Consider the following 72,089-nt stretch of genomic DNA (forward strand, 5'->3'; position numbering starts at 1 on the left):
TTCTATTGAAAGATTTCAAAAAGGGAGGTGCTGCTTAATTAATAATGCAGTTTCACCTGTAAGGCTGTGGTTTTGCAAGGAGGGGAAATCCAGCACAAGCAATGCTCTTTCCCTGGAAACAGATTTCACAGCATGCTGATTCGGAGACAAAACCAAAATCCAACAACCTAATTTAGCATTTGGTTCCTCCCTGACTAGGATCCATGGGTCAATCTCTGCATATTTTGCACTGCTAATGCCTTACAATGGCTGACTGGTCTGATTCATTTAAACTAGTGACAGTAGGATCATCTCATTTTCTAACCCAGACTCTTTGACATAAACATCCCCAAAGTCCTCAAATAGCCAGTGCTTAGACTTTTCCCCAAGGTCCTTTTTTGAAGGAAATCATTTCATAGATAGCCATGTGTTCACCACATGTGTGTCATTTTGCCAATGGCTCTTAAAAGCAAAGGAGGAAGAAAACTAACAAAAGAAAAAAATAATTTGAAAAACCTCAACACTTGCATATACGCAGTTGCTTTGAAGAACCAACCCACAGTTAAACTGATGTTCATGTAGTAAGAAGCTGATTAAAGTTAGACCAGAAAATGCATTCTCTCTTTAACACCGTATATCATACTTCTTGCTTTCCGTGCTCTTCATGTTGCTAGTCCAAAGAGCAAATTCATTATTACCCTTTCTCAAATTTTCTTCACTTGTTTCTCTGCTCTCAAGAAATAAGAAAATTATTATCTGAATGACAGAGTTTCTCATTAAATGTGGTTATAGTTGGTAGTCTGTGCCCTGCCACAGCCAGTTAGAAAATATTCCAATATTCTTAAATACTATGGAGCAAGATAACAAATTAAAATGCATAGGACTAGAGTGAACAGATCTCGGGCCTAGGCCTGGCTCTACCATTAGCTAGATATGTCATCTTAGATAAAATGAAATCAAGTATATCGATCAACCAATCAATCATGAAGCATTTATTTTACTTTTTGAAAAGTCCAAAACAATTGTACAATATTTAATAAAGGCACACTATACAATTACAATTGAGGTTTCATAGGTCAAGCAGCTTTCCTTATTAACAGTAATGAATGACTGACACACATTGTAAGATGAAATGGGTAGATTTTTCAGAAGTGTTCTCGGCTTCCTGTAAAATTTAACCTTTACCTTTAGTTTCAGGGACCAGAATAGTTCTCCATGTGTTTTAGAAATTGTTTATAGTCTATGAAGGGTCCTTAGTACTTCCTCCATGCTTAAAAGACTCTGAATTCATCCCTACAGACTTCTCCCACTGGCACACTTTACAAATCTTTTTTGCCTTAGTAGATGATTTCACGAGTTGCTGTGGCCAAAGAAATCACCAAGTGGCCCTGATTCTAGTGACAAGCCTCTCCAAATTTAACTGGGCATGACAGACCATAGTCTGATGCTGGGTCTGAATTTGAAGCCTTGCTAGCCTATCAGAATTTGCCCTGGAATGATGCACAGCCTTAGAAGGTCATGTCCTTGATGAGGCATCAGAACTGGACCTTCTTGGGAGTAGGGTGGGGATTATTAATGCTTTTTTATTATTTACTGGGGTTGATTCTGTCCTGACCATTTAGGATAGGTGCCATTTGGGTCACTGGTTCAGTGTACCTAAGCGTTGGGCTGCAGTATATCTTCTAAGGCTATTCCCTATTATCCCAAAGGACCCCTTAACAAAATTCTTGACAATTTGCTGAATGTTACTAAGGCTGTTTCATGGCCATGTATTTACTAGTAATAACTGACATTTATGTGGAAAGTTATATATAGTGTCTTCTAGTCTTTCTTCTTTTATTCCTTTTACCCTCCCCCATTGCTATGTTCCACGGTACTCCAATGGCTCAGTCTCTTTCCCTCTCCCCCATTCTATTCCTTCTGTCATCTGAAATGACATATTTATGTATTCATTAAGGACAATTCCTGGACCACTGAAAAATGCCAGCTTCAAAATGTCTGATTCAGTGACTAAGTATGGAAAAAGGTTCTATCTGCCCTTTGTATTTCTCTTTTCTTCTTCTTCCTCTTCCTTTCCTTTCCTAGTTTAGTGATGTTTTGGAAAACAGAGACTTGGTGACAGGATGTGATGGATTAACTACTACTAATGAATACTAATGAACTATTGAAAAAATCTTTTGAAAGGTACAGTAGGAAGTAGTGTGTTGGATTTGAAGTCAGAGGACTTGGGTTTAAATCTTGTCTCCTACTTAACCACATGACCTTGCAAGTCACCTTATATCTCTCAGCTTCTGTTTCCTTGTCTGTACAATGAGAGGGTTGTTTTCGATGTTCTCAAAGATTTCTTCCAGCTCTAAATCTGGATTTGGGGATCTCATTTGAGCCTTCCAAGAACTTTTCAAAATTACCTAGCTTAGAGATCTCGATTTTATAGATGAAGAAACTGAGATTCAGGTGAAGAAACTTGGACATGTTCACAAAGAACATGTCAAATTCTAAATGACAGAGGTCAAATTCAGGTCCAGTTTCTTCCTGATTTCAATTGCTGCCCTAGCAACACAGGTTGGAAAATCAGTAATTCTACATAAATGAGTTTTCTAGGTTACTGATGTTTATTGACATGAGAGAAACAGCATGGCATAGTTGATAGAATGGTGGACTTGGAAAAAGGGTGATCAGGATTTAAATCCTGCCTTAAACTTTTACTAGTTATGTGATCCCGGGCAAGTCCCAGTCTCTCTGTGCATCATTTACTAACGTGTAAAAATGGCAATTTGGACTAAATGACCTTTCCTTCCAGCTTTATATCTATGATTCTAAGGTAGATTTATAGGATTTTTTCCCTAAATTTCCAGTTGATTTCTTAGGAAGGGGGAATTTTTCTACACTGGTTCAAATACAGCACAGAGTATAGGAAAGTAACCTATAAAAAGGTTAGAGAATTTAGATTATTTAGTGGAAAAGATCTCTATGTTAGAGTGGGTAGAACATTGGGCTAGTATGAAAACTTGTAAATGGAAAGAGGACAATGACAATAGAGAAGAGGAAAATGTGGTAGCTCAGATAAAGAACAAAAACCAGTGATATGAAGAAAGATAAAATAAAGAAATATGCTGTGCTATGTTTAGAAGTAAGACCCATATATGGCAAATACATTGCTGCTTATATTTCAACACAACCTAGATACAAAGGAGAGAAAAATAAATTGGATAGAAGCCGATGACTGCTGCACCATAGCTCTTTCCATAACAGGAAATCATTTTAACAACATGAAATTAACCCTTGGTCCCATGATGACCCAGGACACTGGTGAGGTTTAGGGAGCACTGCAAAAAAGAATGGGCCATATGGTGAGAAGTGCATCTATGGTAACACGTGCTCAGATCAAATTACAGGGATTATTGGGCCTCTTGTTTCTACTCATCAGTTGATCACCAGCTGGCATCAGGAAGTGTAATATTTCACAATTAAGTACCTTATGGTATTTTTATACCTTTTTCTGTAGTTTCTGATTTGGTCACAGGAAGACAGAATGCTGCATTGTTCTAGATAAATTATTGATATATTGGGGTATGGTGAATTTTCATATGCTCCTCCACTGGATCCCATTCTTAAGAGACTGTTAAAATGATCTGACACTTTATATGGAGGAGGAAAGAGATTAAGAAAAAAATTTGAACTTGAAAGTATCATGGAATCTAGCAAAAGGAAAAAAAAAGGAAAGGAAGAATGAAGAATAGAAGAGCTGCTCACATAACTGGGGGAGGGACCAGAGGTCAAGTAGTTAATTATATGTCCATCATTTCATATCCCTAAATGTCAGAGTCTCTTATCTAGGTCTTCCATGACATCACTGAAGTAGGGACATATGAAGGGAAGAGAAAGAAGACAAGAAAGAAAGATAGAAAAAGGAGATAGGTGCTCTATCTATATGTAGCCCATGAATCACTCATTTGGGATGGCATTTTTCAGAAGTTGAAGAATCATCCCAAATGAATGACAGACTGAATGAATGAAAAATATTTTATTCAGTGTGTATTAACTCCAAAACAATTCAGTAAGCATGGAGAATACAATTTAAAAAAAAAAACTGACAGTCTCTGATGACAAGGAACTCATATTTTAAGAGAGGGAGATGATATATAGGAGGTTTCATCTGTAAGTCAGATGGAAAGACCTAATAGTCCTTAGGGTGAGACAGGAAAAACAGATGGCAATGTATCTTTTTTTTTTTATCACGATTTCCATTGATAAGATTATAGTCTCTTTCTGATGTTGAATTATTTGACAGTGGCAAGGACTTTAGTGGTAAGAGCTTTCTTTTCTGGGATTCCAGTAGCTGTGGTTGCTGAAAAGATAGGAGTTACGGCACCTGCAGAGGTAGGATTGAATCTCCAAGGGTTGCTCCTTTGGAAGATGGCTATGGAAGCTGGGCTGGTAGCAGGGTTGTTTGTTTGTTTTAGGAGCGCTCCAATTTCCAGGGCTCTTGGGCTTACCTGGCTGTTTTCTGGCAGTTTGGAGTCGGTGGTGGTAAGGATAATGGTCTTCTCCACAAGGGAGAGCAATGAAGGGACATTACTATGTCTCACCTCCAGTAGTACCTCACATAGACGAAATGGTCAGATTTATTAATCACAGCTACCTTGCTCTCTATTATAGCTCTACTTTGATGCATAACTGTGGTGATGTACTTAATGATATGTCAATATATGCACTTTAATTCTGTCCATAGGGTTTTCTTGACAAAGATACTGGAGCTGTTTGCCATTTCTTTCTCTAGTGGGTCACCTTTTGTCAGAATTCTCTACTATGATCTATCCATCGTAGGTGACCCTGTACAACTTACAGTTTCATTGAGCCGAGCAAGCTCCTCCTCTGCGACAAGCTTTCAGAGTTCATCTACACAAGGCCTTCATTTTACAAATGAGGAAAGTTCAGCCCAGAATGATGAAGGGACTTGTCTAAGATCAAATAGGTAGTAAGTGACAAGTCAAGTCAACAAATATTTGTTAAGTACCTACTATGTGTCAGGCACCATGCTAAAATTTGTGGGTACAAAGCAAGGCAAAAAATAATCCCTGCCTTCAAGGAACTTACAATTGAATTTCATGGGGGAAACAACTCACAAACATCCATGCATAAACAAGTTATAACTAGATAGCTAGCTATAGATAAGATCAATTGCAGATAATCTTAGAGGGAAAGTACTAGCATTAAGGGGAACTGGGGAAAGGTTTTCAGCCCAGATCCTCTGACTTCAAATTTTTTGCTTTTTCCCTATCACAATTCCTTCATTTTTACCAGTGACAGAACTGAGATCTAGAAAGCTAAAAGTGCCTCCTTTAAAGTCACTCATACAATTAATGTCAGAACTCAAATTCCCAGTACAGTACTTTCCTCCCACTATATCACATGGTTTATGACATGCTAATCTGATGTGTATTTATTTCCTAATGATCTGAGCAAATTTGAATTTGAACAATCTGATGCTCAATTGACTGGGGGAAGCAATGTGGTGTTAAAAAGGACTGATTGGGTCTTAGAGGATCTGGGTCCAAATCTGGGCCCTATGACCTATTGTCTGTGTGACCAAGGCCTCTTATGACCTCTTTTGGTTTTAGTTTTCTCTTCTCTGAAATAAGGGGATTTGGATTAGATCATCTTCTTGCTTGAAAATCTACAATACTTAGGATTTCCCTGCATATGTCACCTTCAAACTTCATAGACATAGGAAAAATTAGCTCCATAGTTATGTACAATCTGCTTTTCCTCCAATGAGGCACCACCAAGGGTTGTGGCTCCTGGATGACCCCGACAATGCAATGCCAATGCATGAATCAGCACCAAATTGCAGAGACTGGCACCCAGGCCTTGACCTCTGAAACACAGGATTCGTTCCCATAGGGCCCAAAATCATGGGTCCAAAACTGAGAAAATTTACATGGTGTTAAACTGCCACACTGGTCCAAGTTTGTCTTGGGATAACGTCTCTGAGTGGGAGGATTGTGTGTGTGTGTGTGTGTGTGTGTGTGTGTGTATGTGTGTGTGTAAGAACCCAGTACTTGATTTGGAATTTGGATTATTTAGAGAGGCAGCTGTAGAATGAGCTGCCTCAGTCACTTCCTAGGTGTATGACCCTTGGCAAGTCACTTTAACTTCTTTGTGCCTCAGTTTCTTCATCTGTAGAATAAGGGAGTTGGACTATATGAACTCTCAGGTACCTTCTAGCTCTGTATCTGTGATCTCTGGTCAAAAGACCTGGGCTGTAGTCCTATCTTTTCCAGTTACTAGCTGTATGATCTTGGGCAAGTCATGATATCTTTGAGCCTTAACATTACTTGTACTGATAACCTTGCAGGTTCTTTGTGAGTATGAGATTAGATAATACATTAAAAAAATTTCAGAAACTCTTAAGCACCATGCCCATGCAAATTATTATTCCTTAGAGACATTTCTTTCTTTGTAGGGTGCCCTATCCATTTGTGCCCACCCCTCTGTACCAACAGGGTTGTAGGAGGAGATCTACTGATAGGAATCTTGATGAATGAAGTGGAGGACACCAAATTGTTGAGAGTACACTGAGGGGAAAACCCTGAATAGATATCTTATTTAAATATTGTTATTGTCTATGCTTTCCATTAGTACAGGGTCCCTGGGCTATTTACCATTCAGATTCCCTATTTAAAGGGGACTGAATATTGCTAAAAATAGCTTACATTTATCAAGTACTTGGCAATTCACAAAGCTGACAGTGGCCAAGGTAATAATCCCTTCACAATTTTTTTTCCCTTGTATCATTTCCAAAAGCACATCTGAATACAACCTTCAGGTTGTGTTATAAGAATTGTAGAAACTAGAAAACACATAATGAAAACTCTGAGGGGAATTAAATTGTCAGTGTTACATCCCTCTAGCATACACTCCTCAATCTCAACCAAAAGTTACCAAGAGTTTAAAATTGTTCAGTTGCAATAAGGAAAAAAAAAAGACTTACTGGCTTGAGGGGTAGTGGGGAAGTATAAGGATCAGGACTGGTATTAGGGAGAGGGGGACGCTGGGAGAGTGGTGAACCCAGCTCTCTCCTCTTTACCTTGTAGGGGCCCATGCTGACTCAGCTGGACAGCTGGAGTGAACTCTGGATTTGGGGGAGTCCTGGCCTTGTGCAGGAAGAGACATCAGGAAATGGGAGTGGAAGGCCCCTTCTTCAACATAAACACATACAGATTTTACCTATGGTTGAACTTTTGTCCTTGAGTGAGCAGTTCCATTAGGAAATAGGGCCAAAGGTTTCAGACTAACAGAAAATAGAACTTTATTGAATGACAGAGAAAATGAAAAATTCCTTTGTTTGCTTAACTGTGTGGTTCATATGGCTGCTGGGATCCTTTAATGGAGTTCAGGGCTGGCTGAAAAGAAAAGTCATTTGTTTGTCATAAGCTGAGGCACAGCAGTTGGGATTTCAGGAAAGGGACTGAAAGAAAGGATCGTCATATTCAAGGCATGCAGGAATAAAACAGTTTCAAACAACCAGGCCAAAGCTGCTCTCTAAGCAAAGAACAAATAAAACTATCTGATGTCGTCTAAAGGAGAACCGAGGAGGCTTTTCTCCTCAGGGCGACAGTCACGAAGAGCTCAGATTGAAGCATCTGAAAATTACATCTTCCTTTGCGGCTAGGTGCCAGAAAAATACAGATGCAAATGCACATCTGGTCAACTCTTCTCCCCACCCCCCTCCCCACCTTACATTATTGCACAGCTTGTTGGGAAAGGCATTTTAATGCTGAAAGCTGTAAAACCTCCTGCGAGCACATTCAGTTGCAAAAAAATAAATTATTTATAAAGAAAGATAAATCATCTACCAAAAGAAACAGGAACAAGAAGCTCACTTGGCAGACCATATCACCATAAAGATGGGGTGAAAATAGAGGTTTCCAGCTGAGTCCATCCATTTCTAGCCCTCTAAAAGCCAGTACGTATTATGAGTTTGGATTCTCTTTCTTCCAGAATGTTTCCTCAGGATAAAAAAAGCTTTGACTAGTTGAGTGAATATACTGTTAACTCATCTTATCCCTTTGTATAAGAAATCTCTGCAGGTTTAGAAAGTCAGCTGTGGTATAACAGAAATGCGATTAGGAGACTCAACAGTTCAGTTCCTGAGTCATGTGGTCACATGCACAGGAAAGTCACTTAAAATTCTCAAAGCTTCTGTTTCTTCATCTGTAAAATGGAAATAATTATGCTTGCTGTATTCCTAGAGTTGTTGTGTGGAAATCATTTTTCAAACCTTTGGACACTGTATAACTGTGTTATTCTTTTTTTTTTCTTTTTTTGACTAGGCAATGGGGTTAAGTGACTTGCCCAGGGTCACACGGCTAGTATGTGTTATGTGTCTGAAGTCGGATTTGAACTCAGGTCTTCCTGAATCCAGGGCCAGTGCTCTATCCACTGTGCCATCTAGCTGCCCCTAACTGTGTTATTCTTAAATGTGATGCCTAAAGAGGAATCAAAGAGATCTAAACTACATTGCCTACCTTGTGTTCCTTAAAATATAAATCTCTCTTATTCAGGTACACCTTGTAACATTGTCACAGATTGCTTCTCCACATGTTAAAATGGCCAGACCTTAGATATATTTTTTCTAATGGACAAATATATATTGTCAAATTTTTATAAAACACTGGACTTGGAATCAGGAAAACAAGAGTTTGAATACTGCCTCAAATACTTAGTAGCTGTGTGGCCCCAAGTAAACTCTCAAACTTCTTCTTCTCCTCCTTCTCTTCCTCCTCCTCTCCTTCTTCTCCTTCTCCTTCTCCTTCTCCTTCTCCTTCTCCTTCTCCTTCTCCTTCTCCTTCTCCTTCTCCTTCTCCTTCTCCTTCTCCTTCTCCTTCTCCTTCTCCTTCTCCTTCTCCTTCTTCTTCCTTCTTCTTTTTAATTTGTAAAATAGGCACAATAATTGCAACTTCCTCACAAGGTTGTTGTGAGGATCAAATGATATAACATACATTAAGCACTTTGCAAATATTAAATGCAATGTAAATGTTAGCTGTTTTCAAAATGGGCTTCACAGTAGAAATAGGCATTGTAGTTATTTTTCAAAATACTTTCTTGGGCATTCCCAACTAAATGCTATTTGCCTTAGAGAATAAATGATTGCTGCCCCTCAGGAAACCTCCACCTAAACTTGTTTTCTAACTTCATTGACACAATGCTTTGTTCAGTTGTTTTTTACTTGTTCCTGATGCTTTGTGACCCCATTTGGGGTTTTCTTGGCAAAGACACTGGGTAGGCTTGCCTTTTCCTTCTTTAGCTCATTTTACAATGAGAAAACTGAGGCCAACAGGGTTAAGTGACTTGCCCAGGAACACACAGCCAGTAAGTTTCTGAGGTCAGATTTGAACTCAGGAAGATGAATCTTTCTGACTCCAGGCCCAGCACTATTCACTATCCAGATATAATGCTTTATCTTGTGAACGTTACTTCATAGATGAGGATAGTGAAAGTGACTTATTCCAGGAAGAGGAGAAAGTCAATGCCAGCACCAAAACTGGAATTCACACATTTGCCTTATTTCCTAGTCAACAACCAGCTGGTTCCCCCATGGGTCAAGGCATTGACTCCCCAGGGTCATAAGGCTAGTGACTATACATTAAAATGGGGTAGTTGAGCTTAGACCTCTGGGTGGTGGACATTTTCGGGTGGCTACATTTCATATACCAGAGTATAATATCATATGATGTGCTGATCTGATATGATGATATGATAGATTTAGAATTTGAAGGGATCTTAGAGTCCATTCAGCCCAACCTTGCTTATTTTACAGGTGACATAAGACAGACCCAGATAGGCTAAAGTGACCTAGCTAGGACTGTAACTCCAGTCTCCTGACTCTTTGTCTTGTTCTCTTATCAACTGTAGGAGGTATTCATTTTAGGAGTGTATTATGTGCAAAGCATTCATTACTGTGGCCCTCAAGGTTGCTGTTTTTAAGAAATTAAAAGAACATGAGGATGGCCACTTGCACATTAGATGGAACTTCTATGGCTGATATAAGGGAAAACATGGCCAAGAATTACCCAGGATGAGCAAGTGACTTCTATAGTAGTAGAGTAATAGTAGAACTATTGGCAAGGCAGGTGGGCACAGACAAGGGAATGTTGTTGACCTCTGGTGCACGCCATGTTTTCAAAGAAGCCATGTTTCCAAAATGGAATGAGTCTTACCTAAGACAGGACTGATGTGACAATGATTAAGCATACCTCAGTACAGTCTCCATCTGGGTCAGAGAAGGCAGAATCTGAGCCAGAAGAGAGTAAGTATAAACCAAACCAGGTTGGAGTGGCTATAAAATGAAGAAAGTCAAGTAGACTGGCTTGGAGGTCTCTTTCAGCTTTAACGTCTAGGATTCTATGATCCTAGAGCTCACGCAAGGGCATCAGCAGCAGCATGCCAAAACTGTGACCATGTTGTAAGGGAACATATGTACTTGAATAATATGAGAGGTATATATTTTAAGGAATATAAAGACATGCATTGCTGTCAAGATATTGCTGTTGCTCTCTGGTACTTAGATGGCCAGATACTGTGCTTTTTAAGACTGTTTTATTGGTTGGTCTCGAGTTAGTCTTTAAATATCATGTTGGTTAATTTTTTTGCACCTTGTGGTCTGCTAAGTGTTTGCAGACTGACAATTTGGTGATTTGTTTATAGTAGCTTTCCAGATAATGTTGGGGGTATAGTTCCCCTAGTCTGTGAGTCTTCCAAAATAATAGCTGTTGAAGCTGTAAAATCTTCAGGTAATTCCTTAATTGCTCCCCAACGTATGCCATCCAGGCCTCTTGATTCAAAAACATCTTAAAGTACCAGTACTCTGACCATCTCTTTCTCTATCCTGGTGTGACTTCCATCTGCCATAGATGGTATATGCTTCAGTTATATGATTGGAATTGATTATGTTAGTAAAAAGTGAGGTGGAAAAAACATTAAAAGCCTTTTTCTTCCTTTCTAATTAATAGAATGGAATACTTCTTTTCTTAGACTTTGTCATTAGCCTGATATATTTGAATTTTAAAAAATGTTATTTAGCATTTATTGCAAACTGTATGTCTCTGATTACAGACGCCCTTGTTTCCTCTTTGTTTCCAGGAAAAGTCAGACTTTAAGAAGAAAAGGAGGAGGAAAAGGAGAAAAGATGGAAGGAGGAAGGGGAAAGACGTGCTAATACACTTGCTCTCTTTTCTTCCAAAGACAGGCATCCATCATTCTGTATCTTGGAAAATCAGCTAATGGTGATTGGGTTTGAGCCCAAAAACAGTAAGAAAAATTATAATAGCTAGCATATGTATAGTGCTTTAGGGTCTGTATATGTTATCTTATTTGACATTAACAACAGAACAGAAAGAAAGAAGAGGAAACTGTCAGAGGTAAAGTGACTTGCTCAGGGTCACAACATTAGTGAGTACCTGAGGCAAGATTTAAACTCAGATCTTAACTCCAAGACTAGCAGCGCTCTACCTAGAAGCATATCTTTTATGAACTCTGTCCCTACCTCACTACTACAAGAAAAGTCTTCTTGTAAGAACTGATTCAGTTATCTCTACCTCTATATTATCTATCTACCTCTCTCTCTCTCTCTCTCTCTCTCTCTCTCTCTCTCTCTCTCTCTCTCTCTCTCTCTCTCTCTCTCTCTCTCTCTGCTTTCTTTTTCCCTAACTTCCCTTGTTAAAAACAGTATTGGATTAAATTTTGTCTTAATTAAGTATGATGAAGTTTTAAAATGCCATTGATTAAAACAATACTAAATCATTGGTCTGGTGCATTTACATTGGTCTGGGAGAGGGAGCTGGGATTGTTAACTCATTCAACCTGCATTTATTAAATGCCTGCCATGTGAATGGCATTCTCCTTCATGATCAGGATATTTACAAAAAGTGAAACAGTCTCTGCTCTCAAGAATCTTACATTCTAGAGGGAAGAGAGAGAACATGTACAGATGGAAATATAGTAAGATATTTACAAAATAAATACAAGCAATTGAGGGAAAGGGTTAGCAGTTAAGGTGCAGGAGGATCAGAAAAGGCCTCATGTAGAAGCAAGTGCTTGTGCTGAGCTTTGAATCAGGGATGCAAGGAAGAGAAAGATTGGAGCTATGAATCCTGTGTCTGGCATTTTATCTTCTGTGTAATTCTAGGAGAGCAGATCCTGAAATGAAAGAGCAGAATGAAGGTGAAGACACTGTAAATGGACAGAATTCCCTTGTTGGAATGTAAATGCCTAACATTCAGTTCAATTCCAAAGACAATGGAAAGAGAGAATACTGGCTGTGGAACCTGGTAGCCTGAATTTTAAGTCTGAATGTTTAGTGTTGTTCAGACATTTAAATCATGTCTGACTCTTTGTGACCCCACTGGGGTTTTCTTGTGTACAGATACTGGAGTGGTTTGCCATTAGCTTCTCCAGCTCATTTTACTGAACTAAATTAAAGAAACTGAAGCAAACAGTGTTAAGTGACTTGCCCAGGGTCACATAGCTGATAGGTGTGTAAGGCCAGATTTGAACTCATGGAACACAAGTCTTCCTGATTCTGAGCCTAGTGCACACCCACTGTACCACCTAGCTACCACCAATCCTGAATCTACCACTTTCTATTTGTGTGAGTTTGGGCAAGTCACTTAACTTCTGTCCTTTATAAAATCAAGAGACTGGATTATATAATCTGGATAGTTTCTTCCAACTCAAAATTTGATAATCCTTTAATTTTTCCTTTCTTTTTTTTTCCCATATGCTTTTGAGTTGAAAATTTTTCTCCCTTTTTCTCCCCCCCCCCTCCCCAAGATGGCTCACAATCTGACATAAGCTTTACATTTACATACCCATTAAACATATTTTCACATTAGTGAAGTTGTAAGTAAAAATTAAAGCCAATAGGAAGAACCATCAGAAAGATGAAACAAAACTCAACAGAAGGTAAAAATAAGTGAGAGTGATTCAACTTCCATAGTTCTTTCTTTGGATGTGGACAGCATTTTCCATCCCAAGGCCTCTGGAGATGTCTTAGATCCTCGTAATGCTGAGAAGGGTTCAGTTTAACATTCTTAGTCATTGCATAATGTGGCTGCTATTGTGTACAAAGTCCTCTTGGTTCTGCTCACTTCACTCAGCATCAGACCATATAAGTCTTTCCAGGTTTTTCTGAAGTCAGCCTGTTCATCATTTCTTATAGCACAATAGTATTCCACTGCATTCATGTACCACACTTTGCTCAGCCATTCCCCAATTGATGAGCATCCTCTCAATTTCCAATTCTTTGCCACCACAAAAAGAGCTGCTATGAATATTTTTGTACATGTGGGTCCTTTTCCCATTTGTTTGATCTCTTTGGGATATAGCCCTAGAAGTGCTATTGCTGGATCAAAGGGTATGCACATTTTTGTAGCCTTTGGGCATAGTTCCAAATTGTTCTCCAAAATGGTTGGATCATTTCTCAACTCCACCAACAATGTATTAGAGTTCCAATTTTCCCACATCTTCTCCAGCATTTATCATTTTCCTGTTTTGTCATGTTGGCCAATCTGATAGGTGTGATGTGGTACCTCAGAGTTGTTTTGATTTGCATTTCTCTAATCAATAACGATTTAGAGCATTTTTTCATATGACTATAGATGGCTTTAATTTCTTCATCTGAGAACTGTCTGTTCATATCCTTTGACCATTTATCAATTGGGGAATGGCTTGTGTTCTTATAAATTTGTCTTAATTCTCTATATATTTTAGAAATGAGGCCTTTATCAGAAAGACTGGTTGTAAAAATTCTTTCCCAATTTTCTACCTTCCTCCTAATCTTAGTTGCATTGGCTTTGTTTGTGCAAAAACTTTTCAATTTAATGTAATCAAAATTATCCATTTTGCTTTTCATAATGTTCTCTATCTCCTGTTTGGTCATGAATTCTTCTGTTCTCCATAGATCTGATAGGTAAACTATTCCTTGTTCTCCCAGTTGACTTATGGTATCAGCCTTTATATCTAAGTCCTGAACTCATTTTTAATTTTTCCTTTCAGTCTCTTTTGAGTAAAGCAATACTTTTGACCTCCCTTTCCTAGACATCCTTCCTAGATTGATTCTCCTCTGGACTAGAGTATTGGAGCCCACAGTCTATGGGGTCATTAGTAACGTAATTTCCTATGTTGTTACAAACCCAGTGTCAGTTGATTCTGGTCTCTGCATAAGCAGGAAACTACTAAACTTGACACATATACTTTTAGGTCCACTCCAGTGCCACAAGTGACCATTTTCTATTTCAGAACTGCTTTTAGGGCTTCCAAAAAGATGTTGAAGGACAGGCAGCCCCTGGGAAAATAATGAAGTAGGCAAAGACACTGTGCTATTCTTAGCCATTCTTTTCTATTCTGACCTCTCCCCTCCTTCTCCTTTTTCCTAGGAGTAAAGAAAGGAAGAAAACAAGCATTTATTAAGTGCCTACTATGTGCCAGGCACTATGCTTAGTACTCTATGAATATCTCATTTGATCCTCACAACTCTGGGAGGCAGGTGTTATTATTATCCCCATTTTACAATTGAAGAAACTAAGACAAATAGAGGTCATATGACTTGCCCAGGGTCACACAGTAAGTGTTTGAATCTGTATTTGAACTTGTCTTCCTAACTCCAGGTCCAGCATTCTATCCAATGAGTCACCTAGCTGCCTAAAAGAACTGAGAGGTTTAGGACTTGGAGATTATGGTGAGGATGCAGAATAGGGTTTGGGGTTATAATGCAGAGAGAAAAGAGAAATGACAACAGATTTTTATCAGACAAGGGAATTTCAGTGCTCATGAACAAGGAAGCAGTGCATTTGTGGGTGATGGAAAGGTCAAAGGTATAATTCTCTGTGCGTGGCTCTGGTGGTATAGAGGAATAGGTCATGGGAAACAAATAAATTGAGGAATGGGGAGATTAGGATATTTGAGGGAGAATCAATTACGTATGTTGAAATCCTTTATTATGAAGGCAGGAGTTGGGAGGAAAGACTGTGAGCCAGGCTCAATAAGGAAAAAAGGGAGTGTTTGAAGGTCAGTAGACAGCAGAATTTTGATTGGGTGGTAGATATGAATTGAGGGAACTTCAAAGGAGAAGAATTTACTGAGTGATGGTGGGAGAGTGGCAAGAGGGATCAAGAAGTATTGCAACTCCCCCACCCCAACCAGTGAGTCACGGGGAATGAGTGAAAGTACAATGAGTACTGGAAAGGGCAGCAAGGGAGGCTGTGTCATTAGGAAGGAACTATGTCTTGGCAAGAACCAGAATAAAGAAGGAATAGGAAAGGAAAAGGTTTATAAAATCAAGTTTGTTACCAGGGAGCAAGCATTCCAGAGAGCACAGTAGAAGGAATGGGTAGCTCTAGAGTGGGGCATTGGGAGATGGGTTGGGTTGAAGGAGATGGGAATAAAGAAGCAGGCAGTAAGGGATGGAGAATAGTGTTTAAATGACAGTGAGGATTTCAGGATCACTAGGTTTCTGAACGGGCATGATTAGGTGGAAGTTTGTCAATCTTAGACGAATGAGTTCGGTTGGATTATCAACATCCCTAAATGTTTGGCCTCAGAGTAGAGGTCCTCTCAGGGTGCTGGACAGCCCTGGATAGGAGATCATTTGGGGAAGCTGACAGAATAGCATTTCTCTTCTTTCCCTGAAGGCAGGCCAGGCCAGGCCAGGCCAGGACATAAGGGACGATGTTTTCTTTGTTCTCAGCAAGCAGCCAAGTGAAGAGACCAGTGTACTCTCTGTCCCCTGTGGATGGTGAGGTTCCCCTGCAAGCAGGAAGAAGCCAGCCTAAGAGGCCACCCTCTCTTGGATACGACTCATACTTCATCCAGTACAGTGGAAGATTATAAGAGTGGCACCTTAGGTCCCAGTGGCAGGTTTTCAGAGCAAGGGGATTGAGGGGACAAATTGAATTTCTTAATAAGTAGCATGCCTGCCTTCTTGGTAGGGATGAGACCAGTGTGTATGGGGTAGAGCCAGGAAGTGGAATGCTTTTGTGAGCTCTGTTTAGGTGCCCAAGAGAAAACCACACGCAACCTTCAGATCAGTCCTGTGACTTAACTGTGCTACAAATAATCAGGAAACTTCAATGAACATACAGTGAACATACTAGTCTCTGTACAGTCAACCATACAACTTTGGCTTATGAAAGACTCATCTGCAAAGCAGGGATCTGCATTCTATTTGACTTACTGAGAGAGGCCTGTGACTCAATTCTATTTGCCAGAGACTATGCGATAAAACTGCTGTCATGATTTTGTGCTGTTGTCTCTCATTTCTATGTCAGTATGTCTTTGCCTTTGCAAAGGGGAGATTTTTAATTGTTTAAATGAGTATGTCTGTTGGGATATGGGCAATGGGTCTGTTTAAAATGAGGGAATGAGTCATTTTTTAATCCTCTAAGTAAATGAATGCAGAAATAAATGAAAATGAAGGACAAATTTGTGATATTGGTAGAAATAGCATAAATTATCTTGTGTTAAAAAATAAAGATTTTTTTAAAAAAGAACAAACCAATATGACAGAAGTGATCTGACAGATCAAGAGAAAATCAAACCATTCCAACTGATTTCAGTGTATACTGAATAGAGCTTTCAGTATATAACACTGGTGGATATTTTGTTCAAAGAAAATAAAAGAGCATATGATGAAATCATAAAAAACAGAGTATTCTCATTAGGCAATTAGTATTCCTTCTCCTATGTCCCCTCTTCCCTTAACATTGGTCTATTTATTCTTGAAATGTAGGTCTTGTGAAAGGAACTCAATTGATGGCCCTGAAAGAGAAAGTTCTTTGTTTAAACATCACTTTCTAAGATTCAGAATGAACTTAGAATTTGCCCTCACATGACCTTACTAATGGGTCTTGGAAGGCCTTCCTTAGAGGACAAGAAGAAAGCTTGGTATACTGAGCTATCTTACAATGTTTTCTGAAGACACAAAGACAAAAATGAAACAATTTTTATCACTGAAGAGTTACATTCTTCTGAGGTGACAAAGCACATACATAACTAAGGAAATGCAGAATAATTTCAAGAGAGTGATAATACCTTGAATATTCCAGAAAGGCCTCCTGGAGGAGATGGCAAATGAGCTGAACTTTGGAGGCAGCAGGAGATTTTATTAGAAAGATTCTACTCTGGAAGGAATACATTCCAGATATGGAAGACTACCTTTTCAAAGGCACGGAAGGAGGTAGGAGATGGAATATTTTATAGAACAGAGTATGAATGAAAAGCAGTATTGTAAAATAAGACTAGAAGGGTAGGTGAAAAATAGATTGCAGAGAGCTTTAAATGCCAGGCACAGGAGTCTATATATTTTTCTTAGAGGCAAAAAGGAGCCATTGAAGATTTTTGAGTAGAGGATCTACAAGAGTCAGATCTGTGCTTTAGGAATATCAATTTGGTTTCTTTGCAGGCGTGACTCCAAAGTTCCCTAATGGATCAATGACAAGTGGATGACTGCAGGCAAATTTCTAATTTCTATTTTTTGGCTGTCTCTTCATTTCGTATAGTTCGTTGGATAAATGTTAGAATGAGAATGAATTGTAGTCTTTACTATTCAGTGTTCTGCCTGATGAGGGATTTAAGGCTACATATTACAATCAATTACCGTATAATTCTTTCCTCTCTCAGGCCCCTAAGTTTGGGAATGTCAGGGTACATGGAGGGCTCTTTATGTCCCTATGACAAATCACACTAGATGGAAGTTAGATTTCAATGATGGTTTTAGTGCTTTGGGAATAAGGGCATTTTCTTGAATTTAAGGACTCACAAAAAACCTCTCCAAGCAATGATCCTCATTATAAAGAAGAAGGATTACCTTGGGGGTGGGGGGTAGGCATAGCTATTTTCATGGTTAATCTTTATAAACACAGGTAAACTGGGTTAGCTACAATTGCTTCTATTCATTTGGGCACTCATAAGAAAGACGTGGCTTCTCATAATGTATGTATTTACAATATTTCTTCCCTAGAAAAAGCCAGAGATTGCTGTTGATGACTTACTATGTAAGAGAAAGATCTCTTTTCATTTATTTATTTTTAAAAAAAGGCCCACTGAAACTTTGTACAGTAAAATAGCCAAATTAAAAACACAACAGGAAAATCAGATGTCAGGGCCCAAGAGAGAATCATGTTAAGTCCCTTTCCTTTCTCACTGAGTTTATTTTTCTGGTCCTGAACCTAGAGGAGTCTGGGCATATGCTTTGGAAAGAGGGGAGGAAAAGGGAGAAGGGGAATTCCCAGACAACTCAGCAAAACCAGGAGTCCAGAAACCAAAACAAGTTTGCAGCCTTTAGATAAATGGAGAAGGGCTGATCCCCATTTGGAGAAAACCAGAGGAAGTATTCAGTTCTGACCTCTTGCCCTCTGGCATCACAGGTGGGACAAGGAATACAAAGGCAGCTTGGATGGAGATGCTGCTATGGGCACTTTACACAGGCCAGACTGTAAATTTGTCCATTTACAAGCATCCTGTGGGGGTTCCCACCAGCTCTGCAGACAAAGCTAAAACTGAAGTGAACAAAACATATCCATAAAAGCTCCCCTTATTGCCACTATTAATAAAGTGGAGGCTGTAAACAAATTCAATGTGTACTCTTTCCTACCTTTGGGTACAATTGTGCCTAACTTGAGACACAGCGCGCATAGACATGCCCACAGATGCATGTGAGTGCATATGGTGGCTACGGTCTTTTAATAAGAAACTTGTTCCACTTTCTCTCTTTATTTTGCATACATTTGAGAGGCACAAATCTCTGGTGAGCTGCAGCAGCATTCACATTGCTTGTGATGGGAGGAGCCCTTTGGGCTTTTCTTTCTGAGACATATTTAAAGCAGATGTTGCCCATTATTCTTTCTCCCAGGGAAGACGTGGGCCCATGACATTTGGATTGCCTCCCTACACCAACAGGTATTAGCTGAACAGGAGAGATTATTTATTCCTCATTAAAATTGGCTACCCAGGACCCCTTAAATGTCACATCCGTGGCTTTGCACTACATTAGGGTGACTTATGGCCTGACACGGGAACCAAATGAACTCAGTGACAAATTGTGGCCTCATTGGCCCAGTTCAAAATCTCATGTTTTGGATTTAGTGGCTTATTTTAGGTCAAAAAAAGGGGCAAACTGAATTAGCCAAGGCATCAAGGGATTTGAATGGCCTTGATTAACTGGTCAGCTCTGCAGGAATCTCTATTAAAAAAAAAATTCCTTGTTTCATGTTTTAACACTGTAATTGCTAGGGGGAAATTTCTCCTACTGTTTGGAGTCCATCTACCCCGGGGTATGTTGCCACCTGTGAGGCTGCTCCATAGTTTCCAGAGAGTTTTGTAAATGAGCCTACATTGGAAAGTCTGGATGAAAAAGGGAGGGCTTGAATGAAGCAGTTGGGGCTTAATGTCCCCTATCATTACTCCTAGAAATTAGAGGGTATGAGCTGATTTAAAATTACAGATGGAAGCAACAAGAAAATAGATAAATTGTGTTTCCAGCTCAGGCAAATGTGACCTATTTTGATTATGGCAAGATGTTGCCAAAATCGTGCGGCATTTTGTGAGATATACATGTCTTTTAAGGATCAAATGAGATGCATAACACTTTACAAATTTTCAAGCTTTATATACATGTTAACTATTACTATTGCCTTTCTGTGCCCATTTTCCTGTAAATTAGACAGCTTGCCAAAATCATCACAGACATTTTACAGTTTAAAAAACGGCCCATGGGCTAAACTAACCTTTGGTCATGAAATGGAACTGGGAAGGCAAACCATTCCTTCATTCCTTTGTTCACCTGGAGAATCTTTGCTCGCGCTGTGTGTTAGGCCTAGATTGCCCTCTTCCTAATGGCTTCCTTTCCTTTCAATCCTTCGCTTTCTGTGCAACAGTTGGCAGAGCAGAAGTTATAAGTGGTAGGGTTGTATGCAATATGGGCTGTGTTCAAGATTTTTATTGGTTATGTGTGCTGAGCAAATCATTAAACCTCTCTGTGCCTTGGTTCCTTCATCTGCAAAATGGGGAGAGGGTCAGTGCATGCAATGGCTTCTAAGGACCCTTCCAGTGCAGGGTCTATAATCCTACCAGTTCCAATTCCTTGGTCCTAGGGCCTTGCTTGTTTGGGGAGTAAATCACTGAACTGCTTAGAGCTTAAACTTTGCCTTTAGCAACAAAGGAAGGTAATGATATGGTGATTTTAACCTTGCATATGTTTTATGTGGGGGTAATTATTATTTTCAAAATGTTCTAAGAACTTGGACTGAGAGGCAGTACAATGGAAGGGCAGCATTATTATTTGTGCCTTTGTGGGGTTTTTTCCCCTTGTTTGAGGCCTCCAGCCTCTTCCTGAATTAGAAACAGCTGAGGGTCACAAGATTCTCCCCCCCCCCCTTAGAGGCTTGAAGAACTTCAAAATAGGAAACATGGTAGAAAAATATAGAAAAGGGAGAAGCAAGTTTATTTTAGTTTGCAAAGATACTTTAAACACATAAGTTTCTGACATTATTATACCATAGCAACAGTAGAAATGGGCTCCTGGAAGATAACATTCATGCATGTTTGCAAGAATGAAAAAAACTTTGCCTAAGTGCTTACTATATGTCAAATACCATGCTAAGTGCTGGAGATATAAGTAGAAAAAGCTAGACAGTCCCTGCTGTCAAGGAGCTCACACTCTAATTGGGGCAGGTAGCATGTAAAAGAAAATTCTATAGGGCCAATGAAAAGCCTGGGAAGGTCCAGAGGTCCTTAGTTTACTTAAGTATGACAATGCCACAGCATTGCAGGGCATAGAGGCAGGGCAGACAATAAGGCCTAGACTTGAATCTTAGGAGGTAGTGGCAGGACAGGTAGGAAATTCCAGTGGTCTTTTATCTCAATAGAAAGAATGAAGTTCTTGATATACATCTATGAGTAATTAGTAGTCCAGGCAAGGGGAAGGTGAGGCCTCAGGGAACACCTAGCTATGGTAGTTCTTTCTACTGTCCAGTTGTTCTGGATAGGATAAGAAAGTTGAGAAGCCTCTTCAGTGCCCTTTTGCATAATCTTTCCATAGTTCTGGTTTTAATTGGCTTCCTTGTTCCATGAGCACACCATGCCCATGCTCCCTTAACTGCTCTTTATCATTCCTTTCAACCTATTCAAATACAACCCAGCCTTCAAAGTAAGGCCTAATTCAAGATAAGCCTCTTTTATAAAGACTTCCTCATTTCTTCAGAATCACAGAACCATCTAATATCTGAGATGGAAAAGAACTCAGAAGTCAACTAGAGTGAAGCAAAATAAGATACCCTCAGTCATGTTCCTGGGATAGGGAGTTGGCCACAGGGGATAGATCACTGGGCCTGGACTCACAACGATTTGAGTTCGAATCTAGACTCAGACACTTACTAGCTCTGTGACTCTAGGCAAACTGTCTGCCTCAGTTTCCTCAACCATAAAATGAGGGTAATAACAGCTCCTACCTCCCAGATTTTTGTAAAGATCAAGTGAGATAGTATTTGTAAAGTACTTGACACAGTGCCCAATACATAGTGGGTGCTGGATAAATGCTAGCTATTATAACCATTGCTATTATTTAATTATCCATCTATTGCTTAAAGACTACTAATGAGGGTAAGTACATTACCCCTGAAACAACTACTTGGACCCCCAAGATATCTTTTCTTTCTCTGATTTCCTTCTATACTTATTGATGCTATATGACTCAGCACTTGAATACATATTATTATTATTATTATTTTTTACAAGGCCTGTGATTTAATCAGTATAAGAAGTTGAGGATGAGTAATTCTCTCTATCCATACAGGTCAGCACATTCTCTGCAACCTATGCTCTCAGATAGTTGCCTGGGGCACAGAGAGGTGAGTTGCCATGGGTAACATAGCTAGTATGTGTCAGAGCTAGGTCTTGAACCCAGGTCTTCCTAAATTCAGTGCCAGTTATTCATCAACTACAACATATGGAGGCCATCTCTCTTTCTTTCTCTATGTCTCTTTTTCTCTGTTTCTGTCTCTCTCTGTCTCTTTCTGTAACTGTCTCTCTGTCTTTCTGTCTGCCTCTGTCTCTCTCTCTGTCTCTCTCTCTCTCTCTCTCACTTACTGTTGTTTCTTATTCTTTAATTAGTTTTACCTGCTCAATGTGAATGTGGAGCCACCTTGTTATATAATTGTTTCCTGTACTCCCTAGCATCTGGTACTGGGTGTTGGCCCAGTCAGGTGCTCAATAAATATTTGTTGATTGGCTGAGATGCTTGAGTAAGTCTTATACAAGAGGTAGTTAGGGGCTATTATTATGCATTTGAGGCAAATTGGAACTTGCAAATGTGCCCTAAACAAGTATCACAGCAAAAGAATGCCCAGTTTCTTTGTTCTTATGTGCAGAGGGCTACTTTTCCACCCGTGTAAATCCATAGGTTTACACTAACAGGTCTTCAACCTGTATGTCAGAGTCCCAGGCAAAATATTATATGAAATCAGAAACTTCCGCTAAACCAATGAAGACATATTAAAGTCAATAATTTTTACTAGCCTCGCCAAAGTTTTCAGACATCTGTGGCTGGTGGGCACCTGGATAATTAGTTTATGCAAGGGAAATGTTACTTGTTACTTAATAAAATTCATTTCGGAATCTTCTTTACAAGCTTATATTTCTTCATGGGGTGCTTTATAAGTATCTTCTTTTGGATTAGAAGACCTGAAACTCTGCAACTCCCTCCAGGAATCTGTTGCGGTTTTTCCCCCCCTCAACCTAATTTTTACTAACATCACCCCCTCTCAACTTTCAAACTAACAAAACTTTTTCCAAGCACAGTCTCATTTGAAATACCTTCTCCTAGACACCCAAAAAAGCTGAAAGCACCATCTCATGGTTCCCTCAGTAACCCCACAATGTTTTCAGTGAGAATGTCCCTGAGCTGTGTTTTGGCTGCAGGGTCCCTATCACATTGGTCTTTAGCATTCATGGTCCTTCACAGCAGCATGAGAAAAAAAAACGCAATTTATTGTAGAAAAACTTGTGTTTCATTCACATTTTACCTTGCTGCATAAAGAGGGCTGACCTACAAGCAACATCTCAAAATGGTGAGAGTCTTTATATATGTTTTACACAACATATTTTGGATAATTGAAGTTGTTTGGTGAAGAAAAGAGGTTTGTGATTGATTTCTGAAAAAAAAAAAGAAGTCCATGCAGAATAATTCTATTGGCATTAGTGCCAGGCAACAGTTTTGGATAGAGACAGAAATCTAGCTTGGCTGGAATTTGTAGATTGGACTCACAGTCAGAGAAAGGGCTATTCTCATGTTCTCCATCTCAAAAAAAAGCAGTCACGTGGCTTTGCCCCATCGTGCTGGGATGCTGAAAGCAACAAGAGAAGTAGCCAGAAAAAACATTCCCTCACTCTATTTCTTTTGGATTCAGCTTATTCCGAAACATCCAAAGACAAAAACGACTTCTGTTGTTTTAGTAACCTTTACTGGATAACACTGTTCGAGGCTTCTCCTACAGACCCCAGGCTGCACATTCCCTCATGCTGTCACAGAAGGTGTCAATGCACCCACCAAACAATCAGTGCTGCTCAGAAGATTTGTTTTCTTTCCTCTTTCTTAAGGAAACTGTTAACTTTCCCAAAAAGTTAGCATTTACATCTATCCTCACAGTTACTTTACAAATATGGGGCAAGCCAAAGAATTCCAGTTAAGTAAGATTTTATTCACCTCAGTGGGTTAGAACTGACATGGGGTTAGGGTTTCAGGGGAGGTGGTAGTGGTGTGGGAAGGCAGATGTTAGTAGCCAGTTCAAGGTACAACAGGTGGCTTTTAAAAATGCTTTGCATTCATTGAAAATATAAAGGTTAGGTAGAAGTTACTGTAGAGATCAAAAATTCTTACACATAATTAAAATAAATTATCTGATGTGATTGTCTCTATTTAATTTTTTTAAGGCATTTGGCTATATGGTAATGATCCATTCACAGTTTCATCTTTTTGATCTATAGGTTAGTTTTTTTTTTTTTAATAACACAAGATCAAAAGCTGGAGTCAAGAGTGAGAGGGGCAGGTGCTGTGAGAACAGCTCAGTACAGTCCTGTCCCTAGGCCGACCTCTTTGTAATAGCCCTTTAATTCCAGTTTCAGGCCTTTCCTGAGTCAGTTCCTGCTTGAGTCAAATGTGCCAACTTGTGTGGTAAGTGTTGTGAGATGGACAAAAGCGGCATCATTTGAGACCACCAAAGTCATTCACACTTGTGATTTCCAATCAGGGTTGAACTTTTCCCCTTTCAATGGGCCCACCACAGATTCCTTCTAAGAATAAACCTCAAAAGGATTTCTTTGAGGGGGAGAAAAACAAGCTGGAGGTAAGGAGCAGAAGAATAAGACAGCTTCTGGATACATCTATGCAATAATAACAATAACTCACATTTATATTGCATAGAATATAATTTTCTTACAATTCTTTGAGATAGGTAGTGTAAGTGTTATTGTTCCCATTTTATAGCTGAGGAAACTGAGGATCAGAGAGATAAAATGGTTTGTCCAGAGTCACATAGCTAGTAAATACTAGGGCCAGTATTTGAATCTGGGTCTCCTAGTTCCAAGTCCAGGGTTGTTTCCATGTGATAATAAACAACTAATCAATTAATTAATCATGAAGCATTTATTAGGTGCCTACTATGCACCAGGCAAGCAGCTAGGCAGTACAACGAATAGAGCAGTAGGCCTAGAGTCAGGAAGAGCTGAGTTTCCAATCCTGCCTCAGATACTAGCTGTGTGACCTTGGGCAAATCACTTAACCCTGTTTGCCTCAGTTTCCTCATCTGAAGAAGGAAACAGCAAACCACTCCAGTATTTTTGCCAAGAAAACCCCAAATGGAGTCAAAAAGAGCTGGTCACAACTGGAAAAGACTAAACAACAACAATTGTTGTTTATGCATCAAGCAAAGTGCTAGCCATATAATACAATACAAAAGTGAGACAGTGCCTGGTCTCAAGGACAACTTTTTTTTTCTAAATATTTGGGAGGCTCAGACTTTTTCTTCTTTTCTTTATGGACTACACACATTTACACAACAAGCACTGTGTTAGAGGAAAAAATACATGGTTTGCAGGGATGGCTTTTAGTTTAATAAAGCAAAATGGTGCCATGGTTTCCATGAAGGCCTTGCAACTGAAAAAACAACAACAAAGCTAAACAACTAGGTGATCTAGCATATCAGTATTTGGGATTCTTGCTTGTAGTCTGTGAAAACTCATCGTAGTTTTGGTCTTGGTTTGTTTATAGCTTTGTCATTCTCATGTGAGTCTTTTAGATCTGGCCATGCCCTACAGCAGGGATTCTTGATGTGAGGTCCGAGGAAATTTCAAGGAGTCCGTATACCTGGGTGGGAAAAAATTACATCTTAATTTTCACTAACCTCTAACCGAAATTAATTTTATTTCCTTCAAGTATGAATGTAGGCAACACACATTATTCTGAGAATAAATCCATAGTTTTCACCAGACTGCCAAAGGGGTCCACAACATGAAAAAAGGTTGAGAACCCCTGTTAAACAACAAAATATAGTTTTTTTCTTCTTTTTCCTTAAGGCACACTGACCTGAGAAGAAGAAAAAATTGAGGTCCACAAATTTAGAATTTTAATGTAGCATTTTTAACAATGAGAGAACATTAAGTATTTCCTGTTTCATTGGACCAGAATAAGCTATCTAAAATATTATCCCCAGTTAGAGAAGAAAGAAAGAGGTGAAAGGGGGAGAGAAAGAGCAATCTTAATATTTCTTCAAACCCTGACTGATCTTATTCTAACTGTTCTTAATTTTGTCCTAAAAAAAGTAACAGGCTACCCACCTGATAAGCTGTATACCAGCAAAATAATGCCAAGGTCAGGCCAGAAAGAACCAAAAGGTAAGGATAATCAGTATCCACAAAATGAGTAGGTGGTTTTGGTAGCAGAAGGCATAAGATGCAGTAGCTAAGGGGCAAGTGCCAAGGAGGTTTCAAGGGCAAAGATAAAAAGAAGCAAAGAGAGTGATGACCAAAGGATTTCCGCTCTGGGGTTGGCCTGCTTCCTCCTCCACTCCATGATTGATGAACTAACATGGGAAAAAGCAACTGAAGGTCCCTTTAAGCAACAGAACACCAAACAGAAAATCACAATCTTCAGGGGCTAGCAAAATCAGGAGAGTTTCCATGGACCAGGAATCAGTGATTGAGTCCAGACAGCCACTGGCTGCTCTGGAGAGGTTTGCTAATTCCTTCATTGCAGGTGTTGCTTATTTCCTCACTAATGATGGTGATGGTTTCTAGTAAGGAGTAGCCAAAGATAGATCTGTACACCAAGAACTGCATCTTAGCACTCTTGTTTGAGACATATCTATAGCAGAATTGATAAAAGACTAAATTAGAGAAAAGCTGCAGGTGTGTAGACCATACAATAGCTATGCCACTGTATTTTTAATTTAAGTCCTTTTGTTGATCCTATATCTAATGATTAAAGACTGCTGCATAAAGCAAACATGCTAATTTAGTGACATATCTTGGTTATCATTTTTACTATATTCACATGATTAAGGTTTTTCATTGAGGTAGGGTAGATTAAGGGAAGAAAGGGAAAAAAAGTGGTCTTCCCAGGGTCCTTATTATAGTTTTATCGTGCAATGTATAGAAAAAAAAAACTAATAATTTTTTCACATGCTCTTCAATTTTGATAGGCCCTAGGCACAGCACTTACTATATTGATTAGGTAATATGATCTTGTGAAAGGGGCAATATAACAAATGACATTGGGTCATAACTAAGACAAATGGGACAATAGGGTTAACAGTACAGGTATCACATTAAGTTATTTGGAGCATCAGGTCAAGAGCACAACAAGAGACATTAAGGCCAAAAAAAACCAGCAACAAAAATCATTACCTCAGCAAAGTAGCTCAAAAATTTCTAGGGGCTAGGAGGCCAATGAGTTAGAGACTAAATAAGAAATCAATAGAATATAACTAAATGTCCCAAGTCCATGAAAATAGTCAAATCTATAGGAATCCACATCAGCAGCAAAAGAAGGTCCTTTGTGGACCTTTGCCCTTGACATCCCCTTAGCTTCTTCCTATTCTGGCAAGAAACAATCCTGACTAATACTGGCCCTGCTTTTATGATAGGCATTCTATTCAATTCTGAAAGCACACTGTGGTCTGGATTCAACTTGGAGTAGCAGAGAGTCTAATATTAAATTAAGTCCCATTGCAAGCAACATACCATGCAGGAACTGTAAATCCAGTAGCAGAATATTTAATTAGAATAGTCTAGCCAAATAAATAAGAGGAAAACAAGCATGAACAAGAATCATTCTCAGCCACATGCTGTCTCTACCCTCCAGGATCCCCCACCCATACACGTGGGTACAACCTTCCACGGACTCCTATACTCAGAAGGGGAGGTGACAACCCTCAGGAAACTGAAGTAAGGTGAAGAAGGGATGCACCAAGCTGGAATATTTCTCCAGCCTAAGTTCTTGTGATGGGTCTTCTGGCAACCACCAGGGCCTTGCAGGTTGTCAGCTTCACACCTGGTGACATCCATCAAAGCTCAGCTCAAGCAGTACATCCTAATTGAGCCCTTTTGGATTCATCCAGTTGCCTTGGTCTCTCCCCAACTGTATAATTTGTATATGCTTACATGGGTACTCTTGATAGAATGTGAGCTCCTTGAGAACAGGGACTGTTTCATTATTACCTTTGTACTTAGTGCAGTGTTTGGCATGCAGCAGGCACTCAAACATGCTTGCTGATTGATGAGGTCGAGGGAATTGAGAACTGCCTTCTCTACAAGTTTGTTTATTCAGGTGTCTTTTGACTCTTGATTAGGGTAACTGAGCTTTTGGGATAAGGATAGGAGACATGAACAGATTTATCTCCAAGATTGGAATTTCTGAATGTACAATGCTCCCCTACCACCATTTAATATCTCAGGTTCCTTTTGAATGAAGTAAATACCTCAGATGCTAATCATAAATATCATCCTACAAATGTCACTGGTAACTATGACATAGAATTTGTCCTCTTACGTGAAGACCTCAAGTATCTCTTGTTTGTTACTCTTTTTGTATATTTATCCATAAATACCTGTGGCCACGAGTTTTACTTCTGTCTTGCTTCTCAGATAGTATCTTTCATGAATTTCTGGTCCTCCTTTCTATTATTCTTCCTCTCATATTTTACCTGCTACTAACTGTCATATCAGTCTTGTGAAATCTATATGTGTGCATATATGTGGACATAGTTCTCTTTTCTGCTCCCTTCTAAGTTTAGAATTCTTTTGGTTAGATTCACAATATTCCTAGCAAATGTTTTTACTGACAGTTATTCATTTATTTATTTTTGTTTAGGCAATGGGGTTAAGTGACTTGCCCAGGGTCACACAGCTAGTAAGTGTTATATGTCTGAGGCCGGATTTGAACTCAGGTCCTCCTGAATCCAGGGCCGGTGCTCTATCCACTGCGCCACCTAGCTGCCCCCTACTGACAGTTATTAAATATACTACATTCTTTGTCAAGGGCCTATCATTCTCATGGTTTAACCTGAAGTTCAGAAGATTTAATCTGATTCTCAGGCATATTTACTCAGCCAGCTATTCACTTCGCATATCTAACTTTTTCTTCTGAAACTAACCTTCAGTTTTCAGTAATGAAGAAAACTTCACCTATGCTGCCCAAACTTTCAGATTTTTGCCAAGGATTCAGGATCCCTAGTGATGCTTTTTGGTTGCTTTCAGATGCTATCCGTGTGTGTGTCCTCATGAATCATCAGAGGTGAGTACTGGCCATTAGGTCTGGTAATTTTCAGGAGGTTTTTTATGGTGTCTCACACACCCTGTGAAGGCAGCAGATGTTTCTATTGTTAATGTAAAGTTAGTAAGTTTGTTTCTTAAGTCTGGGTTGGAGGGTAGTAATGGTGGATTTAGATTTGTGATTTCCTCAGTTATTGGAACTACTGGTATGATAGACTCTTTCACTGTTGTAGATCAACAACTCATCTGTAACTTCTAGTCTTAAATAGTTGGTTAGGGATACTGAAAGGCTCCTTTTAAATAATTAGTATATGTCAAAGGCAGGTCTTCCTGATTCCAAGTCCAGTTTTCTATGCATTGTGTCATGTTCCTCCTAAATGCTTTATTATTGTATAGAAAGAACTGAAGTTTGAAAAGTCTAAAATTCTGAGAAATTACCTGATTAATTCAGAAACTTAAGAAAGGTCATTATTGATATAGGTGATCACTGAAGGATTAGCAGAAGAGGTGGCATTTGAGCTGAAGTATGTAAGTTAGAACTCCCAACATGTAAAACCAACAGAAAGGACATTCAAGGCATAGGGAACAGCTTGAGCCAAGACAAAGAGATATAGGATCACAGTGGGCACTGGGAAAAGAATGATCCATTTTGGAGGGAGCCTGGAATGTGGAGAGTAATATAAAATAAAGCTGGATGAGTAGGGTGGCCCCAGATTGCAGAGGTGCATAAATGTGAGGCAAAGAAGTTTGAACTTTACTTACTGACAATTGGGAACCACTAAAGATTTTGAGCAGAGGAATGGTATGGTAATATTGATGTGCGAGAAAGATTATATGACAATAACATGAAGAATGTATTGGAATCAAGAGGTAGAAAGTCCTCAGTCAGGCTATTATAGCGCAATGGTATTAAAATTCTTCTATATCCTAGTACAGACAAGGAGATGCCATGGAGATGAAATCAATAGGATTCTGTAACTGATTGGAGGTGAGACTTGAAGGAAAGTAGAGAGTCAATGTTCTACCTTGGAAAGTGGGCACTGCAAAGATAGAAATAATAAAGTCAAAAGGAAGAGAAAGTGAAGGGAGAGCAGCACTTTGAATTTGAGGTGATAAGGTGAAATCTGGGTAGACATATCTTGAAATCTTTTTGAAATCTTTTGAAAGAGTTATCTTTTCTGAAATCATCCCCTTCATCATTTCTCATAGCACAATAGTACTCTATCATTCATATGCCATACTTGTTCAGCCATTGTCAAATTAATGAGTATCCCTTCAGTTTCTAATTCCTTGCCATCATAAAAAGAATTGCTATAAATATTTTTGTATGCACGATCTTTTTCTCTTTGCTTTGATTTTTTTTTGGGGGGGGGGAGGGAATAGACCTAGTAGTAGTATTATTGGCTTAAAAGGTATACATAGTTTTGTAGTTTTTTTGGGGGGGTATAGTTCTAAATTGTTTTCTAGCATGGTTGGGTTAGTTCACAGCTCTACCAAAAGGGCATTAGTGTGTCAATTTTTCCATATCAACTCCAGCTTTCATACTAGCCAATCTAATGGGTGTGAGATGGTTCTCAGAGTTATTTTAATTTGCATTACCCTAATTAATAGTGATTTGGAACATTTTTTCATGTGATCATTGGTAGCTTTGATTTCTTTCTCTGAAAATTGCTTGTTTGTATCCCTTCACTATTTCTCAAATGGTGAATGGCTCTTATTCTTACAAATTTGGCTCAGTTCTCAATAGAGAAACTAGACCTTTATCAGAGAAACTCCTGCAAATAATTTTTTTTTCTTAGTTTTCTGCTTTTCTTTGAATTTTGGCTGCATTGGTTTGATTTGTATTTTCTTTTTAATTTTATGTGCAAAGCACTCCCATATCTTTGCCAAGAAAATTCCAAATGGGGTCACAAAGATTTGGACATGATTGAAAAACAACTGAAAAAACAAATCAAGATTATCTATTTTATGTCTAGTGTATCTCTTTATCTTTTGCTTGGTCATGAACTCTTTCCCTATCCATAGATTCGACAGGTAATTTCTTCTATGCTTCATTAATTTGCTTGTAATATCACCCTTTATGTACTCATTATAAGCTCTCTTGGTATACAGTTCGAGATGTTGGTATATGCCTGGATTACTTTCCAGTTTTCCCAGCAGTTTTTGTCAAATAGTGAGCTCTTGCCCCAATAGCTAAGGTCTTTGGGTTTATCAAACCCTAGATTACTGTACTCACTTGCTTTTGTATTTTGCATTACATAATCTATTCCATCACTCAACCACTCTTTCTTATTCAGTACCAAATTATTTTGATGATTACTGCTTTGTAGAGTTTGCTAGTATTGCTAGGCCCCCTTCCTTCACATTTTCTTTTCATTGATCCCCTTGATATTCTTGATTGTCTGTTTCTCCTGATTAATTGTATTAATTTTCCTAGCTACATAAAGTAATTCTGTGGTAGTTTGATTGGTGTGACACTGATTAAATTAATTTAGGTAGTATTGTCATTTTTATTATATTGGCTTGGCCTACCCATGAGCAATTCATATTTCTCCAATTATTTAGATTTGTCATTATTTGTGTGAAGACTGTTTTGTAATTGTGTTCATATAGTTCCTGGGTTTATCTTGGCAGATAGACTCCCAAGAATTTATATTGTCTCCTATTATTTCAAATAGAATTTCTCTTTCTATTTTTTTTCCTGCTGGATTTGGTTGGTAATATATAGAAATGCTGATAACTAATGTGGGTTTGTTTTATATCCTGCAATTCTGCTGAAGCTATTAATTATTTCAACTAGTTTTTTAGTTGACTCTTTAGGGTTCCCTAAGGAAACCATCATCATTTGCAAAAAAGTGATAGTTTTGTCTCCTCATTGAATGTGCTTATTCCTTCAATTTTTTTCTTGTTTTATTTTTATAGCTAACATTTCTAGTATAATATTGAATAATAATCATGATAATAGACAGCCTTGCTTCACCATTGATCTTATTGGAAAGTCTTTTAGTTTATATCCATAACAGATAATGCTTGCTCTTTGTTTAAGATAGATACTACTTATCCTTTTAAGAGCAAAGGAAGAAATTGCAAATGGGGCAAGTAAATGGTGGGAATTTTGCTTGGAACAGGAAGAGACAAAAGTGATGGAAAGGCAGATAATTAAGGGTTGGGAAGCAGAACTACTTTTTTTGGATTTAAAGAATTTAGGAAAGATATAAACAGATAATAATGCACCTAAAATAATCAGCTTAAAATGGCAGACATGTAACACGGATGTAGTGATTACAGGTGAAAGAGAATGAAGATGGGGTGTATGGAGAGAAAGAATATTGACGTAATAGGTAGCTGTTTTTATGTTATGACTGCAAATACACTGACAGGCCCCCCTATCTCAAAATATTTTTACCCAATGGTTTGCATTAGTGCTTGCAATTTCAATACCACGTTATTCTTTGAAGGAAGAAAGCATAGTAGTGGAAAGAGTTTGAGTCTTAGAATCAGAACTCTTAGACCATAGCTCTGTGACCTTGGGCAAGTTACTTAGGCTCTCAGAGACTCAGTCTTCACATTCAAAATTTGGGAGCATTAATACTGCATAAGGTACAGTCCTTTTAAAGTATTGACCTTTCATGTGTATCAGTTCAATGACGAAAAGGGGAAGAAAAAGTTCTTTTACATAAATAAAAATATTTAAATCCCATAGTAAAAGACATAAAGTGTTGCCTCTATCATAGATGATAATTTTTAATGGCTGAAAAGAGTAGGAAAATAACTTTGGTTTAATAAAAACTGCTAAAATATACGTGTGAGTAGTTTTCTGATGATACTTGAGCAATTTAGGGCAAAAAATGAACTGTGATATAAATATGCAGGCTTCCTATTTATATAGACTGATAACTCATTTGTATGTAAAAGATGCAGGATAGTATCTCATTTGAATATGAATAGTTTCATGGCTTAGAGAGAATAGAAAAAGAAACTTTATTAAATACTTGAAAATATGAACATGAAGAAATGGACTTTCAAAGATACCAATAGTGATGTTTTACCATGTTGAGAACATTAATGGTGAGAGCTTCAGGTAACGGTGTTGTTTCATCTCTTTGCATGTAACTATTTTAAGACAAGTGGGCAAACCAGCAAAAAAGGAGAAAATTGCATAACTATTTGGATGCTGACAATTAAATGAGGATTAATGATTTCACAGGAGAAATTTGGTAAATTGTGACCTTATAAATGAAATATGCATTACGGATCAAGAAGCTATGATTTAAGCAAGGAAGGATATAGGAAGTCAGGATAAGACTGGAGTAGTCAGGATAGTAAGTATCATTGGAGAGTAAAAAGAGAATCTTGTCAGAGCTGTGTGAACCAGTGGAATAATTAAGTTACAAGAAAGCTTCCGTTACTGATTGGTTCCAGCTGTTACCCTTCTGTGTCATCTAACATTTATGAGAGATGTCAGAAGTATCTGCTCCTCTTTGTTGTCCCTCCTTAGTTTGAGAGGGAGAAGCAGAAAGGGGAAAGATAGGTTATGCAGTGTCTTTGTTGTATAAGGGGATACTGAGATCTAATTGCATGACGCACTAGCCTGGTGAATGAAAAACTGACTAGGCTTGTGTGCCTTGCTCAAAGAATCAACTTGAACTATTTTGCTGTGATTGCTGTTCTGAGAGGATAACAAAGAATCCTGGTGAACTGACTGGGCTTGCATGTGTGGCCAAGAAAGAGCCAAAATGATGTGCTTCGCAATTTTTTTGGCTTAAATGGAATTGCTCATCAATTCAATAGTTTAACATATAAATATTTCATTGGTTCAAATAAAAAGACTCTTTCACTTAGGGATAGGTATGGACCAGCAGACAACCATTAGAAGAGAAGCAGCTTCATATAGTATAGATATTCCTATATGGACTGATCAATCAAGGAAATATTAATTAAGCACCTGCAGAAACTGTACCAGGTGCTAGGCACACAAATGTTACAAATGAAACAATTCTTATTCTAGAGGAAACTGAATTTCAATGGATGAGACAACAATGACATCAAAACTTCTAGTTCAAATTTTGAGTTAAACCAAGCAAATGGGATTTCTTCATTCATGTGATTCCCTTCCGGCTTTCTGTAAGTTTACGTCCACTCTTTCCCCACAGAGCTGAGTGCATTGTTGGAAGAATAAAATGTGTTTATCGGTGTATTGCAATATATTTTAATTATTCCTACATGTTATACTATATGAGTACTTGTGATATTATTATTAACATTCTTTTGTCTTTTGCTAAATAAATAGTTTTGTAAATGGAAGTTCATTGGTAGGGGCTCAAGACCAAAGATAACGAGTTGGGGTATTATATTCTACATCTGGGTTATCTTTAGGCTCCTGAGAGAATTGGAGTGTAACTGTGTATTGGTGATCCTTCTCTAGGAACTTAGACCTACCAGTATGATAGAATGTTGATGTGAAGGAAACCAGACTAGTGAGTGAATATGTATACACATTTCTCTGTAAGAGACACAAGACACTATAGTGGTTATAGACCCCGGCTCCCACCCCTATGCATGAATTACACATTGCGTTATCAAACTCAGAGGGTTGTTGTGAGGGACTTGCTTTACAATCTTTAATAGAAATATGAGTCTTCATGTCTTAGAACTAAATTCTTTCAGAGTTCCATATTATAATGCAAATGCCTCTAACAGGAAAATCCATCAATCTATGATTGTCCACTAAAACCTTGGAACAATTAGGTGATGAGAAATCACACAAAGGGAAGAATCAGGAAAAACACTGAGATGAACCTGGGTAACTGGAGGAGGGGTGTCTTTGACAGATACAGGAAAATCAGGAGAGGACTTGTTTTGGCATGGGGACGACAAAGTTAAAAATTGTGTATTATTAATATTAAGCTTAAAGTGAAGATGGAAATCAGAGAAATGTCCAAAAGGTAGTTGGAGAAACAGGACTAGAATTCATAAAGGAGATAGGGTTGAAGATAAAGGTTTGAAAGTACTTCTCATAAAAGCAGTATTTTAGGCTGGGTTCAATGGGAAGAGAGAGAAGAGTAGAAGTCATGCAGATAAATGGGGGGAAACAGATAGGGGAAAAAGCCCCTAGGAAGAATAATTTTGAGGCATGGCTCCTTCTCAATCCCTTGTTTCAAATTCCTGCCTTAATTATGTAAATGTGACAGCCAGGCACCCTAGCACTTGGCTTTAAACTCTATGACCACTATGGACTATTCCAGAAGCTTCTTCTCTTCTGATCTCTAACATTATGTAATAGGAAATGTAAGTAATAGGTACAGATTACTTATTTAAAGATTGGCAATAAAGCAGTCATCGTCTCCAACATTTTCCACGCTATTTAAGTTCTTTCTCCTTTCTCTTCAATCATGCACAGACCTCCATTATCTCAGAAATTGTCTTTTTTTTTTGCTTGATTCTCTGGTCCCCTCAAGCTATTATCCCAGGACTCCTTTTTCATTGCCAAACTTGTGTTTTTGTTATATTTTGTTTTATTTTACTGTTTTGAATTTTAAAAATAGAATGTTTTACTGATGCCTAATTTTTTATATCAATCTTTTCTTGAAATACAGCCTCATCTCAGTAAGTCTACCCTTATAGCAAAGAAAAACAGTTATGCAAAGCCAATCGCTACAGTGACTATGCTGTAAAGCAACCAATATTTTGTACTGCTAGTCTCATACTTTGTCAATCAAATAGGTGAAACATGTTTCCTCATCTCTTCTCCAAAGCCAAGATTGGTTATCATAGTTATATAACATTCAGATTCATTTTTATTATTCTTTTCATTTACATTATTGTAATCATTCTGCATTTTATTTTGCTGGTTCTACTTCATTCTGCTTCGATTCCTATAAGACTCTGTATGCTTCTCCAAATTCCTGCTATTTCATCACTTCTTATAATGCAAAAATATCCTTTTACTTCCATATATGACAAGTTGCTCAGCTATTTGTCAGTTAATGGACATGCATTTTGTTGCTAGGTTTTTGCTATCTTCCAAAATACTGATATGAATATTTTAGTGCATGTATATATTTTTTTCTAACTTTGACATCCACTGTCAATTTTTCTTTTTTTTTTTTTTTAGCGAGGCAATTGGGGTTAAGCGACTTGCCCAGAGTCACACAGCTAGTGAGTGTTATGTGTCTGAGGCCGGATTTGAACTCAGGTCCTCCTGACTTCAGGGCAGGTACTCAATCCACTATACCACCTAGCTGCCCTTACTGTTATTTTTTTAAAAAAGAGGTAGTCCCTCATCCTCATTTTCTCATAATCCATTTACTTTTCAACCTCCTATACTCTGACTCTCCACTGAAACTATACTTTCTTGTTACCAATGACATTGTAACCACCAAATTCAATGGTATTTTCTTAGTCCTCATTCTCCTTGACTTTGTGACATTGGACTTTGTTGACACATTCTACTCCCCATATTCTTCGGCTTTTCTGACAGTATCCTGGTTTTCTTCTTATTTGCCCAACTGTCCCTTAATCTCTTTTAGTGGCTCCTCTACATCCTCCCTACTCCTGACTGTGGACATTCTCTAATAGTTCATCATTTGACTTTTACTTTGTTTCTCATCCCATTGAACCCAAACTAAAATATTGCTTTTATGGGAATTTCTTTCAGGTCTTTATCTTCAACACTTACCTTTTGCCTGAGCTCTAGTATAATATCTTCACTTGCCTCTTAGATAGTTCTTGATTTCCCATTCTACTTTACCGAGAAGATGAAGACCACCTTGTGTAAGCCTCATCCACTAACCTCTTGATCTTAAAGTAACTGAAGCAATGTGTCAAGAACCCTGTGGGTTCAAAGCCTGCCTCTTCTATTTATTAACTGTATGACCCTGGGCAAGTTCAAATTCCAGCTCTGCCAGTTACTACCTGTATGATCATGAGCAAGTCATTGAACAGCTCTAGGTTTGAGTTTCCTCACCTCCAACATGAGGGAGTTGGACAACAAGATCTCTAAAATCCCTTCCAGCTACAAATCTTTTCTTTCATTCTTCTAATCAGCCTCAGAGGAAGAGATGTTCTTCCTCCATTCTAATCTAATGCCTGACACTATCTCTTAGGTCCCAACCAGATGTTAACATTTCATGATTCTGTAGCACCTGGGGGGCACTCTCCAATTCACATATGGGTCAAAGCAACCATAAATTCATAACAATCTCTCAATTTGCACCAAAATAATAGCTCCTGAGCTATTATTGCTCAATAATTGCCCCCTCACCCATATGTTTATGTTTGCTAATAAGCCAGAGGATACAACCATTTGAAGCAAAGGCATTTAATGTAATAATGTAGTAAGAAAAGTAACCCAGAGTACACTATCTCACAAAAGCACATTATACACTATGCTATGCTATGTTATGCTATGCTATGCTATACTGGAAAGAGAAGATACATCTAGTGAACACATGTGAAGAGGTATGCATATAGGGAACATATTCAAAAGAACACATGTAGAGAGTCATACATGAAGAGTGCACATTTATCAAGAGAATATACTTGGGCAATTTATATCTTTGAGGTAAAAATTGGCTGCCTTATTAGGGATGGCTTAATGAATAGGGTGACAGGCATACTAAGAAATGAATATTATGTGAAACAAAAGTCATCAATAAAAATAAGATTACATTTGGGGAAAAAATTATTTACTAGGAGAAAATCTTAAGTTGATATTTCTCCTCCAAAGAAGAGTATTAGTCATTAGTGTCTTAGCTATTAGAGGCATTTCCTCTCCAGAAGGCAATTCCTCACTCTTAAAAGCTTACAGATCGCAGAAGAGGCAATAAAAAGTATGTGCAGATATTGTGTATTTTTAAGTCTGTCCCCATGGACAGAGTCTTCATTTAAAACTCTCTGATTTAAAGTTAGAAAATCCTTGTAATCCACTGATTAATGTCTGGTTGCCAAACAATGCCTATTGAACAACATTTTTATGGCTGCCCTTCCAAAAAGCTGTTAAGAGTTCTCTGAGTCTAATGTCCTCCAGTTTCTCAATCCTCAAAATATTTCCAAGAAGGTAATTTATATGTAAACTTTGTTGTATATTTAAAAGGAATAGTAAATTGTACACAGTAGTTTTGCAGTTTCATGTGCAATCACCTTTTTATTATACTATGTTATGGAAATGCTTGTTTTATTCTACAAATTAAAAATAAAATACATTTTTTGAAAAAGAAAGTAATAGGTCAAAGAAGGTCTAAGAAGGACCACTGAAGATCCAGAATTAGGTAATAAGAAGGGGTATACTGGAAAACTTTTAACAACTGACTGGGGAGTGAGTGGGGGGAAAAGAGGGAAGAATGCATGCACAACACATTAACCTAAGTTTAATCTGCATTTTTAACATTTTCTCCACCACTTCTTTCAGTCTAGATATTCAACAAAACAATACATCAAGCCTGATTTGTATTGTTTGCCATTTCTGAAGTATAAAGGCTTATATGGAAAACTGAACAGTCAGTTCTCTTGAGCCATTTGGAGCTGGCACCAGCATACTCCTGAATAGGTATGGAACCTTTCCTGAAGAGGAAGAAACTGGACTTTTTGAAAAGAAAGTAACACTTGTCCCCTATGGAAAAATGATATGGATCCACATTTGCCAACAGACGAGTGATCATTCATTCAAAATCAGAGAAAGACATTGTCAGTAATGGTGACTAGTGATTCCCAGATGAAAGGTGTTGTTTATTGATCTGACAACAACAATAAAAGTTTCCTGTTTTCTGAGGACCTGTATCCAACATGTGATGGAGAATATCACAACACATGTAAAACCTGTTGATTTCTGGTGATTAATGTGGGCATAAGTGATAGTGTCAATGGTAATCTAGAAAGTATTGCAAAGGATTATAAAGTCTTGGGCAAGAAACTAAAGACCTTAGGGGCATGGGTGATGTTTTCATCATTGGTTTTTATGAAAAAAAGAACTTTAAAAGAATGAATACTGAACGAATAAAATAAATAGAATATGAAGAGAAAGTTGCAAATGGAAAAAAATTCCATCAAATGTCTCTGACAAATATCTAATATCCAAGCTATTTAGGAAATTAACACAGATACATGAGACCAAGAGCCATTCTTCAATAGGTAAATGATCAGAGAATGTGAAGAGTTCTCAAAAGAATTGCAAGGTATTTACTACTATATGAAAGGATGCTCTAAATTAGGACTAAAAAGATAAATACAAAAAAATTAACTGTGAAATTTCATTTCACACCCAACAAGTTGGCAAAGATGAAAACAACAGTCAAAGTTGGAGTGGCATCAGGAAAACAAGCACTAATATGATATTGATGGAGCTGTGACTTGATCCAACTATTCTGCAAAATCATCTAGAATTATGTGAAAAAAGTGGCTAGACTGTCTCTACCCTTTGACCTAGACATCCCATTGCCAAGTATATAGCCTACAGAGGTAAAATTTGTGCAAAGAGGAAGATCCTATATATAATAAAACATACATACCATCTGTCTTTGTCGTAACAAAGAACAAAAAATGAAGTGTTGACCACCTATTGGGAACACCTGAACAAAATGCAGTATGTCAACATACTGAAGGATTATTGCATCATTAAAAAATGGCACGCATGAAGAATTCAGAGAAACATTGGAACATGATGCAGAGAGAAGTAAGAAGAAATGTGTCCTACAGCAATACAAATGAAAAGAATAATAAAATAAAGCCAAGCAGTGTGTAATTACAATAACCAATCTGGGTTCTAAAGAAGAGAGGAGGAAATGCTAATTGGACTATGAATGTGCAATATTTGATAGCTCTCCAACATTGTAGATATGTTTGGCTTGTTTTAATTTGCCACAAGAGAAAGTTGGGGTGGGGGGCAATGAGGAGGAGAAGTGGGAATCCAGAAATTGCTATGATTTGAAAACAAAAGCACAAGTAGAATTTTTAAAAATATTTTAAGTGAGAAAGGCCAATTTAGGAAATGAACAACTGACTGAGAAGATGTCAGATGGGATTTGACTTTTTGGATCCAGGCTTAAAATATATCAGTGATGGGTCTCTGACTAGCAATGCAGAGTATTTATTCAGGGCTGGCGTCACTGGACCTAAGTACCAGCTGTTATTTACTCTCTGTGACCTTGGAAAGTCATTTAGTATCTTTGAGTCTTATATTTTCCACTGTCTATCCCATTTGGTTGTTGTGATTATGAACTGGAATAAGGTATACAAATGTTACGTAACTGTGAACTATTATTATTTAATCATAGGTTTCTGTAATAATTCTAGTTCTTTGGTACAAATTAGAAAAATAGGCACCTATTTTTAGCACAGTGAATAAAGTGCTGGATCTCAACTCAGGGAGAATTGAATTTAGATATGACCTTAGACACTTACTGGTTTTATAAATTTGGGCAAGGCATGCTACCTCAGTTTCCTCTTCTGTAAATTAGGAATAATAACAGCACATTCCTCTGGGGTTGTTGTGAGGATCAAATGAAATAGTATGTGTAAAGTGCTTTACAAAACTTAAAGTAAGCAACATGATTATTGTTGTCATTGTAGTTATATTTCTGTATTCATAAAATTATGAGATTGGCAGACTACCATGTTCCACGCCAAACAAATGGATAAACCTCTTGATCTTTTAATTTTTAAAATACCCTGAAGTAAATCTAGGTTAGGGTGAAAACATGGGTCCAGATGTGCCGTTGTTAGAAATCCAGATAGGCCTAGACGAAATGAGGTAAAAAGCTATGATGAAATTTTAGCAGTGTTTATAAAAACTAAGTGGAAAACAAAGGCAGTGATCTGGATAATTTGTAAAGCACATTTTCACTACAAATATATTGATATTTCAGATAAGCAGCAAATTTTCAACCAACATTCAATTAATTGCATTGATTGTTCCTGTAAATATTTATGCATTGCCTAGATACACACAGTCCCCTCTTCCTACTTTCTTATTCTCCTATTATTTTGATGTGTGGGAAATGTGATGTTATAGTCTGACAGCAAGCAAATATGTTTGGCACAATGGGAAATACTGGTAGGCAATCACATTCTTTCTTTTTTTTCTTTTTAGTCTCACTTTTGATGCCTCTTGGATTGGTTGACAAGAATCACACCTGGTCAGATTTACAGCCAAAAGCTCTCCTGATTGGCTCTCATTGGGTCAGTTTCCCACCCTGCTTCACCTCTGGAGCACCTTGTAGACCAACAGTAAGGGAGAGGGGAGAAGAATGGGGGACACATGGAAAAGTTTTGCTCGTATAGACCTGCCTCTGTGTACTTGTGGCAGGCAAATGTTTGTGTTCCCTTTTCCTAGTGAAACTAAGTGAGATAATAGATTGGAAAGTGCTGTATAAATGTACGGAATCTGGCGAGAGCAGAAGAGACTGAGAAAAAATAGGATATAAATGGGATAAAGGGAATGGTAACTGTAGTGGGATCAATGTGTTCTTTGTGAAAGGAAACTTACTCAGGTGTTCTAGGAATAATAAGAGATTATTCCTAAGGATGCTTTGATTCCAGGCAGTTGATAGAACAAAACCTGTAATTTTTTTTTTTCATACTGGATCTGTGATTTCATTGGGACATAGTAAATGCTCTCTACAGATGCAAAATGGCACCTACTCTTCAACTCTTAGTCTCGGAGAGTTGTATGGGGCGCTGTCTGGGATCCCAAAATCAGTACATATCAAAGGGGAAACCTGAACCCAGGTCTTCTGGATTCTTAGGCTTGTCCTCTATCCCACTGTGGCAATGCTTCTTCCCTTGTACATAGCAGGCGATTAATGTGTTTGTCGTGATGACTCTGGATGTATTCAGTTCAGTTGAAAACAATTCAGCGAGCAGTTATTAAGCATCATACAATTCAGCAAGCATTTATTAAGCACCTGGGTTCAGGTTTCCCCTCTGATTTGTACTGACTTTTCCTTAACAGCAGAATGTAAGAGTGTCAGACCCTGTTGGATATACAGATATAAATGAAAATAATTTCTGCACTTAAGGACCTTACACTCTTACATTCTACTGTTAAAGAAAAAGAATTACAGCTGGGCTAACATTTATGAAAAGGAAGAATAGTCAGCAAATGTATTAATTATGGTTTTGTGTTTGTTTCTATTCTAAAATCTAATTATTTGCTCATTAAATGAAGGGTTTCTGTTTTGATAGAATATATGTAATGATATGATGAATTTGATGTGCATGGCTTTCTCCTGTATTTAGTTCCATAGGAAGAATCTGGAAATCCATTTGTGGTCCAAGGACCTATGTTAGGTCCCAGGTCTGCTACTTATTATTTGTATAATCTTGGACTTGTCATTTCTTGGTCCTTAGTTTTCTCCTCTGTAAAATGGGGGATTAGGTTAGATAATCACTAAGGCCTCTTCCTACCTTTCTGTGCCTCATTTTCCTCATCTGTCAAATGAAGGGGTGAAACTGAATAATTCCTAAGGATCCTTCTAGCAATAACTCTATGCTTCTATGTATAAGTAGAAGCATAATTGAGATTTCTGCTCACTGTTTTTCTCTGCTATTACTAAAAAGTATTTTTTCTTTGATGAATATATTTGCTCTGATAAACACTTCGACAGGAAATATACTAGGTATACAAGAGAGTAATTTCCTCTTTTCCTACTAATTTTGGTATTCTATTGATGAATTACCTGTGAATTTACATAGATTCTATATGATTTGGTGCCTTAAGAAATGGTGGGTTCTCTCTTCATGATATCTCCAGGTGAAGCCCTGCAAGACTTTAAAGTTTATACATTTAAAGCTGAAAGGAACCTTTAAAAAACATCTAATCCAGCTTCTCCTAAATTCCATTTGAGAGATAAGGAAACTGAGGCACAGAGGAATTAAGTGATTTGCCCAGTCTCATACAACTGATATCTAAGGCAGGTTTTGTACCCAGATCTAATGTCTTAATTATCCTTAGAATGGATTCTTAATATTTGTTCATTGATTTCATTGGGTCATTCTTCAGTCTGGTAACTGCAACAACAACAACAACAACAAGAACAGACTCCATCTCAGAATAGTTTTTAAATGCATAAAATAAAACACATAGGATCACAAAGAAAAAAAACTAAGTTGAAATTTGTTGCTGTTGTTTAATTCTTTCAGTGATATCTGACTCATTCTGTCACATGGGATCCCTTTTGAGGTTTTCTTGGCAAACGTATCTTGTGTTTGCCATTTCCTTCTCTAGCTTATTTTACAGATGAGGAAACTGAGGCAAACAGAATTAAGTGACTTGCCCAGGGTCACACAGCTAGTAAATGTCTGAGGCCAGATTTGAATCTAGAACATGAGTCTTCCTGACTCCAGATGACATCCACTATGCCACCTAGCTGCCCTTATATTGAAGTACAGTTATAAAAAAAAAAAAGACCCAAAACCTCAACTTCTTAGCCTCCAAGTTAAAAATCCCCACATTGCAGCATATTGCCTCCTTGGGGCAAATTATAGGCAACAGGGAGTTTTGAGTAAAAGGAAGTGGGAATTGTTTTGAGGCGAACAATGCAATAGAGTCTGGAAATACTGGGGAAGGGTATTCATGGCACTATCTTTTCCATGTGTGAAAATTATGATACTATAATGAATAGAATTGAAAGCAATATAATGATCCACATTTAGTGGTTCCTTTACCATCACCTTTGCTTCAAGACACAAACAAGTCTTGCCTTCTGTAATTTCACAATCCCCTGGAGAGGCAGTTGGGTGGCATGTATTATCACTTCCATTTTACACACAGGGAAACAGACGTAAGGAGAAGTTAATTGACTTGCCACAGGCCAGGCTGAAAAGTACTGGCAGAGCCAGAAATATAACAAACCGTGACAGATTACATATGTACTCAGCGAGGAAAGGACTGTGGGTTATACATCTGCCTTTCAGTCACTCTGCTCTACACAGAGGGTAATATTGCTGAAAGCATCATTGCAAATAGGAAGGCCAACAAAACTTATAGAATAAGCCACGGCTCCCGATTTCATCCTAGGAATCTAACCACTCATAAGACCCAGGCACCCTGAGACAAGCTAAGTAAAACAATAACGTTTTAAGAAAGGAATCCTTTAAAGCTTTTCTTTTAAAGGTTTGAAAATGAACGTGCTTTTTAGCCTGTCTACCTATTGATTGTTTCCTAAAGAGACTTTTCTGGGCCTCTCAGCATAATTTAGGTCTATGCAGAGACTGCATCTGATATTCATTCTGGCCAGAGTGAAGGATGTGGGTGTTCCCTATTGCCCAATTCAACTGACTGGTGAACTTGTTCAGGGACCATTTAAAAACCCTTTTAGTCAGGAGATCTGCAGATGTGGATTTTACATAACTTTACAGGAGGCTCCTACAGAAACAGTGCACTTGACGCCTTGATGTCTAGCCAAACCTGCTCTGTAAATGTCACATATTTGTAGCCATCCGGTGTGATGTAAATAGACTGCTATGTTTTGAAATGAGGAAAAAGGGAGTACCTAGGCAGGTCATTGGTGCTGCTGAAAGAAGTAATTTTTGGCGTGAGCTCTGGTTTAGTTTAACACATTCTTTGTTGTTTTGTTGTGTTTGTGTGCGGGGTGTTTTTTTTTTCCATCAAATTACTCATGGGAGCTGGAAGTTCCCTCCCTCCCCCCAACTCCCAGCCCTTTCCAATACTATGGTCTGCCTAGGTCCTAATGATAAGAAGTTTCAAGTGATTCCTATTGAAATGCAAGGGACCAAAGAGTGTTTGTTATCAGTGGTTTTTCAAAGGCCTCTAAGCCATGAAATACAATCTGAGAGAGTGAAAGAGACTCAAGACCAGACTAGCAGATGTTGATCCAGAAAGGGGAAAGCACTCCCAGTACAGACTCACCTAGAGTGTGCATTTATTTCTGTGCCTTCAGGTAGGACATATGTAACAAATGGCACCTATCTACCTTTCAGCCTTGTGGAATGTGTTTAAAAAAATTTATGGTTTGTCTCCTGAAAAACAGCTCATATGCCACAATACCATATTATTTCAAGTAGCTCAGGAAAGATGTTTCAAAGGATAACAAAACAGAGTTAGTCATTATTTATGGGTCAGGTCAAGAGATTTTTAGATTTGAAGAAGCTTACTACAGCTTTTTTAAAGTTTTCTTTTATTATTGGGGCCCTTCTTCCCCTCCTCTGATGAGGCAGCTTGTATTCCCTGAATGTTTAAGGTTTTCATTTCCCCTCCTTCCTGAATTCTCTCGCCCTCTCCCCAACCCCCACCTGTAAAAGAATGGAGTTTGGTCACCTCTGGGAACTCCCAAAGAGCTATGATGATCAGGGCAAGCTTTTCTTTTTATAGGTGTTTGGTTTGTACAAGGCCCTCTACGACACTCAAAGGGATATCTGCCTCTGAATTCTTGATATTGTATGTCCCTCCTTCCAATCAATTTGATTCTAAAACTCTTCCAGGGAACCTTTCCCTGTAGATTTCTTTTCAATCTCACTTCTAATTTCCTCTGCATTGACTCTGAATCGGCCCACAGTATATTCATACCATGTGTTTTTATATTTCTTTGCAATGACATTAACTCATTTATATACTCTATGATAATCACAAAGCACTTTTTAATCAGGATTTCATGTGGTCACCTCAGTAAAACTATGAAAGAAGGGATACCAATCAACAGATATTATTAGCTTCACTTTTTCAGATGAGAAAACTGAAACTCAGAGGTTAAGTAACTTACTCAAGGTTACACATTTAGTGTGACTCAAATTTGATTTCAAAACTCAGGTATCACCACAATACCATTTAGCAAGTGTGTCTTAAGCCCTTTTATAAGGCTATAGATTCTGTATGTCCAGCTACATTTTAAATTCACCAAGGGAAGGAATCACAAGTGTTATCTCCCTATCTGTTAGAGGCAGAGGCAGCTGGTGGCACAGTAGATGAAACACTGTACCTGGAATTAGAAAGACCTGAGTTCAAAGCTGTGTAAACCTGTACCAGTCACTTAACTTTTGTCTGCCTCAGTTTCCTACCTACTTCACAGGATTGGTGTGAGATCAAAGGAAATAATATTTGCAAAAAGAATTTAGCATAGTGCTTGATACATGGCAGGCACTAAATAAATACTTATTTCCTTCCCTTGTTTTGCAGTCCTCTGTACACTGTAGGTGTTTAGTAAACTGATGAAACAGGAGATCAAAGACAGTCCAACCCTCTTGTTTTCTAGTAGAACAAAATGAAGACTGGATGAGTTAATACACTTACCCAAGGTCACATAGGTGTCAGAATCAGGATCTGAATCCAACCCTTTTGACTCCAAATTCACTGTTCTTTCCACAGCACCATACTACCTTTACACTGTTGCCATCACCCTCTTTGGAAGAAGAGAAGTTGTTTTATTTCCACACAAAGTCACATTATCTTTAGTTTGTGGGCAGACCAACTAAAAACAAAAAGTAGCTTCAGTAAATTGTGATACTTCAAAGCAGGGGTTGGGAACCTCTTAGAGATAGTCTGGCCAGAGGGATAAGGAGGATGGCAGGTGCCCCCAGAGAAGCTGTTGCAATGTGAGATGGGCCACTTGTGTTCTCAAATACCAAACTTACAGTATTAGAACAGATGGGCCTAAAAGGGGGGCGGGGTAGGGCAACAAAAGCAAAAGGAGCTCTTTCCTGGCCTCTTCAATCCTATTTAAGAATTTCTTTCTCCTTCACTAAGATGGCTGTGCCCAGGGCAGAAGTTATAAATGTACTGTGAAACATTAAAGACCAAAAGGTCTGGTTGGCTTTCCTGTCCTTCATACTCCCCTTTGAAATAACCCAGGGCTGGCCCTTCAGCTGTCATCACCTAACACTGTAATTATCAGCTAACACTTTAGCAGGGATTATTTGAGATATCCCTGGAAACAACGATGAGACGCCAGATTGGGTACCACCTTTTTAGACACTTTTGGCAGGCATACCATAAATTCCTAACTTTTGTTTATGAATTTCCAGAACATCCTTGGAAATAGATTTTTTTTCCAAAAATCATTCTGTGCTAAACAAAACAAACAAACAAAAATCCTAGGGTTGGCCCACAAAAATAGACCTAGTCTACCCAATCCTCAGCTCTTTCTACGTATTTTATAGCTATTTAAACTTTTTGGTCTACTTTCCTACAGGGTCACTTTAAACCATCCAAATTCTTGGAAATTTGGATAGTGGCTTCAATTCTACACCTCTCCAGTACAAAGTTCATGTTTTCTATTCATTCCAATTCCCCTTTCCTCAAAGTCTGAGGGACTCTCTGTTGTTACTATTTAATTATCTAACATCACCTTAAATAGAAATATGAGGAAACGAAAACTTTCAATCCCTCCAATTCTTTCCCATTTAGCACCAAGTATGTTAAAATATTAAAATTAAAAGATACATTCAGAATGTAAATTTACATATTCCAATAGATGCTTGTGTTCTCTGAGCTTAATGGCATGGAGAACTGTTGGAGGGGTGGGGATTTTTAAGAGAGGTCTTATGGCATAAGGAAATGTAAGCTAGACTTTCCCCCCTTTTTTCTTTTGGTCTAATGATGAGGCAAGTTGAATGGAATAAGAAGAAAATTACAGCTCTTGTAATGGCATGTTTCAAAATATGAGCTTGAATCCAGACAAATGATAAATGGAACTATAATACAAGCACCAGACTCTCTCTCCTCTTCCCTCTAACATACTGGACAATAATTCCATTTCCCTCTTCTGTGGAAAAAGTCAAAGATCCTGTGAAATCTGAATGAATGCAAGTCCTTATAAAATAATTTTAAAATATTCAACCTATTTATAAATAAACTGTGCTTTTGGATAATGGTAGATTCCGCATAACATTTTTCAAAATGAAAGTTTTCCTCTGACAAATTAAATTTGGGTTTATTTCCTTTTTGTTTATAAAATAAATAGAATTATATATCCTGATGCAAAGATATAATTTCCCTAATTTATAAAATGAGATAATAAATATGAAAGCATTTTTGAAAGTCTAAGAATTGCTATAAAAGTGTTCTTTTAGTTTATTTTTACCTTTTAACTTTTATTTTAATTATTTATTTTTATTTTATGTATTTGTTTATATACCTTACATGTAGGTGGCTCTAAAGTCACAACACAACCTTTCTCTAACATTGCTTCTTATGGAGAATAATTCCTTTTTGAGAAGGCCCATCTTGGACTCTGTATAAGAGGATTTAGTAACTAAAATGCTCCAGAGACCACTTCATACTATCATGCGTGCAAAAGTTCCACAGTAGGGACTGTAGATTAAATATAGAAGGAGGGGCCAAGTCCTTGATTAAATGAATCCACATCCCACCATAAGATTCCATATTGGAAGTGGCATATTGTTTTTTTTGGTAGCCCTTCATTTACTTGGTGCTGAGCTGGAGAGAATTGTAGGGATTGGAGTGTTCTTTTTTCCCCTCATTTTCTTGACTATTTAAAACGATGTTCCTTAGTCAAGTAATAGCCACTAAGAGTTTTTCAGTCTTCAAAAAAAGTGGAGTTTGGTAGCCCAGTTGAGGTGACTTGCACACATTAACTCTATGCTATGCTCAGCAAATGATTTACCTACAACTCAGGGGGCCCTGAGAATCAAAGTGTCAATAGTCCTTAAACAGAGGGCTAAATATGCAATTAAAAAATGTCTTTCTCTCTTGGATTATTGTCTACATTCCATTCCTGCCACTAAAATATTTTCACAATGTACAAATGATGTCCACTTCAGTCTTTAAAGGAAGGACTTGAAAAGAATTACCTTACAATTCATTTTGGTTCCCTATTATTTAGCTCCTGAGCTCTTTCTGTGGTTAGATTTTTTACTTCAAGAAATATGGTATTTACTCTGCACCATTTCCAAGGGGAGCCAAGTGGGGATGCAGAACAGTGCACCCTGTGGGTTAAAATGCCGCAGATAACTGGCATACAGGTACACACAGGTAAAACAGTCTGGCTTCGTAGGACTGTTCAAAAAAACACAAGGAGAGAAAATTTTAATCTCCAGGATCGACCTCTTTTAGAAACAAAGGGGGAGGGGGTAAGGAAAAAGGAGTACACACCTGCAACCTATTTCTTTTTGAAGAGAAGCTTTTGAGCTGATGGGAGATGAGATAGAGAATGAAAACAGGCCAATTGCCAAGAGAGGTTTGTTTACAATACACGAAGGTTCCTTCAGAAGTTGATAGGGAGCTGTTGTCATGGAAATGAAGGAAAATATTGCTGCAGGGTTTCACAGTACAAATTTCTACTACTGATGTGCATGGATTTAATGATGATGAAGATGGGGGGAGGGAAATTTCCAGAAGAACCTTCATAAGGGTTTCAGTAAATGTTCTTCCGCATACCTTTGGAACATATACTCTTTAAGAGTCCAAGAATTCATTATCATTCAGTATATAAATTATATGAAATTATAATTCAAATATAACACTTATTTATACCTATTTCTTTATAGAGAATAGAGGAAGAAGAGGGAAAGGAGAATCAGAACAGGAGGAATCTGACTAAAGCTTCAAATGAGTAGTCAACTGCTTAAGTATAATTTTGTTTGGGAATGCTGCTCAAATGAACAGCATTGATTATGGAACTATTAATATGGAAATTACAATTCTTTAAAAAAATTGAGTTAGCATAGTCTTGGTATAGAGCTGCTCTGTAGACAGGAGGTGCTACATAAATGTGACTCAGGCATGAACAGCAAGTGAAACGGGGCCTCCACAAAAACAATTTAACTCATTAAATTTCACCCCATAATAATACCAACACCTTGGGTGTAGTCATGGATTTGGTTCTCAACATAATCCAGCCCAACTCTTTCATTTTGTCCTGGAGAAAACTGAGGCACTGAGGTATTAAATGACTTGTTCTCAGTAATAAATGTAGGATTTAAATCCATACTCTTTCATTCCTAAATCTTTGGTAAGAGTCTTCAATTCATAATTTGCTGTTTCCTTCAGTTCAAGGGGAGGTGGTGTGAATAGATAAAAAGAATATAAGATTTGTGTCACCTGGGAACCTGGGTTCAAATTCTAATTCTCTCATTTGTGTGACCATGGGCAAATCACCCCAGTCTGTTCCCCCTTTGCCTGATTTTTAAAATGATGGAATGGATTAGATGAGCTCTAAGGTTCCAGCCTTTTATTTATAATCCCATTTCATAATTTAGTTTTCACAAGGATGGCCCTTTTTAGCTTCAGGGAAATTTATTTTTATGTCTTGAAGGAACAACTTGAATTCTAAATGCCTATTTATAATATGAATCAAATGTAGTCTTCTGAATTCTAAACTCCCCAATTCCAAATTAAGAAAAACTTAGCAAGGTTGGAGGTGTTTTGTGTTCTTTTTTCTTTTATCCTTTTTTTTTCCCCACAGAGGCTGTGCTATCACTTTTCCTTTTCATTTTCCACATTTCCCACCCTTTTATTCAGCTTAGTTTCTTGTTGGGCTTTAATTGAACAAAGCCACACCTGTGTTTCTGACTTTGTCAGAAAACCTCCATTTCCAATCCATTTCTGCAGCTGCCCACAAGAACTCTTTTCATTGAGGGCAGATAATTAATGACTCCAGGGACACTGAGAAAACTTCCCTGCCTGTTGGTGGTTTTTGAACTAAAGGTACATGAACACCAAAGGAAAGTAAATCAGTGTGCAAAAGGACCTGCAATCTTTGCCACATTATAAACTCCTTATAACTCCTTTCCTAGTATGTGTTGTGTCTGCATTGGGACAAAACAATTATTTAACTTCCCCTTCCCCACCCCTACCTCCCCAAATGGGGTCAAATCAATTATTTGGCATTTTGGAAGATAAATCTGCAGCTTATTCCCCTCTGAATTTAATTACTAAGAGCTTGGATTCCTTCATAGAATGGTAAGGACCATGTTCCTGGGGTATCCGTGGTCATTTTCTGCGTATACCAGTTTATCTTTGAAAAAATCAATACCATGAAAAATAGAAGCAAGTGGAAAAGTTGAGGAGGGAGCCACAGAACAGAGATCAGCCTGGCAGTTGGGAGTCAGATGTGAATCCTTTCATGGACGTGTCTGCAATTATCCTCAAGCTTTTTGGACCATTGATCAGTTGCTCTCAAATCTTTGAGCTGGGAGGACTCTTATCTAGCATTAGGTGCATCATCCAAAGGGGAGTTTACTTCATCATTTTACAGATAAAGAAACTGAGGCACAGAATGGTGTTATATAAGTAATCAGTTGCAGAGCTGCTGCTAGGGACCAAAATCTCCAGACTTGCAGGTCCAGGGCTCTTTCTACTAGATTAAACTGATTTAAATAGAAAAAGAGAAGAAAATTCTTCCTTCCTTTCCTTAAAAGCCCACATCAAAACAAAACAATCCAACTCGTTGTGTTAAGAAGCAAGCCATTGCTTGTAGATTGACTTCTTGGGCAGAGCCAAAGATGAAGTTCCAGATCTATTATCCCTCCCATTATCAGTTTCCCTCAGGATCCTAGCCTTAACTATTGCCATTTTCCTCATTATGATTGCCAGCTCCACCAAATGCTTGGTTGAACCAATCCTTCCAGGGATAGAGTCCTTTTTAGAGGGTGTGTTGGTACTCCAAAATGCTAATTGTTAAATTTTCATTGTGAGTATTTACACCTTGGAAACTAGTAAGTTCTACAAATCAGGGCTAAATTTATCATTTTGCTGATTGTCAGACTTTAGAAAATGTTAATAATGTAGATTATAGTTAAAAGTGTTCCGTGCTTACATTTTTTCCTCTAGACAGCTGATTGTTAAATATATACCAGGACGTTGCTGTTCCTCTTCCTCCTTTGATCTCTGATTCCCATCTGCCCAGGGCCTAGTTTCCAAACACCACAGTCACCAGAGGCTAGTATAGTGTCTTGCACAAATACGGGTAGAAGCTTCATAAATACTTGTTGAATGAATGGGTGAATTGCTTTAGCCTCTCCAGTCTTTTCTTTTTCCTTCTCTTCATGATTCTGCTACTCACCATGTTCTCCTCTTGCTCTTTTGTTTGAAGACATACATTTTCAATTCTATCCCAATCAAAATCAATAAAGAGGGCCTATAAATAATAAATAAAGAGGGAGATAATTAGCTCATCTTAGTTCACTAAAGCATATTGACCATTTCAAATCTATTAGCAGTTCTGTGGTTCAATAAAGTAAGGATATTGATTTCCCTCCATCCCCTACCCCCTTGGATGCAGTGAAGAAACTGACTAGGCCTATGTATCATTCTGAATTTTAAGAGTCAGTTTCATCAATAACTCTGCAATCTTTTGCCTTGTCTACTATAGATCCATACACCCAATGGAATCCGGAAAATCTCTATGGATCATTTCCTTTTTTTCATAATATGGGCCAGTGAAGTACCTTTCATCAGAGGTTCTGCTACTCAGAAATGGGGTAGACTGGGCATAAATTCCCTCTCCCATTATCTTAGATACTGTAGACCCAAGGGGAAGACTTCAGTTGTTGCCTCTACTCACTATTAACAAGAATTGTGGCAGCTGAAAATTATAGCTGGATGCTCTGTTGGACATAGGATAATAGAAAGTCCAAAAGTCTAGGGACTTCTGGGTATAATTTATGAATTGAAGGAGAATAAAGCAGTTTGTTTTGTTTTGTTTTGTTTTTAGGAAAGTTCCAATTACATGGGATAGGTTTCTTAATAAGGTCATGCAGAGAACAATAGTAGCAACAACATATATTAAGCACCTACTGTGTGTAGAGCATGGTGTTAGGCAGAGTAGGGGTGGGCTAGGATGCAAACATTATATAAGACACAGTAAACTGTACTAGAGGGAGACAATATGGTGCAGTGGAGAGTCAGAGGACCTATGTTTCAATCCTAGTTCTGGTATTTAAAATCTTTGTGACTTGGGGCAAGTCACCTAACTTTTCTGGGCCTCAATCTCTTTATCTGTAAATGAAAGACAAACCATAAACCTATAATTTTTTTTTTCTTACTGTCCTCAGTACCATCCTCACTTCTATGGGGAATTTCTGCTGATTGTTTTAGGAAAGAGGACTCCCCTTCTTCTGGAGCTTTTAGTGGAACTTTCTGCTCAGCCTCTGTTTGGTGGCACTGGCTGCTGGCATATAGACAGACATGGGAGTCATTACTTCTTCTTCTTCTTACAACACATGTAAGCAGGACCCAGAGGGCAGAAGCCAAACTTGAATTGAGGATGCATTTTCCCTTATTTACACTGCAAAGTGGTGGGCCCCAAAGTCCTCTTTGGAGGCTTCTTATGACCTGGACGTGACCTAGGGCTTTTAAAGGCAATGCCAATGGATTAAAAGCCTTGGCAAGTTCTACAAAGCTAGAAAGGCAACAAACTTTGGAGGTGGGAAAGATGAACCTTATGTCTGTCCTCTGAAGACCAGCAAAGCTAATTTTGGAAATGCTTATTGTCAAAATGTTGGCAGCTGGGTGATGAATTTCCTTTTTCAGTGATGGCAACTTGCTGAATCCATCGTAGGTCCCTCTAGCCCTAAATCTATGACACTAGGTTCTACTAAGGCATATGGGGTAGGGATCTAAAATAGCAAAGGAAATCTTATCCTGACAAAAAAGACACAGATCCTTTAATTATTAAAGTAAATACACTGAAGAAGATGGTTATAATTAAGGTAGCACAATAGATAGATCATTAGAACTGGAGTCAGGAAGACCTGAGTTCAAATCCATCCTCAGATTCATATTAACTGTGTAACCCTGGGCAGCCTCTTTCATTCTCATTGTTTTTATGAGTAAAATGGAGATAATAATAGTGCCTACCAACCCGGGTTGTTATAAAGCTCAAATGAGATAACACTGATAAAGCACTTTGTAAATCTTAAAGTGCTTTTTAAATGCTGGTTATGATAATGATAGTCAATAATAGTCAATAAACATTTATTGAGCACCTACTATGTGCCAAGTACTGTGCTGAGTGCTTTACAAATATCTCATTCCATCTTCAAAACAACTCCGGGAGGTAGGTACTATTATATTCCTATTGCACAGCTGAGGAAACTGAGCTATATAGAGGTTACATGACTTGCCCAGGGTCACACAACTAGTAAGTGTCTGAGGCCAGATTTGAACTTGGGTTTTCCTGATTCCAGGTCCAGGACTTTATTTCTACCACCTAGCTGTCTATATGGCCAATGTGGGAATGACTGTAGCTTAACTATGTATATTTGTTACAACAGTTTTGTTTTGTTTTTCTTTTTTTCCAGTAGGGGTTTGGGAGGGGGAGGAGAGACAAAACATAGATTCTTCTTCATTGAAAAATAAAAATAAATGGAGGTGGGAGATAAAATAAGTGCTTGTTAATTTTAAAATAAAATGAAAAAAAAAAGAGAAAAGTATAATAGGAGAGACAAGATTTAAATCCAGGTGTTCTAACTCCAATTCAGTGCTGGTTCCTATGCCCCATGGGTGTTCATGGTGGGACAAATTAGGACTGATTATGGAACCGGAGAGACTTAGCATAGGGATTTACTTTCTCCACCCTTCTCTTTGCACAATATGCCCTTGTCTGCACAGGATGGAGTGTGGTTATACAGTAACATTGCACCTGTAAATGATTGGAAGGCCATTCCCTACTCTTCTAAATAATGCTTGAAACTTGGTTCATGCATCCCTCCCCAGATCTCCCAGGAACTCCAGGTGGAGCCAACCTAAATAAGTTAGAAATCAGACATTTAGAGCTAGAAGGAACTTCAGAGAACATCTAGTGCAACACATCCATTTTATAGATGAGAAAACTGAGGCCCAGAAAAGATTATGTCTTACTCCAGATCATACAGTAGTAGGTGTCAGAGGTAGAATTGAATCCAGGTTGTTTTTTTTTTAATTTCCTAGCCAATGTTTATTCCACTATACCATATTAGCTTAGTTTGTATAATACTAACAGAAAAGAGAAATCAATTAATTTCACCTTGAAAAATCTTTAGAGAACTCAGAAGACAGTCACAGACTTAGAAATGGAAAAAAATGTCTTTGATCCTTTGATGGATCTATGATTTCATTGATGTTGGTGGGTACTCCTTTCTCCAGTGAAGATTGTAACTCATCCATCTCTTCTTGTTTTGTGTTACTCTTGTCCAGGGCTTTCCAGAAATTCTTCATTGGGTGTCATTCAAGGACTAGGTGACCATCCTACAGGATCTCTTAACATTGCCAAGATGCCCATGGAGCATGTGAGTGGTCCATCAGTTGTCACTTTGCTCTCACCAGCTCATCTTTTCCAGTCATACATCTCTCTGCTGCTTCTCTTGAGCAATTGTTCATTAGTAATGTGTTGCAATTTACTCATGCTGCTGCAAAAATAGGGTGCAAAATAAGATAGGCCTCCTCCTTCCTAAGAGATATAAAAAGAGGAAATATGAATTCTTTGGCATAATTTAATCAAGGTGTGGTGCATATGTGTCATCATTTATCCGATCTTGTGATCGAATATAATCTTCTTTCAACTATCTAACATGAAGTACTGGCTTAAATATATCTAGTTTTTGCCAATATATGAGGAAATTCCATTTAAATTCTAAGCAAATAAAGAAATTGAAAATTGACCTTAAAAATAAATCAGGTTTTTTTTTGTTGTTGTTGTTACAAAGGAGGTCTTATTTTGGGGGAAATATAATTGAAAAGGACCACAATATAAAAAAGCAATAAAACATCTTTCTAAAATATTAAAAATAAAGAGAAAACTCTAATATTCTTACTCCTTAAGAGAAAGCCTTATCCAACAATGTGTTGCCCTTTGAATAAAGTTGTGTGTTTTCAACAAAATTTGTGTTTGATGTGTAATGTGTGATGGTAAAAAGAGGACTCTTTCCCCTGATGATTGGCTGTGTGGCTGTTGATTGTTACTCAAACTCTTCATTTTGTTTTAGAATCTTTAAAGGAGATGAAGATAATATCTACTGGGCAAATACAGACACTATTCATAATGAAGCTACCAGTGATAAATCAAATAGTACCTTTCTTTCAAAGTGGAAAAGCAATCAACATTTAAAAAAAAATTTGTCAAGCTGACATAAAGATAGAAAGAAAAATAGTAGCACTATAAAACAAAGCAATATTAGGAAATGAACAAAAGTTAATGAAACTGGGAGCAGGTTATCTATCTATCTATCTATCTATTTATCTATCTATCTATCTGTGTATTTATCTATCTGTCTGTCTCTGCATCTGTCTGTCTGTCTCTGTCCATCTGCCTATCTGTCCATCTATCTATCTCTGTCTCTATATGTGTCTCTATATCTATCTAGCTATCTGTCTGTATGTCTGTCTCTATCCATCTGTCTGTCTATCTATCACAAATGAGGAAGCAGGTAAAAATCTGGTCCCCAATTAATAAGTATATATTTTAAAAAATGTCTACCTTGTTAATGTTATCTCTAATTCTTTTCAAAGTAATTAAAGAATAGTGACATCTTTGTTATGATGACTATAGTCTTGGTAAAGAAAATAAGTATTTCTTCTTGTCAATAGGCCTATAAATGATAGTGGTGCTCCAAAAGGCCTCTCTTGTTCTTTTGGGCCTTGCTTTTCCTTGGAATAGGCTACTTCTGCTCTTGCTATGCCTCGTTCTGCCTGGCACCCCTTTCCCTTTTCTGGAGTCTTCTATTTCTGGAACTCTACGTGCTAGAAAATTGCATAGTCCATGTTATAAAGGAAGCCTGACTGGTCAGTCCCTTGTGGATCCCTGCCCGTAATATCAGAGGTAGAAAATCAATCAGATACACTAATCAAAATTCTACCTCTCCTGAGAAAACCCTGGACCTCCTCAGGATTGCTGCGCTCCCCCATTGTGCGAGGGATGGGCCCTTGGCATTTTCGTACCAAAAGAACAGTGACAAGAGCCTTATATCACTTGGATGCTAGGGGTGGAGGAGGGAAACCTTGTGTTCGATCATAGTGTCCTTTTCCTGCTATGGCCCTAATGTTACTCCCCTGATCTGATAATATCCTTCCAACAACTGAGATACAGCTGTAGATCTTTCTCTCTGGTGATTGAGATCAGGATTTATGCTTTACTCTGGACCTTTTCTTTCCTTTATCCCCTTCTTTGCACCTTCTTTACCTGGGGATTTCAAGTTCTAATTCAAGTAGGAAAGTCCTATTGTTTTGAGTTTCACTGGCCAGTTTTCTCCTGCACAAACCTATAAATTCCACAAGCAGCTATAAGAAAGCATGACAGCCCCTTTCTATTTAAGGACCCAAGCACTTCTTTCTACATGTTGCCGGCAGTTAGCTTTCTCACATTGTCCCCTGTCTGCTCAGATACTTTCCTACCGATATCCTCCCTTTTGCAGAGTCCTACCAAACCAAACGCATTCACAGTTAGCTATGACACAGTTAGTGGCATAACTAAAGTCTTCAGATGGGTAAAACAGTGCTCTTTCTCCTACATCTTCCTTTATCACTTAGCATAACACACAATATATTATGTAAGCACACAATTTCTTTATTGCTTTTGACATTTCTCATCGTATCAACATTCTTTTACGTAAAGGCAAAAAAAAAAACAGTTTGCTGGACTTGGCAACTGTGTCGTTTCTCTTTCCAGAGAATTAATACTCATATTTCTTTCAGTTGGAAAGTTACCAATATGGTAGTGTCAAAATTGGCAAGTCAGAAGATTTTGCCAGGCTTTTTTTTTTTTTTTGTAGGGAGAAGGTTCATCTTCTCTAGCCCCACAAAGAAGTTTGTGATTGCTCAGTTATCTGGAGAGTCAGCATCTCCTGCATTTGAATGTTTGTATCTTCTTAAACTAAGAACATAAAGAGACTTTGAAATTTCACCAACAGAGATGACCAAAGAATTTCTGAGTCACATTTGTAAAGCAAAAAGGGTCTTTTGAACTTTGGTCTGAGTTTGAGTTTAATTTTATCTGGAAGTGTTACAGAGCAGGGGCAAGAGCACGGGCCCTGGACTGAAAGGACAATGGGTCAAATCTCAGCTTTGCTCTGTCCACTGTGTGACAGGAAGAAAGTCACTTAACCTTTCTCAGTCAGTTTCTCTTTTCTCTAGTATAAGGATAATAACAGCAATTCCTTCACAGGACTATTTTGAAGTACAAATATTGCAAATCTTAAAGCAATACACAATACTGTTTTCTATTATTATTATTATTATTGCTAGTTGATAAGGTTCAGCTTAAAGAAACTCAAGATCCATAGATTGGAGATCTCAAGGTAGGGATCTCTTTAGTGTTGTTAGAGGTCTATCACCAGTAACAGAGGGGCTTGTACTGGGAGCAAATCCCATTGCATGTGTTTCTCCTATCCCCTTGACATTTTTGAAATCAGGTTAAAATGAACATAAACTCCAGCCTTAAAGGAGGAAAGGAGTCATAAAACCCATAACTATAAAGTAGTATTGAGAAAAGATTTTTCTTGGGACAAAATTGCTTTTGCAAAGTTTTGCAAAAGAATTACTTTTCCTTGGGCCATAATTGCTGGACGAGACAAGAGTTTTGTGTACCTCTGGCTGAAAGGTGAATGTGACAAACTAAAAATTCACTCAGATTTTCTAGACAGATGTCTAAGCTACTTGTAGAATCTATACATGTGACTGTTCTAGATTATAACCTCCCTGAAGGGGAGACCAATTCTTATGTATCTTTCCTTGTACTTTAGCCATAACCTGGTAAGCAGCCTGGTACACTGTTGGTTTGTTTTTCCCTCACTTAACAGAGGTTTAATAAATATTTGCTGATTTGTGGCTGATGGGGTCTGGGGAAGTGGTTGTTTGTGTATAAGCCTCAGATCTTTTTTAGGGAAGAGGCTGTAGGGTGTCTGCAGCCTAAACCCAATGCCTTGTCTCACCTTTTCCAATTATTGCATCTTCCCTGAGTCATCGCCCAGGACCCTGGTAGCAATAGTGGAAAGATACCTAAATTAACAGGTGGAGCTCATTAACATTTGTCCTATTAACAGAGGCCAGGTTTAGTAAAAAGAGCTTTGTATTTGGAGCCAGAAGACCTGGATTCGTATCCTGGTTTTGGCACTTAATAACTGTGAGAACTTGAGCAAATTGTTATCTTCTCTACCTTTGGTTTCTTCCACTGCAAAAAGGACCTGGGACTAGATGTTTTCTGAGATCCCTTCAAGTTCTAAATTCTATGATCCTAGAATTCTAAGCTATAACTCCTACAATCCTATGGTTTTAGGATAATTACTGACTTTTGGTAGTAAGTAAAAGAGATGTTTTGTGTTTCTTTTTTTTTAATACCATTCTTTATGATTGATGTAGGTGTATTTATCCAAATGTACTATGGACAGCCATAAACTGTGGATTTAATCACATTAATTCCTTACTTTTAAAATTTGGTTTGAGAAATAAACTTCTTATACAAAAACATTTTTGAAATAATTATGACATATGGAATAATTACCCTTTTAATTAGCTCTCCAAGCCTTCATTGAGTACTTCAACATTCTCTATAGTCATCCATAGTCATTTAAGCAAACACATACCTTGACACATTTGAGCTGCAGGCTATTAAAGTGCCCGTAAATGAAGAAGGACATATTAACAGCAACATTGCAGGTCCTCTCAATAGAAAAAATATAAAGCACATTTTCTTCTTCAGTTATAAGTTGTAAAAAGGCAGATTTGGACTCAAAGAATTTTCTAGAGAGAGCCAGATTTTCTGATCTGGAAAACTGTGCACTCACAGAAAACTTTATTGTGTAGCTAGCTTCCCTTCAATAGACTTATTTTAAAGCTGAAGCTGTATGATTCATCTTCAAGCTAAACTTCTGGTCACTGTTCATCACTTGGGGGAAAGGAAGACCTCAAGCTCCATATGCAAGTCTTGACTCCTTTCCCACCAAATGCCAATTCCAAAATGAATGCACATAGCAATTAGAAAAGAAACCCATTTATCCATGTTGATATCAAAACAGAAATCAGAGAAAGTATACATAGGAGCATATATACCCAGCAGTGCAGAGTGAAGGAGTTCTCCCATTTGGAGTGAAGTAACTGAGAGATAGACAGAGAGAGAGAGAGAGAGAGAGAGAGAGAGAGAGAGAGAGAGAGAGAGAGAGAGAGAGAGAGAGAGAGAGAGAGAGAGAATGCCAGATCTCACCCAAGGAGAAATTTCCCAAAGACTAGTATAGCAAGTTAGGGACAGGGACATGATAGAGACTGCCAACTCATTTCATTTGGGTTATACCCAGCAACTTGAAGTGGGGTTGGCCTTGTCCATTTCTTTTTCAAAAAATGATTGCAGAACTAGAAACTAAAGATCACAAAGGAACTGAAGAGACTTTAAGAGACTTCCTTTCTCCCCTCTCTCTCCTGCTCCCAGTGCTTCTTAAACTGTACATGGAGAAATAAGGGGTCTTAAAAAGTTGGGAACAGTAAAAGGTTTCTGAACCTGCAATAACCAAAAATTAATTCAAAATCATGTTGCACTAAGCAACTTCATTACAACCTTGGTTAGGAACGAAACAGCATTCACACTTTGCACTGTGCCTGCCCTCAGGCCATGCAATACCAAAGAATTGCCTAAACTCAAAAAGGGGTTGTAAGTGGAAGAAGTCGAAGAAACACTGCTCTAGACAACTCCACTTCACTTCTCACACAAGTACAGGGTATTGATTTCTACCAAATGATGAAAGATCACCATACCAATGGGCTTTGGTATCACCCTACATTCTTTAGAAAGTGATTTAAACTTTTATAATATGTCATAATTCATGTTTTGCCTCAAACTACTTACATCCTATTGAAAACTATTTCTTTACATGGATTTTGGCAAATAGGTGCTACTAGTGAGAATCAGGATTTGAACCCACGTCCATTACTAGCATTTGAGAACCTAGGGATACCTCCACCCATGATGAGCCATCAGAGTTGGACTTTAGCAGAGGTTGTAGGCATGACGTTATATAAACACTAGCAATTATTAGTCTCTCTTTTTTTCCATTGTAAGAATTTTTTTTTGGGTGGAGCTTAGGGAGGAGACTGCATCTCCTTATGTTGCCTAGGAAATGCAGGTCACACACACACACACACACACACACACACAAATCAATAAAAAGTAAAAGAGAAAAATATCAGCCAACCTAAATGGTTTTTCAATGCTCTAAACTTATAATCGTTCACTGATTTCAGGTAGATTTGGAGATTTCAGCTAGTTCAGTACTTATCCTGTTCAATTAATGTCAACCACCAACCAGACTAGGGCTCTGTCCAGCTGGAGGCAAGAGAAAAGAATAATTAAAGGTGGAACCGGGCAACTGAGTAAAGGCTATCAGCCTATTATAACAGGAGGTTGGAGGCAAATGATTGCAGGAAAAAACTCTATATGGCCATAGCAAACAGAAGTGTTATTCTGGTCAAGCATGATCCAAGAATTGTATAGGATCACCTAGTTATTGGACAGAATAGGACCTTGTCAGGAATAGGGTTGGACTACATGTGCCTCTTTGATGCCAGACCACTTAGCAAGACTTCTACTGAGAGCCATGGTTTCCAGAGATATTTGGATATTTTCATATTAGATTGAGAGTGGGTTTACTTCAGGAATGCAGAGTTCAGCATATAGTCTGTGCCTTGCCTTCTCAATATCCTCTAGAAAAATGATAGCCCATCAGAAGCCAGGAGGAAATGCTTGAGTATTCCAGTATTCAAGCATACCTGCAACCTTTGCATCCATCTGATTTTGTTAAGAATTATAGAGTCTGAAGAGAACAACCAGAGTGGCTCTTTCTTGCTGTCAAAATGCATTTGTTCAACAAACATTGAGTAGTCACTGTGGGAGGACCTCAGGCTCAAAGACGTCAATGCAGTTGTCAGCATTTAGAGTTATTTTCCGACCATAATGATGAATTTGCACTATCAGTCTATACACTCTCTTACCTGGCTCCCATGTGACCAATAGCTTGTGTCTGTAAGAGGACCTGTCAGTATTAAAGTTTTAGCTATAGAATAGAGCCATGGTTGTTAACTTTCTTCATGTCATGGATCCTTTTGGCAGTCTGGAGAAGCCTCATGATCCCTTCTCAGAATGGTTTGTTTTAACATTCATAAAATAAAATACATAGTATTACAAGGGAAACTAATTATATTGAAATAGAGTTACTCCTTTCCCCTCCCCTCCCAAAATCAAGTCTTCAGAATCCAGGTTAAGAACCCCAGAAATAGGTTTAAAGGACTCATTTCTAAAATATATAGAGAACTGAATTGAATTTATAATATTCAAGCCATTCCCCAATTGATAAATGGTCAAAGGATATGAATAGGCAGTTTTCAGAGGAAGAAATTAAAGCTATCTATAGTCATGTGAAAAAAAAATGCTCTGAATCACTATTGATTAGAGAAACACAAATCAAGATGACTCCGAGGTATCACAACACACTTATTAGATTGGCTAACATGACAAAACAGGAAAATGACAAATGTTGAAGAAGATGTGAAAAAATTGGTGGAGTTGTGATCTGATCCAGCCATTCTGGAGGGCAATTTAGAATTATGTGCAAAGGGCTATAAAATTGCTTATACACTTTGAGTCAACAATACCACTTCTAGGTCTGGATCCCAAAGAGATCATAAAAATGAGAAAAGGACCCACATGTACACAAATATTTGTCGCAGTTTTTTTGTGTGGTGGCAAAGAATAGGAAATTGAGGGGATGCCCATAAATTGGGGAATGGCTGAACAAGCTGTGTTATATGAATGTAATGGAAAACTACTGTGCTATAAGAAATGACGAGCAGGCAGACTTCAGAAAAATCTGGAAAGACTTATATGAATTGATGTTGAGTGAAATGAACAGAACCAGAAGAACATTGTACACGTGACAGCCACATTGTGTGATGACTGACTTTAATAGACTTAGCTCTTCTCAGTAATGCAAGGATCTAAGACAAGTCCAAAAAACTCATGATGGAAAATGTTATCCACATCCAGAAAAAGAACCACGGAGTCTGAATGTAGATGGAAACATACTATTTGCTCTCATTTTCTTTTGTTGTTTTGTTTTATTTCTTCTTCCTTGTGGTTTCTCCCATCAGTTTGAATTTTTCAATACATCATGATTGATGTGAAAATATGCTTAATGTGAATGTATAAGTAGAGCCTATATCAGATTACTTGCCATCTTGGGGAGGGAGGAGGAGAATGAAGGGGAGAAATTTAACTCAAAATCTTATGGAAGCAAATGTTGAAAACTAAAAATAAATAAATTATTTTTAAAAAAGAACCCCAGAAATAGAGCAGATTTAGCTGGCCCACATGGGGATCTTGGAAGGGATGGAGTCTATGTTATGACCTTTGGCCATATTAGCACCTAACTGAGGATCTAAAATCTTGAGGTTATTTTTTGTTAAGATAGATTTTGGAGAAAAGACAGAATCTCTTATCTAGGGTTCCTTTAGATCAAGGTTTCCTTCTATTTGGCTTTCAAAATAGCATAGTTAGCAAAAATCTTTGGTACTATAATAATAGGCACTCCATAGGTTGTTTCCTGTTTCTGTTAATTATCCCCTTAAAGAAGGAGGAATCTATCGTGTTTGCTTCTTATTCTAGTGAATTCAATATACATTAATTACTACTACTAAACATGATGAACTATGGGGATGCAAATCTGAAAATTGACAGAATTCTGGCCCTCAAGAAGCTTACAATCTCAAAGGTAGATAAACTATGTGTGCAAATAAGTATGATTCAAGGCAGGATCTGCTAAGTAGTAAGGAGAAATCCAGACCAAGTGCTTTAAGAAATCTGAATAGGGAGAGACCATTTTATATGAGGCTATGTGGAAAGTTTGTGGAAGGAGGAAAGAAAGGAGAAAAGGTAACAGGAAAGACTTCATGGAGTAGATAGCACCTGAGCTGGGACTTGAAGGAAAAGAAGGATTTCAAGAGGCAAAGGTGTGGAAAGAAGGAGTGTACTTTAGGCACACGTAATGGCCTATGTGACTGCAGAAAGGCAGGAGCAGGTAGTCCAGTTTGACTAGAATGCAGACTATATCGAATAATCTGGTGGAAAACAAGTTGCAGAGGGCCCTAAAGACTCCTCTAGGCCACTTGGATATGGGTGATCAGGCTAGTACTGGCACCAGAACACACCAGATGAAGCGAATGGGAATAGCTTCTTCTCTAGTTCTCCAAAAATGGGACCTATCCATTCTTTTGCTCCAGTAAGGAGGGCAAGCTTGCCAATGATTGAAGAACATTTCTTTGTGACTTTAGCAAGATGCTCAGACTGCTTACTCAGGGAATCACAAAATAGTTACTCGTTGTTCCTATGATGGATATATTTTTTAATATTTGCCACTGACTCATCAAAATAAAATGGTTTGACAGTTAATGAAACAATAGACCTAATGACCACAATTCCTTTTCAGTTTTCCTAGAGACAATAAGGGAAAGGAAAGGAAGGAGAGATTACACATAGCCAGAGAAATGAATTTTCTTCAAAAGAAGAAGACTCTAGCATAGAATAAAAAAGTTGAAAGAAATTTCCTTTTGATTTAGATGTACTTAAATCTGGGGATATCTATGCAGTTCATGTTTTTCTAAGCCATCAGGAATAGAGGGGGAAGGGAAAGGAATAAGCATTTATATAGCACTTACCAAATACCAGGCACTGTGCTAAGTGCTAACTTACATGTGATACACATGCATATACACACATATGGACATATCTATATCTATATCTATATCTATATCTATATCTATATCTATATCTATATCTATATCTATATCTATATCTATATCTATATCTATATCTATATCTATATCTATATCTATATATCTATAGATATAGATATATAGATATAGATACATACATACATATACCACAGACAAACATACCTACAACCATACATAAAGGACTATGACTTTGGTCCTAATAATGGACTGAGACTGAGCCAAATGTTCACCAAAGTTTGAGAACAAATGTAGGCGCTCAGGAATATCTACTTATTAAATATGAAATACATTAGGTATTTGTGGGAGTTTAAAAAAAAAGCATGGTTTGACCTCATATAAGCTCACATTTGATTGTAACGAACAGAAAAAATACAAATGCCCACACTATTTTCCCCCAACCTCCCCCCAAAATGTAAACTATCAGAAGAAACTCTAAATGGGGTCAATAATTTAAAGCTGGAAGGTACTGCTTAACTAATTTAGTCCAACCTCCTGTTTTTACAGATGAAGAACCTGATTTGTGCAGGACGGTACAGGTGGTAAAAGTGACAGAGCAAGGATCTGAATATAGGCCTGTTGAGTTTGAATCCCACACTCATTCCAGTGTGCCACTGCATCTTGTGGTGTGGTTAGTACATAAACATCTAATTAACCCTACGATTCTAAGGATGTGCGCAGAATGATTATGAGTAGTTGCGTAGCATTTACATGGGAGACTTCCTGGAATGGCTAACGTTGTTTTGATGGTGAGAAGACAGGATGTCCTTTCCATCTTCCAAAGGTCTTCATGACATTTTCTATGGATCACTCCACTGCTCTGCTGGATTGGAGGCAAGTTTGTAGGTTGACTTCTTTATAGGCAATTGAGATATTCAAGTCTCTCTCTCTCTCTCTCTTCTCTCTCTCTCTCTCTCTCTCTCTCTCTCTCTCTCTCTCTCTCTGTCTCTCTCTGTCTCTCTCTCTCTGTCTCTGTCTCTCTGACTCTCTGTCTTTCTTTCTCTGTCTCTTTCTGTGTCTGTGTCTGTCTCTGTCTCTCTTGCAGACTTGCAGGTTTTGCTGAAGTTTGAACAATAAGACTTGGAGGCCTTCAAGTATCTCTTGAGGCCAAGTGAGACCAGAACTTAGGACTATGAACTAGAATCTTGTCTTATGTTCCCCTTCACTCAACACTCAAGCTATACTGGTCACCTTGCCTTTATACCCTCACTTTATAACTTTCACTTCTTGCTTCTGTGTCTTTTGATAGGTTGTCTGCTTCTTATGCCTGGCATTTTCTCCTTCCTCACTCCTATCTCTTGTAGCCCCTAGATGTCTTCCAGGCTCAATTATAGTGCTATCTCCTTTTGGAGGTTTTTCTTAATGCCTTTAGCTGTTACTTCTGTGACCCACAGCTTCCTACTTTCACCTCCTAAATCACTTTGTGTTTATTTTATATCAATCTTGTACTTACTTATCTGTTAACATGTTCTATTTTTTTCTCTTGAATATGTCATTCAGTCAGTCAATGAGCATTCATTAAGTACCTACTATGTACCAGGCACTGTACAAAGAGCTGAGCATAGCAACAAAGGTAAAAATAGTTCTTGGGTTCAAGGAGCTCGCAGTCTAATGAAAGTAAAATACATGCAAAAAACCCCTACGTATAAACAAGCTATATTGAAGATAAGCTGAAGATAATAAACAGAGGCAGAGATTGTCTCACTTTATATATATATATTATATATTATATATATTACATACATAGATGTTAAATACATATATATATATATATATATATATATATATTTATCATCTATATCCCCAGAATATCATATTTATCATATATCCTCAGAATACTTCTATACTTGTTAATAGATTGAACATGGAAGACTCAATCCGTCAACCAGTTCCAGGGTAGCTTCACAGGGCTATGTCCTAATACATCTAGTAGCTTGCCTAGGCACATGTTCTCTCCTCTTGGAACAGATCTAGCCCTTGAAGGCCAGGTGAGACCAGAACTTAGGACTCTGTCCTAGAATTCCCAGGCCTGGTCTTGTCCTGGCATTTATCCTTAGGGACTGCTCAAGGTCTGAATCAGCCTTTGCAGGTGTGATACCTTCTGTTTTCCCACTGTCTACATAGCTTTTACTGAATAGTGAAATCATGTCAGCTTTGACCCATTATTTCTTAGGAATCCCAAGCCTTGCTGACTGAGGTTGAGGCCTGAAGCCAAAGTGGCAAAAAAGAGAGAGAAGGAGGAAGGGAGGGGGAGAGAGAGAGAGAGAAAGAAACAGGAATTCTCAAAGGTAGTTATTTTTCCCTAGAAGAAGGAAGCACCTGAAAACCTGTATGTGTGTGCATGCACACATACATACATGTAGCTGTTTTCATACAAGTCTTAGGGATCATAAAATAATTTCCCCTAAAATTTAATGCTTACTCTTTTTTTCCCCCTGATTCCTTTGGGAACAATTTTCTCATCTGCAAAAAGAGGGTTTGTACTAATTGATCTCTAAGGACCCTTTCTAGCTATGATACATTCCATGATTCTATAATCCAGTTGCAAGTTTTGGTTTTTTGCTCTGAACATTCTAGGTCTCTGCTAAAAGGGCTTTCATTAGTGATATCAAAGCAAAACAAATCCATTTTTATCAAGTTCTGTTGTGCTTCTGGACTATAATTTCTAAACAAGACACAGACCCAGAATCTGGAGACAAAGACAAAACAGTGTCACCCTCTGAAATGGAAGCTATTTTGAATGTTTAATAGATAAACTTAGCTGGAGAAACAATCCATACTGTGAGGGGGTTTATAAATGGACTGTGGATGAGAGTAGGGTAACTATGGATTTTCATGTCTGGTTCACATAGATACAAATCTAAAGTGTAACTAACAGCTTATTATAACATGTTCAAACTAATATCTTAACAAAAGGGTCTTGGTCTAAACTGAGTCTAGAAAAATGAAGGCAAAAAATGAAAAACTTGTTGGTGTATACATGGTGCCAGTGAAAACACCCTATAAAGGTATCCTCTTATTTGAAAAGTGTATTCTATAATAGACTGGGGATAATGCCTAGGCTCTACCACAGTCTTGATGAAACATCCCATAAAATAATCCATTTCTCTTTACCATGATTCCATTTTCCCCGAACAATTCTATGATGTATAATTCAATATCTTGGTACCAGGGAAGGAACTAACCTTGATAATGATGGAGACAAATTTGTTCAGTTATTTCAGTCATGTCTGACTTCACAATCTCATTAGGGAGGTTTTTGGCAAAGATACTAGAGTGGTTTGCCATTTCCTTCTCCAGCTCATTTTACAGATAAGAAAACTGAGGAAAGCAGGGATAAGTGACTTGCCCCGTGCCACACAGCAAATAAATATCTGAGGTCAGAGAAAAATATCTGGTATTTAAAAAGTTATATCCTCGTTACAAATTAATAAATTGCTTTTCTGGTTTAGAAATCATAGGACCATTAATTTAGAGCTAAAATAGGACTCAAAGTTCATAGGATTATAGCTTTAGTGTTGGAAAGGACCTGAGACTTGTAGAGATGGACTGACTTGTCTAAGTTTGAATACTAGAAGAGCAGGTTTTGAAGCCCAGGCCCTCTGATGAAAACTCCAGGGCTCTTTCTACTGTACTACACTGCACATTGATAATGTTATTAGTATTAATTAGTTCTGCAGAGCCTGAATGTCACTCTATGGAATGACAAAAATAGACTTCCTGAGCCTGTGGAGTGGAGATTTAATTAATTAAATCCTTATTCTGAGGGGATCCTATCAGCGTGCTGCTGACAGCCAGCTAGCCTCTCACCCCTAATCAACTCATTAAAAAATTCCAAGAGTTTCCATTACAGTCCCCTTTGGTCACCCATGGCTGTGCCAAAACTTGCCCTTCAAGTCTGGTTCTGTTCAATTCATCAAACCTTTTATTAATTGTTTATTATCTGCAAGACATATGCTAAGTACTGGGGATTTTGTGAGTGTGTGTGTGTGTGTGTGTGTGTGTGTGTGTGTGTATGTGTATTAGTGGGGAAGGGAAAAGGAAGGGTTCTATACTTGTCTCAGTATGCAGTCTTTCTACTACTCTTCTGCAATCTAGTTTTACAGATTTTCTTGCTGAATGGAGAATTTGAGTGTTTTCTTGAAGGTCACACAGCCACTATATGTCAGAGGTGGTACTTGAACGGAGGGTTTTCCTAATTATAAGGCCTGCTCTTTATCTACTATGTTAGGAGAAATACAAAGGCATTGAGAATATAAAGACAAAAAAGAAAAGAGTTCCTGCCCTCATGGAGCTTAGGTACTCCTGGAGTAAGTTGCTGTTGCTGCTGCCACCACCATCCTTCTGACTCCTTGGAGTGAAGCCCAGAATGGTCAGGTTAGTTTGGGCCTGTGTCAGGGTTATCAGATAAGCTCCAACCCCAAAGTCTTTAAGTCTGACACTCATATTTGAGCCAAAACAAAACAGGATTTGGTCCTGCACTAGTAATTTTACTTAGTTCTGCCCAGTTCACCACCTTGCCTGTCTGGTTCTGCTTAGAGCAGCATAATATGATATATATATTCCAGAGGCGGCATCATCTCCATGATTCAACTGGTCAGATTCCAGACGTTATATAACTAATATGTGGCAGTATCAGGTTTATAACAAAGCTGATAACTCATAACCCACAGTCACTCACCTGTGCCAAAAACATCTTGAGAGATCTTGTTTTTCATTATAAGCCAAACTATAATGGGTAAGAATTCTGCACAGTCAAACTAACACATATTTCATTCAGATGCAGGTTCCATATAATCTGCAATTCATTTAAAAATCCATCCACTAATCCCTGCCTTCCTGGCAGAGGATTCATTGTGCATCGAGGCTGTTAGAAGGTGCTGGAAACAAAATGTATCACAAGACCTCCAGAAAGGTAGGAAAGATAAGCCCTTCCTGGGATAAGAAGAAGATCTCCAAGCTGCTGAATTGACAAGCAGAAATCATACTTAAGAGTTGTGCAACCTTACCAAATATGGACAAAAGGAGATAAAGTGCCAAATGTATGAAGAGGCAGAAAGTGAAAAACAAATTCCAACAAGTAACTGAAGAATGTATGTGAAAGGCTATATAGGGTCCTATCAGAAATCAGCAAATGAGGCAAGATGGCATCAATGACAGTGGACCCTCTGAAACGTAGGAATGTGTTTGTGGAGGAGAGGTTCAGGGTTCACACATCTTCTTAAGGGCTAGAGATATCCATGATGAAAAAAATGCAGAAAGGTGACTGGTTTCCCTTCATTCCCTTGGGCACTTGTCACCTAGGGTTTAGTCAGTCCCCAGAATGGATTAGTAATATTGTGAAGTGGAAAAGGAAAAGAGAGATAATTAGGAAAATATTTTGTTCAGTCCTGGTTTGGAGTAATTCAGGAAATTTGGCATTGCCTAAGGATTTTCTCAATGAGTCAATCAGTTAGTCAACAAGCATTTATTAAATATAACTATGCCCTGGGGACTGCATGATATGATGAGGATACAAAGTAAGGCAAATCAATCCTTGCCCTCAAGGAGCTCACATTCTAATGGTGGGGGCAAATATGAAAATAGTTAAGTAGAAACAGAATATACACAGAGTATTTGGAAGGGAAGGCATCGGCATGTGGGAGACCTGGAAGTGTTCTGAACAGGGGAAAATTAATGATAGTAATTCAATTCAGTGCAGTTTAAGAAGCTTTTATTAAAGTGCCTACTATATGAAAAACATGCTAGGTACTGGGATCATAGACTTTTTTTTTTTTAAACAGCTCTTCCTCTCAGGTAGCTTACATTTTACCTGGGAGATATAACATTTAGACAGATGAATAAATACAAAATAATTTGTTGAGGATTATTGTTGTTTGTCCTATATGCTTGTAGAGGACCAAGATGATATCATGATGTCAGGATCAATGTACAAGGTGTCTGCTATGGCTGGTCAGACCAATACGAGCTCAGAAGGCTCTACCACAAGTTGGGCACAAATAATCTGTATGAACATTCAGAATTGATAGGTTTCTAAATTTGTAGAGCTTGCATTACTTTTGAGATACTTCTGTTCTACTTTGCTTATAGAACACAGCACTTTTCTTGATGCAGACACATCATGCTGGATGGTCCTGTGCCAATGTTTCCCATGTCTCGTGATCGATACGGAAGTTCTTCAGAAAGACATTGACAGTGTCCTTGTATGTTTCTTCTGACCTCCAGGTGAGCACTTGCCTTGTGTGAGTTCTCTGAAAAATTGCCTTTTAGGCAAAGGTACATTTGGCATCAGAATCATTATAACCACATGACTAACCCATATGAATTGTACTCTCTGCAGTAGAGTTTGACTGCTTGGTGGTTCAGCGTGAGAAAGGATCTTGGGGTCTCATTACCTTATCTTTCCAGGTAATCTAAATCTTCCTAAGACAACTCAAATGGAAGGAGTTCAATTTTTTGGCATTTTGCCAGACTGTCCAGGTTTCACAGGCATACAACAATGAGGTCAGCACAATGGCTCTGCAGATCATCAGTTTGGTAGGCAGCCTAATATCTCTTCTCTCCCACACTTTCCTTTGGAGCCTCCCAAACTCTGAGCTAGCCCTGGTAATGCATGCCTCAACCTCATCATCTGTGTGTACATCCCTGGAAAGTATACTGCCAAGGTAAATGAACTTATCCAGAGCATTCAAAATTTCTTCATTTGTTGAGGATAAAGAACTAATAATAAGGAATATGAAAATAACTAGAGGATAAAAATCATTTACTAGAGCTGAGGGAGGAACACCATATTTAATAAGAATGTCTTTCCATTTTACCCAAAAAAGTTTTCATCCTGAAAACATTTGATGCTTTTAGAAACTTTTGATATAGGATGAGCTTTTGGGTTGAAATTTATGCACTCTAACCCAAATTATTGGAAACCACAGTGAATTCAAAAGTCATTCTTAGGCATACTGTAGATACTCAATAATTCTGAGTCCAATTACTTGAATTTGGGGGGAATTTACACAGGCCAGGCTGAAAGTTACTTTTGCATTTATCAATAGATATAAAAAGGTTAATAAGGAAAATTAATGATATGAAAAGGATGTGGGAGGATTTTAAAGCTACATAAGAGAGCCCACTTTAGGATCATAGAAATGGAGCTAGAAGAGATGTCAGAGACCACCTAGTTCAAGCCATTCATTTTACAGATAAGTAACCTGAGGCTCAGGAGGGCAATAACTTGACCCAGAAAGAAAAAATATTTGAACTTAGCTCCTCCCTATACTGCAATATATAGCAGCAGGATTTTATAATTCTGTTTTAAAACATTTCCCCTATCTCTGCCTGCTAGGTGTAAGGCATTGTACATACATAAAAATAATATGCTGATTGGGGGAGAAAATGGAGAGGCATTTGGTACTCACTGTTTGCCCAGCACTGTGCAAAGAGTTGGGGACAAATACAAGTATGCAAGATAATTCCTACCCACAAGTAGCTTACCTTACCTTCAGATGAGGGAAGGCAACACATTAGGAAGAGTTAGAAGCTGTTGAGGAGAGCAAAGATGATGATGAAGGGTAGGCAGTATGGTGACAAAATGCTCAAGAAGGAAGGCTTGTTCCTGGACAAGATTAGTTGAAAGCTACCT

General features: G+C 38.0%; 1 long non-coding RNA gene across 1 annotated transcript; it reads right to left on the minus strand.

Annotated features, from left to right (window-relative positions):
* Nucleotides 1-25,126: 25,126 nt before the first annotated feature.
* On the minus strand, nucleotides 25,127-48,937 carry LOC110200128 (uncharacterized). The gene is made up of 3 exons (XR_002322167.2): nucleotides 48,863-48,937; nucleotides 46,043-46,151; nucleotides 25,127-25,396 (listed from the first exon to the last, which is right to left on the minus strand). It is a non-coding gene; the product is annotated as an uncharacterized LOC110200128 (long non-coding RNA).
* Between the last annotated feature and the right edge of the window lie 23,152 nt (nucleotides 48,938-72,089).

The sequence above is a fragment of the Phascolarctos cinereus genome, unplaced genomic scaffold (genome assembly GCF_003287225.1).
Source record: "Phascolarctos cinereus isolate Bilbo 61053 unplaced genomic scaffold, phaCin_HiC Scaffold_7;HRSCAF=346, whole genome shotgun sequence".
Lineage (NCBI taxonomy): Eukaryota > Metazoa > Chordata > Mammalia > Diprotodontia > Phascolarctidae > Phascolarctos > Phascolarctos cinereus.